This window comes from Myxocyprinus asiaticus, chromosome 22 (assembly GCF_019703515.2).
Source record: "Myxocyprinus asiaticus isolate MX2 ecotype Aquarium Trade chromosome 22, UBuf_Myxa_2, whole genome shotgun sequence".
Classification (NCBI taxonomy): Eukaryota; Metazoa; Chordata; class Actinopteri; order Cypriniformes; family Catostomidae; genus Myxocyprinus; species Myxocyprinus asiaticus.
The window spans coordinates 3,821,150-3,893,238 of record NC_059365.1 but is presented as its reverse complement, the minus strand read 5'-3'; the positions used below and the strand labels follow the sequence as shown (position 1 = coordinate 3,893,238).

The 72,089-nt window shown below is 37.7% G+C and overlaps 5 protein-coding genes across 7 annotated transcripts in view; 2 read left to right on the top strand and 3 right to left on the bottom strand.

Annotated features, from left to right (window-relative positions):
- Nucleotides 1-638, bottom strand: part of LOC127413072 (long-chain-fatty-acid--CoA ligase 1-like) — a 41,944-nt gene extending 41,306 nt beyond the window's left edge. The window contains exon 1 of the mRNA XM_051649914.1: nucleotides 463-638. The gene's annotated coding sequence lies outside the window, so the exon portion shown is untranslated. The remainder of the gene's footprint in view (nucleotides 1-462) is intronic.
- A 2,539-nt stretch (nucleotides 639-3,177) lies between these two features.
- arsia (arylsulfatase family, member Ia) lies at nucleotides 3,178-6,514 on the bottom strand. The gene is made up of 2 exons (XM_051649705.1): nucleotides 6,054-6,514; nucleotides 3,178-4,990 (listed from the first exon to the last, which is right to left on the bottom strand). Exons 1-2 carry the CDS (start codon nucleotides 6,335-6,337, stop codon nucleotides 3,598-3,600), a joined length of 1,677 nt encoding a protein of 558 aa, XP_051505665.1. The 5' UTR covers nucleotides 6,338-6,514; the 3' UTR covers nucleotides 3,178-3,597.
- A 9,823-nt stretch (nucleotides 6,515-16,337) lies between these two features.
- tcof1 (treacle ribosome biogenesis factor 1) lies at nucleotides 16,338-27,550 on the top strand. 2 transcript variants are annotated; one of them, XM_051650287.1, is made up of 9 exons: nucleotides 16,338-16,554; nucleotides 17,112-17,167; nucleotides 17,253-17,302; nucleotides 17,768-17,878; nucleotides 18,084-18,133; nucleotides 18,216-18,402; nucleotides 20,199-21,761; nucleotides 21,879-21,965; nucleotides 27,058-27,550. In XM_051650287.1, the coding sequence occupies exons 1-8, from the start codon at nucleotides 16,438-16,440 to the stop codon at nucleotides 21,914-21,916; spliced, it is 2,172 nt and encodes a 723-aa protein (XP_051506247.1). In that variant the 5' UTR covers nucleotides 16,338-16,437; the 3' UTR covers nucleotides 21,917-21,965; nucleotides 27,058-27,550. The 2 variants fall into 2 exon arrangements, with proteins under 2 accessions (XP_051506247.1, XP_051506246.1); XM_051650286.1 differs by having other exon boundaries at nucleotides 18,210-18,402.
- Nucleotides 27,551-29,937: 2,387 nt separating this feature from the next.
- On the top strand, nucleotides 29,938-59,567 carry f8 (coagulation factor VIII, procoagulant component). The gene is made up of 25 exons (XM_051650533.1): nucleotides 29,938-30,120; nucleotides 32,986-33,083; nucleotides 33,238-33,360; nucleotides 33,711-33,923; nucleotides 37,611-37,784; nucleotides 37,891-38,115; nucleotides 38,531-38,786; nucleotides 38,865-39,045; nucleotides 39,149-39,236; nucleotides 39,415-39,632; nucleotides 41,109-41,259; nucleotides 41,417-41,626; nucleotides 41,739-42,936; nucleotides 44,142-44,307; nucleotides 44,423-44,662; nucleotides 44,866-45,094; nucleotides 46,111-46,293; nucleotides 46,878-46,994; nucleotides 47,605-47,676; nucleotides 50,060-50,145; nucleotides 50,502-50,663; nucleotides 53,179-53,323; nucleotides 54,563-54,711; nucleotides 56,347-56,529; nucleotides 58,301-59,567. The coding sequence occupies exons 1-25, from the start codon at nucleotides 29,954-29,956 to the stop codon at nucleotides 58,454-58,456; spliced, it is 5,190 nt and encodes a 1,729-aa protein (XP_051506493.1). The 5' UTR covers nucleotides 29,938-29,953; the 3' UTR covers nucleotides 58,457-59,567.
- Nucleotides 59,568-70,726: 11,159 nt separating this feature from the next.
- Nucleotides 70,727-72,089, bottom strand: part of slc16a2 (solute carrier family 16 member 2) — a 56,219-nt gene continuing 54,856 nt past the window's right edge. For both annotated transcript variants that reach the window (XM_051650544.1, XM_051650545.1), the window contains one exon: nucleotides 70,727-72,089. This exon is cut by the window's right edge and continues 4,635 nt beyond it. The gene's annotated coding sequence lies outside the window, so the exon portion shown is untranslated.

Genomic DNA, 72,089 nt, shown 5'->3' with positions numbered 1-72,089 from the left:
TGTTGCATATGTACCCTGATGTAATGAACATTAGGATAAGCCTTACTTTTTTCTTTTTCATCACAAAAAACAAAAAAACATTCGGGCTAGTAACAAAAAATCCAGGGCTCCGGCTCTGGCACCCACGGTCTAGCTACGCGCCTGCACACTGCCACTCTATCAAGCATATACTGAATAAATATTTACCCATGCATTTTGCACTAGTGAAAAAGACCTTTGCAAACAACAGCTAAAGACTCAAAGCACTTTATCTGCACTGCTAAGAGCATTTTACAGTGTTTCTTTCACATGCTCTTATGCGCTCTATGCATATGCATTATGGACACGTTGCAGAACATGAAAACAGGGTTGCTAAAACATTTGGCGCGCGCGCCCAAAATGTAAACATCTCATTACTTTAGATAAAAATTTAAAATAACAAGGGAATCAATTGCAAATGACCTTCGGTTTGGCTGTACTGACCTGAATGAGTCCGTACACTTCTGTTACCCGCACATGCGTTTAGTACACATTACACACTGAGCTTTTACAGCTCTTCCTATGTGTTCCGTGGCCAATATTTCCACCAATCAGACGCGCCGTACGAATTGAGCGACTGTTAGGAGGCCTGTGATTGGTCGGTCGTTTGACTCGGTGTAATGCACATTTTCGGCCTTGTTCACCTTTGTACAGAGACAGACTTTCACAAGCGCGGGAGCGCGAACAGGTGTAAATGACATTATCGCCAATATCATATCTATTCTACAGTAAATCGATAAATATATCGAAGATATGGAAAACATTTAGCAGCGCCGATGTTTTATTATTTTATAAATTAAAAGGATAGCATTAATTATATTGCAGTGCAATATATTTGATATTTTGTTTAGGCTATATAGCCCATTGTAAAAAAAAAAAAAAAAAAAATACATTTAAAAATATATATTAACTGTATATTATAGATAGATAATCAAACTAAGAAAACTCTGAAGTCACCTGAAGAGTTACAGGACACTAATTTCTCTTAAAACACAATAAACAAGCAGATCCCTGTGTGCAGCTAGAGCAAATAATCCCCTAAAATTAAAGGAATAGTTCACCCAAAAATGAAAATTCTCTCATAATTTTCTCGCTCATCACTTTCTTTCTCCTGCTGAACACAAACGAAGATTTTTAGGAGAATATCTCAGCTCTGTAGGTCCATACAATGCCAGTGAATGGTGGCCAGGACTCTGAAGCTCCAAAAAGAAGCATAAATGTAGCATAAAAGTAATCCATAGGACTCCAGTGTTTAATCAATGTCTTCTGAAGTGATCCAATTGGTTTGGGTGAGAACAGACCAATTTTCACTATAAATCTTGACATCCACAGTCTCCTTGGCTATCATGCTTTCAAGCTCGATTACACTTCCTATAGCGCCATCTAGCGCTCTGCGCATGCATCAAGCACTAGGGAGTGTAATCGAGCTTGAAATCATGATCGTGCCTAGAGACTGCAATGACAAGCTGTACAGTAAAAAAGGAGTTACCAAAATCGATTAGATCATATGGATTACTTTTATGCTGCCTTTATGAGATTTTTGGAGCTTCAGAGTTTTGGACTCTGTCAGCTTGCATTGTATGGACCTACAGAGCTGAGATATTCTTCTAAAAAATATTTGTTTTCTGCTGAAGAAAGAAGGTCATACACATTTGGGATGGCATGAGGGTGAATTTTCATTTTTGGGTGAACTATTCCTTTAAGTTCCTTAAAGGTGCACTCAGTATTTTTGTCTGATTTTGAAACATATTTATATACAATTATGAGCACTCACATGAGATTGGGACTCCAGTCTTATCAGTAACCGTATAAAAGCTGTTTCATTCTACATGGAGAGGGTCTCCTCACATGGCCAGCTAAATACTACTTCCTTTATCTCTGTAATCACCCTGTTATTGGACACTTTCACTTATGGACTAAATTAATCATGGCTCACTGTGAATAGTTAATTTCTACAAAGTGAAACTTTTCATTTGAATGATGCTGCATCCATGCCCCTAGGTGTCAGTGTCAAAGTCCAAGACGACATGCATAAAAAATGACTGAGTACACCTTTGAATAGTTTTAATTGTAGGCAAGTAGGAAATTCTTTCCATGGCCTTATCTGTGTTAAAAACCAAAACAAAATCACAAGAAAGGAGTAGCATTTTAATATGGCTCTTGACATGATACTACTGACCTGCAACACTGAGTCTAGACAGCATGCTTATGTGCATCTACTTGCATGGTAGACACTCTGTTACGGCTGATCATCATTGTAAATATTTTTCAAAATATCCCCTCAAAATCTCAGGTGTGTACTAGAGGGCAATTTCTCCATTGGAATTTACATTTTAGTACAATATCTGATCAGCAGCACAGCACAGTATCCGATCACAGCTTTGAAAAACAGTTTACAGTATTTTAAAATCCCTATTATCAGTTATCATGTCAAGCGTTGTGTTTTAAACTTTGTGTTCTGTTTATTTTTGTAACCAGAATAATAATTATATACTTAGGCTAGGCCACATTTTCACTACCGGTAATCCTTTTAAAGGGATTGTTCACCCAAAAATGAGCATTTACTCACCCTCATGCCATCCCAGGTGTGCTTGACTTTTTTTTCTTCAGCTGAATGCAAACAAAGATTTTTATAAGAATATTTCAGCTCTGTAGTTTCATACAATGCAAGTGAATGGTGGCCAGAACTCCAAAAGCTCCAAAAAGGAGATAAAGTCATCATAACAGTAATCCATAAGACTCCAGTGGTTTAATCAATGTCTTCTGAAACTATCCAGTTGGTTTTGGGTGAGAACAGACCAAAATATCACTCCTTTTACACTGTACATTTCGTCACAGTAGTCTCTATGCATGATCATGATTTCAAACTCGATTACACTTCCTAGTGCTTGATGCATGCACAGAGTGCTAGACAGCGCAATAGGAATTGTAATTGAGCTTGAAATAATGATTGCCAATGAGACTGCTGTTAAGATGTACAGTGATAAAGGACTTTTAATTTGGACTGTTCTCATCCTAAACAAAACTGGAGCTTTTGTAGTTCTGGTCACCATTCACTTGCATTCTATGGTGCTACAGACAAGATATTCTTCTAAAAATCTTTGTGTTCAGCAGAAGAAAGAAAGTCATGCACATTTGGGATGGCATGAGGGTAAATAAATGACGAGGACATTTTTATTTTTGGGTGAAGTTTGAAAACTTTGTTTTCAGTTACGTAAAGTCATCATTTTCCAAAGTATGCGGTAATGGAGAGAGTTTTCGAAATGCTCAGTTTTAGAGTGGATGAGAGGGGTAGCAAAATCAATGCATTTTCAAACAAAAACGTAATAGTGTGGACTTGGCCATGAGAGAATCAAAAAGGAAACATAAATAAAGACAAACCAAGGTAACATATTCCATGATATAGTCTCCTAGCTGGGAGAAAATAGCACAGTGTGCACACAGATCAGAGAGCATATAATGTTTATTAATTAATTCCTTCAACAACCTTTGCACAGGGATTGTTTTTTCAAAGTTCCTAAAATAATATGTTATTGTCAGCAGCATTTGTTATAATCAGTTCATAAATGATTTGTTTGTTTAAATCCTGTTGGACATCATTCTTATATTCAGTCTCCTAAAAAATGACTTCATTTTGGAAAACTTCAGTTTCTCTTTCTTGATTTTTCTCTTTCGGAGGTAAAATGCCTCCCAGTTTTCTACATCCCCCACCCAAGGGCCCCAGGCCCCTCCATTACGTCCTGGATCTGCTCTGGGGTCTTCCGAAGGGTAGCGTACTGGAACGGCGGTCCGGTTGTAGTACACTAACCGGGCCAAGAGCTGCTTGACCACGTCTGGTCTTTGCTCGGCAAGGTCGTAGCGCTCGTATGGATCATCTGCCACATTGAACAACCACACAGACTTCTTCGGCTCCACATGGCGTTCCAGGGTCCACCAGGTTTCCGGGAAGTCTCCGAGCATCTGTGGAGGGGTCCAGTCTCCATATCCGGGATTTCCAGTCAGAAGCTTCCAATCCCCAACTCGAACCGCCGCCTGAATGGCTGTATTCCAGATCCCAAATCCGTTTTTCAAAGATCCGTGACGGGCGAAGTTGTAGAGTGGGTCGATATTATGAAGGATCTCCAGCCGTGGAGATTCCTTGCCATCACTGATGGTTTCCCACATGTCAAATCCATCCAAACCTTCTGTTTCGGAGACGTTCCCACCCGCTATGCGCACCAGTGTAGGGTACCAGTCGGTGATGTGGACCAGAGCTTTGCTAACTCTTTTCCTGCGCCTCAGAAGTGGACTATGGACGAATCCAATTCCACGGACACCTCCTTCCCAGTATGTTCCCTTTCTGCCCCGTAGAGGCCAGTTGTTCCCACCAAAAAGAGGTTGTCCTCCATTGTCCGTCGAGAAGATGATAACGCTGTTCTTGTAGTAGCCGTATTTCCGGAGTGCATATGTCACGTTCCGTACCGCATCATCCACAGCCGAAACCATCCCGGCATACTTTCGGCGATAAACATTCCCCATCCGTCGATACGGGTAGACATACTCCCTCGGCGACTGCAATGGAGTGTGTACGGCTTGGAAAGATAGAAAAATGAAGAGAGGCCGGGACAACGGGTCATGCGAGGCCAGAATTTTTCGAACTCTTTGCGTGTACAGGTGCGTCGAGTAACGCCCGCCCTGACCCCACGCCACTCTCTCGCCCTCGTGAAGGTCATAACCACAAACCTTTGGTCCATCACAAGACTTGTATGTGTAGTAGTCCACGCTGCCTGTCAGAGATCCAAAGTACGTGTGGAATCCACGGCGGGTGGGCAGACAATCACGCTTGTAGAAGCCCAGATGCCATTTGCCAACCATGTGAGTGGAGTAACCCACTTCCTGTAGGTGCTGTGGCAACGTCCTGAGGTCAAAGGGCAAACAGCTGGGCTGCTGTGAGCGGATTATTGAGTGCTGGAGACCCGTATGGATCTGGTATCTAGAGCAGAGGGGGAAGTTAATTAATGAACCAGAGCAGACAGACAGGAATTGATTTATTCATTACATGCACTGTATTGACATAGCAATCAACATGAAAGATTTCAGTACTTTATTAATTAACTGTTGTTGTACCAGTCATGGAAAACCTGGAAATATAAGGGAATTTTAATGTCTAGAACAGCCATGCAATTTAAATACAATCTTTAAAAAAAAAATAAAGACTTTTCTAGTTATGCTCTACTCCAAATATTACTTTTGTGTAAAGCGTGTGCAGAGTAAAACTAGTTAACAAGTCATTGTGATGTCCGATTTGTGAATGAATCATTCTCTTGAGTTGGTTATTTTCAGTTAATAATTTGAACCTATTCACAAATTGGCTTGAAAGATTCATTCGGAAATCAGTCTGAATCAAAATGATTTAAAAAAAATAATAATTGTCCAATAATTAATTCTTCTACTGTAAAGGTAATCAATTCCATGTTTTAAAAAATGACTTTATTTTTTAAATAGATTGTTGGCAATGAATAAAAGTTTCTGAAGTGATTCAGGCATGGAAAAAAGCTTTACGATGGCGATATTACGTTTGCAAAAAACGTACTGTGGTGGTACCATGGTACAATGATTTATCAGATGGTAATACCATGGGATTTTGATGGTACTAAATAATGATCATCTCCATGTACCTGGCATTACTATGGTTAATGTCCAAATTGTATTACCATGGTAACTTAAAAAAAAAAAAAAAAACATAGTAATACCATGGTACTTTGATACATATGGTGCTGAATGATTACAATATTAATGTACTTAAATTCACCTTAAAACATAGTATTACCATGGTACATGTATAAAAACATATGAAAAACATGGTAATTACATGGTGATTTGAGGCATACCATTGTTCTGTATATCTACCATATTTATGTACCCAGGACATATGGTAAATGTCCAAAAAATGGTATTATCATGGTAACGTTTAAAACAACATGGTATTACAGTGGTATTTCTTGGCATACAGTATATTAGTGTAAACAGCTGATTTTTGAAATTGAGTTTGTTACCTGCCAGTGATGAACTGACTTCGGGATGGTGTGCATATGGGCTGAATGTAATAGTTCTCCAGCTTGACTCCCTTCGCAGCCAGTTTGTCCAGTGTCGGTGTGTGGATGTCGGGGTTATGATACCCGATGTCATTAAAGCCCTGATCGTCCGTCATTATGAAGATAATGTGCGGGCGCCGATGGTTCGGCTGCTCAACCTGGTTCGGACTCGTCCAGTCCCAGGACAGATAACCCAAACTGAGCAAACTCATCATGGAGAGCCCCGTTAAAGCCGGTGCTGTCATGGCAACGAGCTTCACGCGACTCTATAAGACGAAAAAATCACACATGCGCCACTGAACATAAAGATGAGCGCGTAAAGTATGCGTGAGGATGGAGCGTAATTGAGTCATGGGCTGCCTATCTAGGCGACATGAGAGCCAAAAATGCTGCACGCGCCTATGACGCCCTAGTATGTGCTGCACGCGCCTCTGATGCCCAATACTGCTCCATGCGCCCATGCACCAACATTTATATGACGTGTGCCCCAAATTCTATACTTGCCTATAATGCCCAAAAATGCAGCATGTGCCTATGATACCCAAAAACGCTGTACATCACAGATGCCCCAAAATGCTGTACACATACAGCATATTATGTTAAAAAGGTTGCATGGGCATATGATGCTTAAAAATGGTACATGCGCCCGTGATGCTCAAATATGATGCATGCGTATTTGATGGCCAAAAATGTTGCATGCGCCTATAATGGCGAAGTATATTGCATGTGCCTATGATGCCCAAAAATTCTGTGTACGTCTATGGTGCCCAAAAAATGCTGCATGCACCTATGATGCCCAGATATGTTGCATGCACCTATGATGGCCAAAAATGTAGCATGTTTCTGATGCCCAAAAATGCACCTTTGATGCACAAAAATGCGGCATGCGCCTATGATGCACAAAATGCTGCATGCCCCTAAGATGCCCCAATGATGCCAAACAATTCTGCATGCCCCTAAGATGCCTCACAATGCTGCATGCCCCTATGATGCCCTAAAAAGCTACATGCCCTTAAGATGCCCCACAATGCTAAATGCCCTATTATGCCCAAAAATGCTGCATGTGCCCATGATGCTCAAAAATGTTGTATGCACATATGATGCCCAAAATGCTGCATGCACCTATGATGCCCAAAAATGCTGCCAAGGTTGGCTCCTCACTAGGTTTTGAGACACAGCCACGGTCAGGAGAGACGAATTCTCTTCTTTTCTGTTTGTGATCTCTTGCCATTGTTTAAACCAATATAAACACATGCTTTGCGCAACTGCCTTACATCTGCCTTGTTGGCACCTAACTTTTCCTGAATTGTATTATCATTATATCATCTTAGACATGTTATGACCTGGCTTTCCAAACTTCTTTCAAACATATGTAGGAAGTGCAATTATCTTTACAACCTGTTTTTTTAACTCAAAATTTCAAGACAGTCCTTGTATTTTATATGCTGTTATTCAGTTGGTCACAGAATGTTTTTCTTAATCTCCAAACACAAACCAGGGGCCTCTAAGGATTCCTGCCATTTAAACTTGCCTGAGGAGCATTTGGGGGAAACGAGGGGTACAAACCGTGCTTGAACAGAGACAGTGTTTGTGTGCACAAGAGCTCTTTTACTGAAATGTTGAGTGTTATTATATATGAACTGGTGCTCACTGGATTCACTGTGTGGATATCTCCTAAAGCCCACACAAACTACACCGATAAGAGCTTAAGGAGAAACATGCAAGCTGTGCAGCTCACTTACAAAAAGACCTGCTTACTTCTGTGTAGATTTGGCACTGGCCTGGACATATTGTGCAATGAATTCAACAATTTAAGAATCAGTGCTTAAAAGATGTTGAAAGATTGCCAGCATACAGCGTCCAAAGAATGATTTTATAATATTAGTGATTCAAAAACACAACTCAAGTTTTTAACCCACTAGTATTTAACAAGCAAATGACATTATGTTTTAAAACGTTTAGAGAGGTTTTACGACATTCAAACAATGATGATATTGTAGATACTAAATATATTTAAAAGTGACTTAAAAGTACAAAAAATTTGGCTTTTAAAAGGACTGAAATATAAGCTCATAGTGAAAGTACAGAAAGAAGCACCAGGCAACAGTAAACTATTTTAGAAGTCATTCTATTGGTTTAGCACATTAAAAAAGGGTAATGTTTGGTTTCAAACCCACAGGTTTAAATGAGCACTTGAAAGCAATATTTAAAGTGAACTAAAATGTGGTGGTTTTCACAAGACGAACAGAAGAGCTCTTCTCAGATTATTTCAACACTGTGTAATAGAGAACGTCAAACATGCGTTAAGTTTACTTCAAGGTTGTCCTTCTAGATCTGAATTTGAAGAACAAGAGTGTCATTAAAATCATGCTAATGGTTGATTTTAATACGATTTAAAAGTTTGTTTCTCCCAAAACTCTAAATGGCAACAAACCACCATTGCAACCACTGGTGATTAAATCCATGTGGTTATTTACTTCAGCGTCATATAAAAGTCCTCTTATATCAAAAGTATTTGCATATGGTGACACATTGTGAATCCCAGGAGATCAGCAGTTACAGAAATACTCAAACCAGCCCATCTGGCATCAACAATCATGCCACAGTCCAAATCACTGAGATCACATTTATTCCCAATTCTGATGGTTGATGTGAACATTAACTGAAGCTCCTGACCTGTATCTGCATGATTTTATGCACTGCTGCCACACGATTGGCTGATTAGATAATCGCATGAATGATTGTTGGTGCCAGATGGGCTGGTTTGAGTATTTCTGTAACTGCTGATCTCCTGGGATTTTCACACACAACAGTCTCTAGAATTTACTCTGAATGGGGCCAAAAACATAAAACATCCAGTGAGCGGCAGTTCTGTGGACGGAAACATCTTGTTTATGAGAGAGGTCAACAGAGAATGGCCAGACTGGTTTGAACTGACAAACTTTACGGTAACGCAGATAACCGCTCTGAACAATTGTGGTGAGAAGAATATCATCTCAAAAGTGTTACTTATATTTTCAGCTGTAGCAGACAAGGACAGACAATAACTGAGTCTCAGACAAACCATCACTCATACTTTCAGTCTAAGTGTGTGTGTTTGCATAATCAGCAGACAGACACAACCTCACTGAAAAAATGAAGTAATGTTTATTTGTTTACATCATATATTTATGGTGCCTATTGGACATAATGTAGGGCATCATATTTTAGAAAGATTCAAGTTTTTCCCCTGGCTCCAAATACCTGGCCTTGAAATATCTTACATCAGTGAGTCAATATTACATTCACCATAAATTCAACAACAGCAAATCCACCTAAAATGTCTTTGATGTCAGTTTTAGTTCAAACCTCAATATTCTGAGGTGCTGCCAAACAGTAACTATCTTAAGTGCTGATATTAGAGAATACATGTACACAAACACTTTTAGCATGGTCTTTAAATAGCATAACTTTTATATTTAAATATCTGACCTCTTCCACAATCCTCTGGTCAAAGTCACCTGGTTGCAATGTTTCTGTTTTAGGAAGAATATAGAAGACACACTAAATCAGATATATAAATACTGCACTGGAATTAAATCTGACTTTATAAAAATATTGTTGAATTACACGTCACAAAAAATTACAGTGTCACTGAGCTTTTGTTTTCCAAATGGATGTGGGTGAGGTTTTATATGCCGTTTTAATATCTGCACACCTGTTGTCTATCAAGAGTTTCAATTAATCTTAAAATGAAACAATCAAACCTACAAGTTTTATTTGAGTGACTACTACCAGTACATGATCTATTCAATATTATTTTGTTTTATAAATTAAAATAAAATAATATTAAAGTATTTGTGTCAAATAATACTTTAAATTGATATATATATATATATATATATATATATATATATATATATATAACAATTTAAAGTATTATTTGACATAAATACTTTAATATTATTTTATTTTAATATATATATATATATATATATATATATATATATATATATAACAATTTAAAGTATTATTTGACATAAATACTTTAATATTATTTTATTTTAATATATATATATATATATATATATATATATATATATATATATATATATATATATATATAACAATTTAAAGTATTATTTGACATAAATACTTTAATATTATTTTATTTTAATATATATATATATATATATATATATATATATATATATATATATATATATATATATAACAATTTAAAGTATTATTTGACATAAATACTTTAATATTATTTTATTTTAATATATATATATATTATTTTTTATTTTATTTTTTTTTACCTTTTATTTCACCTTTTATTTCAATGTGTTTTTTTAAACAAATATTCTTTTGTACCTAAAATCTGATCCTGGCATTTCTTTCCTTTTACGGTCTTACAGAAATTGAGAACATGAAAGGAAATAATTAGAGAAGCCAGCGGAGTCTGAGCTGATGTTGAGTTTGGCTTTGCGAGAGAGAGAGGGGCTGTTATTGAAAAATCTCTCACTTCATGCTAACACTAAGTCTATTTAATCATCGCTACCGCTGCCAGTAAAATGGCACACTTTTCACTTTACAGCTTTTGAAGGATCTCAGGTTCTCATATTTACATACAGTCTGTTCAGTGTGTATTTTTTCTTTACTCTAATTTGGGAAATTATCTATATTTCCTCTTCTGAGCTTTGCCGTTTCTAAAACGTGATTGTGTGAGTGCATTCTTTTGGTTTTGCTTTTAAAACCCAAACTCTCACTGTCTGACCTGGAGTGTTAAACAATTTTGTGGAATGTTAAACATAGTACTTTGGAATGGAATACTGCCTTACTACTTACAGAATACTGTGCCGTGTACACTGTCTACTGCCTACAACTTTTTTTAAATAGTAAGTAAAACAGTGGCATTATTTCACAATAAACATTTAAAACTTGTCACATTAAGTCCTCTTTACATTGCATGTTAAAAGGCATCCAGTTATTATCTTGTAAATTAAAACAACTATTTTGCATTCTTAAAGGCTAGGCTACACTTTACGTCTCGCACATGGTCGAGTTCTTTCAAAGTGTGCTCTTTGAACAAAAACCTAAGTGGCTACTTTGGCCTTAAAGGTTAGGGTATACTTTGTTTCTCCATGTGCCGTTCCATCTCTCGCACAGTCGAGCGCACTAGCCTTTCAAAGTACGTTTACTCAGTCGAGCAGTGTACTTGAGCACATTGCATTGTGGGATACATTATTGCGTGCAGTACTCTCTGTTCAGTTTAACACATTTTACCTTATTTGTAATGTAATGTGGCCCTACCAATGACACATCAGCGCTCAGATAGAAGGTACACAGCCAAGTCTGTGGAAGTTATATTAGATTGAAAGGGGCCAGGTAGTGGGACGGCTGTAAAGGGGGTGGGGCAGTTTTCAGCAGAGGGGTAGCTGTCAAGAGAGAGGTGGTCAGACTTCTAAACGGCTCAATTTCGTGGAATGTGTGTTAGTTTTTTATATCCCGGGGAAACAGAATCTTGTTTTAAACTGAGCAAACAGCTACACACACACTCACACACACACACACACACACACACACACACACAATCAGAATTTTACTGTCACAGATAGTAAACAGTGGAATATTGTGTGCTGTCCTATGATTGCATGTGACAAGTTAACAAATTAAAGAGTTAGCACTGCAGTGCTCAAGACAAACTATTAGAAATACTACTAAACTACTTAACAAAGAAAAACATTTCAAGTTGTTTTATCAAGTCTATTTCACGCTGTTAAAGCAATGTTCCAGGTTCAGTTTTTTAATCAATGTTGATTAAAAAAAAAAAAAATTTGACTTGTACCTAGTTTATTTAAAAAGTGTAGACATGATTTTAGTTTGATGAAATGGATTACTAACCTTATCTGTTTACAATTATATCCAATATTGCAAGTTCATTGCCATGACGACGTAACGCCAGGAAAATGGTAAATGTCTCAACGCTTGTAAATCCCTGACTTTATTACACTTAAACCATGTTAAAGCTGCACTAGGTAAGATGTTTTGGTTAAAAATGAACAAATTGCCATTATTGATTGAGGACACAAACAATCAGTGTTCAAAACAATGTCCTTACCTTACCCCAATTCACTACGGTAAACCTATAAAAATGATTTGTATTTTGAGCTGTCGGGTCGGATTTGGCACAAAATCGCTGGCTTATGACGTTCATCCTTGAGTCATTACATCATGTCTGCACACACAGGAAAGAAGTGCCGGCTGTCTCATGTCCCGGCTGGAGAAACTAACTACACTGTTTAACTCAGTTCAGTAACACTCACACAGTTCAGGACAGCATCACAGCAGTCTAGATGGATGTTTATCTGTTATACGTTTGGTGAAGTTGTTTACCTGCTATAATGCTTGGATATGTTTTCTGGTAGGGTTGTTGAAGCTTATGTTGCTTGTCATGCTTGTATGTATCGAACATTACTCGTGTGTTAACCGATCGTGATGTATCTACTTTGTCTGGTGAAGTTACGGTGACATTTTTAATATGTATGACTTCTGAAAATGACTTCTTGTAACTGTTATATTGCATCTTTAAGCATATTATTTTTACGTTTAATAAAGTATATTTTATCCCCATCATTATTGAATCTTCGTTTTATGTTTTTAGTTTACGGTGTTATTGTGTGCATTGCATAGACGTACTGTTGTAGTAACTGAGTCTGGACAATATAGTATAAAAATATTACTTTCAGTTTTAAATGTTTAATCGTATAACATAATATCAACATGAAAACAGCACGTTATGACTCCGGCTCTGAATATCTCCAGTCATGATCACACACAGGCGATGTCCAGGTAACCTGAAATCATGAGATTCATCCTCCAGAAGAACAGTGCCGAAACACGACTGACGTAAAGTGTTCTTCCGCAAATTGCTTGCAATTTTAACTTTCAACCACAGATGTCGCTAGAGAGCACAAAGTTACGTAGTGCAGCTTCAACACGTATAATGTTTATGTCTAGTGGCTATACTTTTGCAACAGTGTGTATTTTAATGTTTATGGACTGGCCCCATTCACTTCCATTGTAAGTGTATCACTGTAACCGCCTTTTTTTTATAAACGAGGAACGAGTCAAATTGATTTTTTGTGTTATGAGTGGTTGTGGCGTAGTCGGCTAAAGCACATAACTGGTTCGATCCCCACAGCCACCACCATTGTGTCCTTGAGCAAGGCACTTAACTCAGGTTGCTCCGGGGGGATTGTCCCTGTAATAAGTGCACTGTAAGTCACTTTGGACAAAAGCATCTGCCAAATGCATGAATTTAAATGTTAATCAACATTATGACATCAATGCTGTTGATTGATCTTAATTTGTATTGAACATTCCTTTAAAAACCTTACATAAAAGTCCTACCAGCAGGGGTTAACTGCTGAAGGAAACCAGTCAAACCCTGACCCCCTGGCATAACCACTTACAAATAACTCAATTTTTTTCTCTAATACTCATGAATGAAGCTCTGTGAATGCAAGTTACCCCACTCCCCCATCAGCTGACCTGAACTAAACATCAAATACTGCCTCACGTCCATCCTTAACCATTTTCAGAGTTAGTGATGAACTTCCGGGCTCACTTTAAATTAGGTGTCTTTAACTAATATGTACATAAATAGTTGCTATAATGTATCTGTTATGTACATATGTGTTGTTGCATTATACTTACATTTAAAGTACCTGCATTTAATTAGTTAACCTTACCCCTAACCCTAATCTAACCCCTAACCCCTACCCCTACTCCTAAAACTACCTGTACCTCAAACTCAGTAAGAGCAAATTGTGAATCTTGTGAGAATTTTATCAGAACAACATGTAGGTACACAATAAATACATGATATTGTTTGCATTTTAATGTTAGCACATAGTAGTTAAAGACACCTAATAAGAGCCAAATGTTAGATAATCTTCGGTATCATATTCATGACACTGCTTGTTGTTGCTTTTTGGGTTTATTTCAGGATGGTCATACCACCCTGACCCCCCCCCCCCCAAGTGAGAGAAACATGCAAATAAAAGTAGGCGGCATGTATCCACCAAAAATAAACATATTAACACATACGGTACACACTTGTATACACCTTTAGGCTAAACCCTCAAGTACACACATACACACAATCTCACACCCCAGTGCAAACACACCTGCTGCTGCCATTAATTTTACCACACTGGCGAGTTTAGATGATTTGATTCGATTGGTCGGTGCCGGTATTTGTGGTTTTACACCAACAGAGTGATGTTTTGACAAGTCTGCTGTTTTTGAAACCAATCAAGGAATCTGACCCCTGTGAAATGCTCAGGTGACATACTGTATTTTCTAACCAAACCACTTCTTGATTTGGAAATGGAGATAATTCTGGATAAAAATGATAACGTTTTTCAGACTTTTTAAAAACATGCTAGCTATACTAAATCAGAACTTCTTGAACCTATTTGAAATGATTGGATATATTAAATGTAAAAATTTAAAAAATCGCAAGTTCGAATCCAGGGTGTGTTGAGGTACTCCAGCCAGGTCTCCTAAGCAACCAAATTGGCCCGGTTGCTAGGGAGGGTAGAGTCACATGGGGTAACCTTCTCGTGGTTGCTATAATGTGGTTCTTGCTCTCGGTGGGGCGCATGGTGAGTTGTGTGTGGATGTTGCGTTGGATGGCGTGTAGCCTCCACTCGCGCTATGTCTCCATGGCAATGCGCTCAACAAGCCACGTGATAAGATGTGCGGGTTGACGGTCTCAGACGTGGAGGCAGCTGGGATTCGTCCTCTGCCACCCGGATTGAGGCGAGTCACTACGCCACCACGAGGACTTAATAGCGCATTGGGATTTGGGCACTCCAAATTGGGTGAAAAAAAGGTATCTTTTCTATATTAATCAGAGTTTTTGTCCTAAGCAGCAGTAACGAGTGACGGTACATTCTACTGATCGCCTGTTTTCTATTTTTGGCATCCCGAGTAACTCCGTCCACTGTGAAGTGGCACCGGCCCAGAAACTTTACAAAAAATAAGGCTGGGCATAGAAATGCATCGATTCTTCGACTACAGACTCTTCAGACATGTTTAGTAAGTTCTGTTCTCTGTTTTGTGTGCAGCTGTGCTGTTGTTGCTATCACTGTGGAGGACCTGTTTTTAGATAAACAAAACGACTTTTTACTTGAACACCCCAGTGTCACGAGGGCGCTGCATGAACTGTTGTTCTCGTGCCCTATCATGAACGCAGTCAGTTAACATTTTCTCTAAATAATACATTAGATGTCAGTTTGTTTCTCACCAAATCTTATCGTATGATTTCATAACAATCATGAGTCTCATGGAACAATTTATTAGACTTCTGAATTATACTTTTGTGTTCTTTTGAAGCTTGAAGATGTTGTTACCATAAACTGCCATTGTATGACATCACTGAGCACAACATTTTTTCACAATTTCTCCCTTTGTATTAAGAAAAAGAACGAAAGTCATATAGGGTTATAACAACACAGGAGTGAGTAAACAATGACTGAATTTTTGGGTGAACTATCCCTTTAAAGATGTTAAACAGAATCTTAGTATCAAGCACCATTCACTTTCATTAAATCTTTTTTTCTAAACTATGAGAGTGAATGGTGACTGAGGCTAACATTCTGCCTAACATCTCCTTTTGTGTTCAATGGAAGAAGGAAAGTCAAACAGGTTCGGGACAGTATGAGGGTGAGTAAATAATGACAGAATTAAAATTTTTGCATGAACTATGCCTTTAAGTTTTAAATACTAAATAAATACATAAAAATGTAAATACAAGACAGATCCATAGCTTAGCGGTTACTGCAAATTAACCGAGCAGCTCGCGCGGGCGACGCAATTTTGAATCCAGCTCATTGCGTTTTATGGCCCCCATGCCCTTTTGTTGACAATACAAATTTGATTCCATTCCTTTTAGTGTATCTATATTTGACTGATTGAGCTATTAGTATTTCATATTTTTATAATATTTTATATATGTTCATATTTTATAAACTTTGTAGTTTTAAAAATATGTTATAATAGCCGTACAATACTAAAATGATATTATTAATATATAAAATTATTATTATTATTATTATATTATTATTATAATCACTATTTTTACTAAACTATTTTCGTAATCCCGCTAAAATATCTCACTTAGAAGAACTACATTTCCAAGACAAATAAGAAGGGAAAAACTACATTTCCCATAGTGCAGCGGTGAGAGTGAACGCATGCGCGTACTGTGGCAGGAGGCTAGCGGAAACATAAATATGCAACAAAGTTTTTTCCTAATTTTCACTCGTAATTTATTTTATAACTGTAAGTAATCATGACGTCAAAGGTTACAGACGCCTCTCAAGACGAGTTGATCAATTTAATATATCGGCATTTAAAGGACAACGGTTACAAGAAAGCTGCCAACGTGCTGAGAAAGCACGCGCCCCAGGTTCATATACGCGTATGCATGCTTGTGTGCGCGAGTGCATGCTCTGCTGTGTAGATCGAGAGTGGCTGTTGCTTATTGCATGCATTTTATAAACATGGCAATAGATGTCAAAATAAAGGATGTAATCAATGGATGTAATCGTATGCATTTAGATCACCTGTTTAGTGTGTATTACTAGGCATAAATGATATGCATGCAACATAAATATACTCTACCACTGTAGAAATATGCATGCATTAGATGTACATGGCAACGTTAAATGTAAAGCATTTTAAACTGCTGCATTAGAGCAAATGAACGTCATTTGTCAGTGACCCTGACTAGTACTAGAAGCACTAAATAAGTGATCTGAATGTATAGGAGTAGATCCATTGTCACTAATGCAACAGTTCAAAATACTTTATTTCTACCTGAGCATTACTTATAAGAGGCCACAGTGTTTTTAAGTTCTGTTGCATTTCAGTCAATGTTAAACATTCATCCCAGTGGTCAATGCTGCATATCTGGATACGTTGAATTTTTGTATTATATGTGTTTTACGTGACTTTCAATTGCAGGTTGAAACTGAGGAAGTGAAAGCCTCCTTAAGTGAGATCTTTAAGGAGTGGGCAAGGTAAAATGTGCGTCTAATGTATTGTGGGATGTTTTGAAACTTTTTCCAAAGTAACTAATTTATAGCTTTTGCTTTTTTTCTCAAGTAAAAGGAATGAAGGCTTGGATGATGAAGACGTTCCTCTTCTGCCTTCAGGTATGTAACTACTATTCATCAGAAGCTTCACGGGTGAAATCTGAGATTACCGTGCAGGAATGTGCCAAAAAAAAATAAAAAAAAATGCATGTTTTGGTAAAAATCAAACGTGTGTGCGCCGCCACTTATTGATTCATTTCCATTGTTAGTAGTCAAAGACAGACATATATTGGCCTGGCCAATTAATCGGCTGATATTTGGCCATCATGTAGCCGATAGCTTTGTCAGTGGATGCACATTTTCATATGTTTTAGTGAATTTTGATTTAATATTGTGAAATGACATGTTCATTTAATAATTTTTTTGTATGTCTCTGTTTTTGCTATGAATAAATTAAATGATGTAGCTTACATATTAGCATTATATGGGCCACCATGCTCATTATTGGCATCAGCCATTAAAAAACTCATATTGGTTGAGCGCTAGTTGTAAGTAGTGACCAACTGAAACTTTCCAAATCCGCAGGCATTCAGACTTCTGAACTGCAGAGTCCAGCAAAGAATAAGACAACCTCTTCAGCTGTAAGAAAGTCCTGCAAGAAACACAACACAACTGGAAACACAGCTCCCTCTGATGGTAACTGTCAGTAGTCACGGTTGTAATATCATGTTTTCATGGAATAGTTTGTGTTTACGCACAAGATGCAGACACCTAGAGTGACTTGCAATAGACCATTTCCAGAGTCGGCAGCCATCCTCCTGTTTCGAGGACTTTCGCTTGCACATTGCACGCTGACTATTGTTGTCTAATTTTGTTTATTTGTGTTTTTGTGCATGGAAAGCTGTTGATACGAACAGCAAGAAAACTTCAGGATCACGGAGCAAATCACAGGTATTAGAGCTATTCTGAATATTTAAACTTGATTGAGTCGCCAAACGAAAGTCTTCTGACATCTTCATCTCCACAGAAACAGAAGAAAAAAGAAACAGTGACGATACCAAAGACAGGAAAAACGTCCACTTCACAAGCTTCTAAAAGTAAAACTGCTGCTGTTTCTGTGCCTCCGTTTGTCTCCTCCGCTCCAGCGAATGATTTCGACTCTGATTCTGATGCCAGTTTAGATGTGGAGAAATGGAGGAAACTGGTCACACAGTTAACAGGTGAGACACACTTTATAAATGTGAATCAATCTAAACTTTATTGAAGCGTCAGAATTAAAAATAGGTGGGTGAATCTCACAAAATCTGTCAAGAACATATCTGGGTCATATTTCACCCCAAAAAAAGAAATACATTTTGCATTAAGGAAATGAAGCCTGTATCTAGTAACATTATTTTAATTAAACACATTTTACTTCATAATTCTCATTACCATAATGCAAAAAAACAAAACAAAAAATGACTGTAATGTAAAATAAGTGTATATTATTTAAATAGTTATTTCAGTGTTAAATTTGTGTATTTATTGCAATACTTGTGTATATTGCATGCCTTGTTTATAATGTATATCTTCTATAGCTGGGATTTTCAAACTGGGGTCCGGGGGCCACAAGGGGGTGCTAGTTGGTCCGCAGAAAATTTTTATTTAAAAAAAAAAAGGGTAAAAATATTTAAATCATTCTGAAATCATTACATTAATCATGATTTTTTTTTATTATTGTATTGACAGCCATAGTAAGAAATAAAAAACAAATAAATTGGCGTGTAATTTCATATTTTATGGAAAAAACAAAAAATAATTATAAGACTTTTTGTAAGAAATAAGGGTTGTAATACACTATTCTCTGTAAAGCTGCTTTACAGCAATATTTATTGTAAACATTTACACAATTATTTATATACTGCTTTTTTCACAATAAATTTAAATATTTAAAATAAAATATTTTTTAAATTGAATTGAATTGAAGATTTTTCTCTTCGGGTTTATACATCTAACATTACTCCAGCATAAGAAAGATACACTGTCAACTCAATAAGAAGTAAATATTTTCCAAAAAAATACTTTAATAATTTTTTTATTAATTTAGTACAATGACAATATAAAATCCAATTATTTAAAGGTGCTGTAAGCTATGCAAAAAAATGTCCTACTTCCTGAGAGATATTACTGAAATAGGTATTGTAAGATATCTCACCAGTCTCTGTGACCGCACTAGACTCTGTAAACAGCAAACAAAATTGTGTCCGCAAGCTGCGGACAATGGCGCTTTCAGCCGGTCAATCATTTTGCGTGTTCTCATAGTGTTGTAGTTGCAGTGAATTATTGAGACTTACTGCCATTTTTAAGCCATGTTGTTCATAACAGTTGTCAGTTGAGGGCGCTATTTTGCTGCTGTTGTTTTTAACAACTGTTTCTGCTCATGTCCATCTCAATAAAGCTCATTTGTTATCTTTGGAGTGCGGGGTTTTGGAAAGAGGGGGCGTGGCCAATCCAACTGCTCAGTCTCATGGAGATAGAATGGCTTAAATTGCTTACCGCACCTTTAAGTTTGCAAACAAGAATCTTTATAATATCATGTTTGCTACTTTTTTTAACACAGGGGGTCCCTCGCAAGGGGATCATTAAATTTGGGGGTCCTTGGCATTAAAAAGTTTGAAAACCCTGTTCTATTGTACTATTTCCTAATGTGCTGTATTTATTGTAATATTGTGTGCACTGTGAGTACTTTACTGTGTGTTTGTATTGCTGCTAATGCATCTGTCTGTCTGTCTGTCTATCTGTCTGTCTGTCTATCTGTCTGTCTGTCTGTCTATCTGTCTGTCTGTCTATCTATCTAAAAATAAATACTGTTACAGTAGTGAAAAGTAAACAAAAAACATGTTTCATTGTCTTTATGCTAAATATAACTTCTTATTTTTCATGAAATCTATGTTTTTTTGTTTTTTGTAAGAATCAACCGGGTATATGATTAGTAAAGTTTGTTTGGGAGAGTGATCAAAACATTGTGTGTTACCAGATACTGATGTAGCGAAGATGAATGTCCTCTCAAACTTTGATGAATCTCCTGTCTCCTCACCTGGGAAGTCCACAGAAAAGGGAAAGACGACAAAGGCAACAAAATCTAAAAAAGAGGGAGACCCAACTAAGAATGTCAAGTCCAAGATGCCAACCAAGATATCAAGAGCTAAAGCTGCTAACATTCCTGTAAAGACTGATGCAGCTAAGACACTTTCAAAAAAGTCTAAAGACAAGACGGCTGCTGCTGTATCTGGGCTTCCTGAAGTTAAGACACCATCCAAAAAGGCTGGAGATAAGAAAAGCAGTAATATCTCAGGTCATGATGTGGTTGAAACGTCAAAGACAAATGAAGCTAATACTGAAAAACTAGCCGTACATGATGAAACAAATGGACTTTTGAAAGCTGACAAGATAGCCACTCCATCTAAAAGGACTAAAGTAGTTGGTGGATCAGACTCTGAAAGCTATTGGACTCCAAAAAAAGTTAAATTTAAAATATCGAGCAGTCTTTCTGAGCAAGTAGAGACCCCTGAAATAGCTGCCTCTGGAACCTCAGAAACCAGTACCTCTGAAACTCCATCTAAAAAGGCCAAGAAAAAGAAATCAGAAATCCTGTCTGATGCCGATAATGTTGAAGCTCCTAAAAAAAATGTCAATAGTCTGTCAAATACAAAAAAAGTTGCTACAAATGCTAGCAAGCTTGCGCAAGCTAACTGTGAAGACGCCAACCCAACGATTGATGATGCCCTTCTCAAGTCTGACCAATCAGAGATGCCATTAAAGAAATTAAAAGATAAGAAGTCTAAAAAAGTGAAAACTAAGAAAAAAAAAAGTCTTGCTGAACCTGACAAAGCAGCAACATCTGAGAAAGCTGACGTCTTTCAAGAATCCGTTAACCCTGAAACTCTATCTAAAAAGGCCAAGAAAAAGAAATTAGAAATCCAGTCTGAATCTGATAAGGTTGAAACTCCTAAAAGAACCGAAGATAGTCTCTCAAATAGCAAAGAAGTTATTAAAGAGGTTAAGAAAGTAAAAAATGCTCGCATGCCTTCGCAAACTAACTGTGAAGATGCTAACTCTGCGGTTGATGACATCCACCGGAAGTCAGACCAATCAGAGACGCCGTCAACGAAAGTGAAAGACGAGAAGTCTAAAAGTGTTGAAGAGCCTGTTTATGTTGAGACTCCTAAGAAGGTTAATGCTACGAAAACAGAAAGTCTTGCTGAACTTGACAAAGAAAGAACATCTGAGAAAGCTGATGTCCTTCAAGAATTAGTTAACCCTCAAACTCCATCTAAAAAATCCAAACTTAAGGCTGTTAAAGACCTCTCAGAGTATATACCAGGTTTGAGTAATGAGGTAGCTTCTAATCAAGATCTAAAGACTCGATCCAAAACAAGAAAACACAAACAGGTAGACCCTATTGACGTCCTGGCGCCTGAAGAGGCCACGCCGGGGAAAAAGAAAAAGAAAAACACAGATGGTGAAAATGTTGAGGTTCTTCAGACAGCACCAGAAGAAGCAGCTTCTGTTACTGTAGAAACCAGCCAGAAGAAAAAGAGTGCGTGATTGATGCTCAAACTTGGTCGTTTTTACCCATAACCAATATTGCTAAAAACCAATATTTTACTGCATATTTCAATGTGTGCGTATGTTCTCTTTCAAAAATTATGTACAGAAAAAAAGAAAGAAGAGGAGACACGAGCAAATCACTGATGATTCTCCTGTATGTTCTCCAGCTGAGGAGGTGGTAGTTCACAAAAAGGTAAAATTGGTATATATACAGTAGCAAGAAAAAGTATGTGAACCCTTTGGAATTACCTGTCTTAAAATCACAATGAACAAACACAATCTGTTTGATTTAATAACACACAATTAATTGTATTGTTTTGTACATATTTAGTAAATAATCCAAACATTCACAGTGTAGGTTGGAAAAAGTATGTGAACCCCTAGGCTAATGATGTCTACAAAAGCTAATTAGAGTCAGGAGTTGGCAAACCTGGCATCCAATTAATTAAATGAGATTGGAGGTGTGGGTTAGAGATACTTTGACTTATAAAAAGCACTCAAACATTTTGAGTTTGCTATTCACATGAAGCATCTGCTGACGTGGACCATACCTCGTTAAAAAGAGATCTCGGAAGACCTACGATCAAGAATTGTTGCTTTGCATAGAGCTGGTAAGGGTTACAGAGTTATCTCAAAGAGTTTAGATATTCATCTGTCCACAGTTTGACAAATAGTCTATAAATGGAGACTATTTAGTACTATGGCTACTCTCCCTAGAAGTGGCCGTCCAGCCAAGATGACTCAAAGGACACACCGCAGAATGCTCAATGAGGTAAGAAACAACCTTACAGTGACAGCTAAAGACTTGAAGGAATCATTGGAACTGGTTAACATCTCTGTTCACAATTGCAGCCGCCCAAGCAAATGTATGCGTTTGGCATGTTAAAAGTGCTAACGCGCATGCGTTATATGTGCATGTGAATTTTTTTTCACATTTATCGTATTGTGTGACCATTTGGAGTCAGGCTCCTCTGTCAGTTATCAAACCAATAGTGTTTTTATATAAACAAGATTTAAAAATAATGGATCAGAAGGCAATGAGAAAAGGGGAATTACTACGAGGGGTGCAACAAGTCATAATTGTAGCATACCAAGACGTAAAACAGCCTTAGGACAAGTCTTCATTCTCAGTAAAAGGTGTACAGTTATGGAATAATTTACCAATAGAAATTAAAAGACAAACAGATTTGAAAAGATTCAATAAAACTATTTAGACAATGCCAATTTTGTGAACATTGATGGTTTTATTTAGTGTTAATACTATTGGTTATTTTACTGTGTATTTATATTGTGTACTATATAGTGTATTTCATATTTTATGATTGTTAGATTTATTTAGTTTTCAGAAAAAGTCTAAACAAGGACAGGTGCTGCAAATTAGCTATTAGCTAGAAGCAAGTATATAGAGCATCTGCTGCTCAAAACTTGTGTGGCAGTGTTATTCTGTATTGTCCCTGTCAAATAATCCAATAAATTAAGAAAAATACTCTCCTCGTCTGACACGTGAATGTTTCACGTGACTGTGTCGCGCGCTGTCTCTGGAGCTCCGAAGTGCGCGCGAATCCAGCAGACTTTCCGATATTTGTGCTCCAGACAAAAGGAGAGCTCAGAGTGGGATCACTTGCGCTACTCAATCATTTTTGACCCAGGAAAACTCCAAATGGAGAACAAAATCTCCACAGAACGTGACAAATCGCAAACAGGTCAAGAAAATGAAGAGGAGCTTGTTATTAAAACAGGTGCAACATGGTGTACAGAGCGGAAAAATGTAATCTGCAGACTGTGTCGCACGACGATATAATCACTTTTAACACAAGCAATCAGTTTCACCACTTTAAAATGAGGCACGCAAAAGAATATTATGAAAGCCAAAAGATGAACTCTGCATTAATTGTCATTTACTTATTTATTTTGCAAGAAGTTATATTTATTTCATATTTATATTCTTCAAGAAGTGTTTATTTTCATAGAAAGTGTTCTACTTATGTTTTATTTTCTTTGTCGCATGTGTATAATAATGCGTTTATAATAATAATAATAATCAACAAGATTTTAAACAGAAATGTGGCATACTTAGCATTTTGGTAAGGTTGATTTATGAAAACAAGTTGATTTTGTATATATTTATTTATTTACTTTGACATCGTTTGTCTTGTTCCAATTAAAGAGGAAGTCGTTTTAATTTACAAGTATTTAATTCACTGACTGGAGTTCCAAAAATAGGCATTACAATATGGTTATTTAATATATAAACCAATTTTTTTTTATAGATTTTCCAGAAAACTTTTACTATATTGTGATGTATATCATTATCATGATATAAGATTTTGGTCATATCGCCCTGTTGTTTGTGTGTTGTTAGCTTAAACACATTGTGTTTGTCTATAATTGTGACGTTGTTGAAGATGAGATCACATTTTATGACCAATTAATGAAGAAAACCAGCTAATTCCAAAGGGTTCACATACTTTTTTCTTGGCACTGTATATTTTTGATTGCATGTTCAGAATGGCATTGTTACCTATTCCCTTTATTTGTACCTATATTCATTTTGAAGGCGGTTGCTAGATAGGGGTGTCCTTTGAAGGCAGCAGTTAACCGAGTGTCCGCAATTTAGAATTAGCTTTGTTTAAATGAGACAGCCTTCGTAGGACAAATGGAAACAGAACGTATCGTGGTTGCTATGACAGCACTCATCGTTCTCAACCTGCAGAGCGCTCTGAGTGTGAAGGGAATCTAAGATAAACCTTATGTATATTTTACTCCAGTCTTCAGAGGTACTTTGTAATTAACATTACTTGCATTTGAACATATTTTCGGGTAAATCTGCGTTATTTTTTTTTTTTTAGAGAAATTATGTACATTTCCATTGACGCGAAGAATTGTGGGTTGTGAGTGTCAATGGAGGATACACCTCTAGCATCCTCCTAATTCAAGTGAAAGAAGGTTGCATTCAAAAGCTGCATTCGGAGTGCTTTTCTGAAACGAGACAGTCTCTTTGACGTATGTGGCCGATAAATGCCACTGTGACTCCTCTTTAGTTAATATGAGACACTCACTGAACTGCCACTATTCTTAAAGAGACGGTACAGTTTTAGCTCTTGTAAATACTTCTAATAGTACTAATTATGCATTCAAATTATAAATATGTAAAAACATGTATATACTGTATATATATATACACCAATCAGCCACAACATTAAAACCACCTGCCTAATATCGTGTGGGTCCTCCTCGTGCCGCCAAAATCAGCTCTGACCCATCGAAGCATGGACTCCACAAGACCTCTGAAGGTGTCCTGTGTTATCTGGCACCAAGATGTTAGCAGCAGATCCTTTAAGTCCTGTAAGTTGCAAGGTGGGGTCTCCATGGATCGGACTTGTTGGTCCAGCACATCCCATAGATGCTCAATCAGATTGAGATCTGGGGAATTTGGAGGCAAAGTCAACACCCTGAACTATTTGTCATGTTCCTCAAACCATTCCTGAACATTTTTTGCAGTGTGGCAGGGCGCATTATCCTGCTGAAAGAGGCCACTGCCATCAGGGAATACCGTTGCTATGAAGGGGTGTACGTGGTCTGCAATTATCTTTAGGTAGGTGGAACGTGTCAAAGTAACATCCACATGGATTCCAGGGCCCAAGGTTTCCCAGCAGAACATTGCCCAGAGCATCACACTGCCACCCCCAGCTTGCCTTCTTCACATGGTGCATCCTGCTGCCATCTCTTCCCCAGGTAAATGACGCTCATGCACCCGGCTGTCCACATGATCTAAAAGAAAACATGATTCATCAGACTAGGCCACCTTCTTACATTGATCCATGGTCCAGTTCTGACACTCACATGCCCATTGTAGGCACTTCGGCGGTGGACAGGGGTCAGCATGGCACTCTGTGATGCACTGTGTGTTCTGACACCTTTCTATCATGGCAAGCATTACGTTTTTCAGCAGTTTTTGCCAAAGTAGCTGTTCTGTGGGATCGGACCAGATGGGCTAGCCTTCGCTCCCCACGTGCATCAATGAGCCTTGGGCGCCCATGACCCTGCTGCCAGTTCACCGGTTGTCCTTCCTTGGACCACTTTTGGTAGGTACTAACCACTGCATACCGGGAACACCCCACAAGACCTGCTGTTTTGGAGATGCTCTGACCCAGTCATCTAGCCATCACAATTTGGCCCTTGTCAAAGTCGCTCAAATCCTTACACTTGCCCATTTGTCCTGCTTCCAACACATGAAATTCAAGAACTGACTGTTCACTTGCTGCCTAATATCCCACCCCTTGACAGGTGCCATTGTAACGAGATAATCGGTGTTATTCACTTCACCTGTCAGTGGTTTTAATGTTGTAGCTGATCGGTGTGTGTGTGTGTGTGTGTATGTGTGTATATATATATATTTAGAACTGTCAGAATTAACGCGTTAACGCATGCGATTAATTAAAGTTTAACACGTTAATTTTTCTTAATCATAATTAACACATTTACCATTAATACAGCAAAAACACTGGTGTGAAGGGTGGAACCTTTGTAACGTGTCCACCCAGTGTCATTACACTGATGCACACACCAAAACACACACACACAACAGCGCTTCCCTTTCAGTGATAAAATTATGGCGAAGGGAGCTCTTATGCAACAAAACAAGCTCAGATGGGACTTGTGACAGAAATCAAGTATTTTTTAGCCTATGTAAGTAGCATTTTAATTACCACAGAATCAAGTCATGTCTTTACTATCACTAAAACGCAGAATGAGACGTTTTGTGTGCAAGCGCTTTTCATGTGGAGTTCAAAGTGCCCCTTGACATTGGTGTTGCCGCCCTGGTGCGAATCATGAATGCGGCCTCACAATTGCTGTAGCAAAGCGGATAGCCACAGTCTTCTGCCAGATAGTGGAGGATGAGAGTTTAATATATTTAACGCCTGTTGCAATAAAAATGCAAACTATGCGGGGACTAGTTCTTTCAATAAGTCAAACTCCCACTTCGACTTTGGGGAAACATTTAATGTTACTTGAATTGGTGCTATTTTTGTGCATTTCTATCTTTATACTGTAGAAGACTTTGTTTGGAAAATGTTAATAAAGCATTATATTGTTACGAATATCTTTGATGTATGCAAAATGGACATTATAACTGAAATATACCCAAATGTATCTGAATCTAAATTGGAATCAAATCAAATTGAGAGGAAATCTGTATCAATATCCAGCCCTGCTGTAATAAGACTCAGTAAGATTGGAAGTACTGAGAGAAAAAGACTTGTAAATGCTCTTTTATTGTACAGAACAAGAAGTCTTCCATAGAGAAACGGCTCAGTAGTGCTGAAGCTCAGGGATTTGACGGCACAGAACAGATGTAATGGTTCTTCATCTCACTGTGGAACACATCTTGAATTATAACTTAACCTGAAGGCATGTTCTGTCCCTACAGTGGGCGGATTGTATGGGTGTGTGTACATATGAATGTCTGTTTTTGTATTTTTTATATTTTTATGGAAGAAAATCTTTATTATTCTTTTTGTGTTGTTTGATTTATATTTGCTAACAGAGTTTTATGTCTTATTTATTTTTTTTATTTTTTTTAGAAAAAAATATCATGAGACCCAGTGGTCATAAAATCGTGCTCTGTTATATTTATTTTGGTCATCTGACAAGTTTTCATCATGCATATTTTTTTTAAAGACGTATATAAAACATTAATGAACCACAATACTTTAGAAATGTTCTTGTGTGATATCTGTTTAAAAAAAAACACTTGGGACAATTAAAAAAATCTATGTTGTCATTAATTGTGTTTGCCATGTTTTCCACATCTCAATGCATTGGGATTTGAAATACACAGCTAGTTTTGACACACAGAATGAGCTGCAGAGATAACTGTAATGAACTCCTTGTAGCCTAAGGTTTTCACAGTGGTAAATATCCAAATAACCATGGTACTATGGTATTTCAGTGTTGTTAATGTTACTGCCTCCAAACCAACCAATGGCTGAGGATGTCAAATTAGACTGTCAGTCATATTTTTCTGCCTGTGTCTTACGCTAACATTCACTAGGGGGTAGTGTTACATCTCAAACTACTTATTCCTGAAATAAAATACTGTAGCTCAATCATAGATAGTGATTTGAACCAGAGACTTTTAGCCTGAGATGAAGCACTTGTATTAAAATGAATGTGAGAAATTGAAACGCCCAATATGGCGGATGAAGAAAAGGAGTTCCCACCTTTTGCAGTTAAAAGAGCTAATCACCTTTTAGATACAGGTTTTACCTGTCAATCAACTTGAGTACAGCATTAGCTGGACTAGCCTAAAAAATAGGTTTTAGGGGGGTGATCGAAGCTAATGAAGCAGAATTTATGAGACCAGTTGTTGTCAGATTTAACTGCTGATTTGAACATGTTCTTTGATTGTAATATTGACCAGGTAGTTAGGAGATGTAGTTTTATGCCTATAGCCTACCTGTAGAAAATAGCTGCACGGGATGAGAGCGTTCCAAATATGACCGCCAATTGGACTGACTTGCCTTGAAAGGGACTTTGTTTGAACAAACCCCATTGTAACTCATCCTGCATTGTTTGAACATGAATGATAACCTCAAATCATGCAGCTTGCTAAGGAGAGGCATACTGTGACTTTTCTAAGCGACTAGATGATTTTCACATGGAAGGTCATAAAACAGGTGAAAAATACCAAAACCAAGAAAGAGGGGCCCGAGCCATATCTAGAGAACTTTTGACTTGGGCCAGTAAGTAACCACCTAGCAACTGCACAGCAACGCCTTGGCAACCACCCCCAAAATGATCTCTGTCTTGTTTGGCTGATTGAGTTAATTGGAACTGGAAGCCTGTTTCACAATTACCAAATTCTCAGATTAGTCTAAAAAGGTGATTGCTTTTTAAGGCTAATGTAGTTAAACATTAAAGGGACAGTTCACCCACTGAGATGTGTATGACTTTCTTCTGCAGAACACAAAGATTTTTAGAAGAATATTTCAGCTCTGTAGGTCCATACAATGCTAGTGAATAAATATAAAGGCAGCATAAAATTAATCCATACAACTCCAGTGGTTAAATCCATGTTTTCAGAAGTAATATGATAGATGTGGGTGAGAAACAGATTGATATTTAAGTCCTTTTTTACTTAATGTCATTTAAAAAACAGACCTCCTAAGCGCTCTTCTCTCATAAGAGTACTTCTTTTGTTTTTGGTGATTCGCATTCTTCGTGCATATCGCCACCTACAGGGCAAGGAGGAGAATTTATTGTAAAAAAAAAAAAAGGACTTAAATATTGATCCGTTTCTCACCCACATCTATCATATCGCTTTTTAAGTTTTGGATTTAACCACTGAAGTCGTATGGATTACTTTTATGCTGCTTTTATGTGCTTTTTTGAGCTTCAAAGTTTTGGAATTCTAGAAATCTTTGTTTTTGTTCTGCAGAAGAAAGAAAGTCATACACATGACATGTAAATGAAATACTCTTCATTTTTGAGTGAACTATTCCTATTCCTAAATGATAAAGAGTTAATTAATGTTCAGCCAAAATATTATTATATTGCCTTTTTTTTTTTTTTTTGCATGTTTGCTTTGTTCCAGTGGTAAACAGCACAGTTATTTTAATCACAGTCTTTTTATAGTATAATTATTCCAAAATTGCATTAAACTTCCTGTTTTCGAGGGTTGAAAATAAGATCAAGAAATACTGGTAACACTTTAACATAAAGGTTCCATTTGCTTACAACATTAGTTAACATGAACTAACAGTGAACAATACTTTCACAACACTAATTAATTTTGGTTAATGTTAATTTCAACTAAATGTTTTATATGTTAATGCCTATTAACTAATATGAACTAACATTAACAAAGATTAATAAATGTTGTAAAAAATATATTAATCATTGTTAGTTCATGACAACTAATGCATTAACTAATGTTAACGAATGGAACCTTATTGTAAAGTGTTACCGAGATAACACGTAGGAACGTGCTTCAGTAGTGCATGTGGACAAAAAGATCCCTGCTCCTTGTCTCTATATGACTCACTTTATCTTCCATCATTACTCATGATTGTCATAAACACACACTCTCTCTCTCACTCTCTAACTCCTCCCTTCACACTCTTCCTGTGCATTTATATGTATCCTGACAGCATCCCAGCATCACATTCAGACAAGTGTATGCATAGAAATTGTGCTCCAGTGATGAAGGCCCTACTGTTCCTCCTCTTCCTCACCGTGAAGTCTTCTTGTGTCCTGGCGAAGACTCTGGAGTTCTTCATCGCAGCAGTGGAAACTAAATGGGACTATGTGTTTATTGACAACACAGATCTTACGGCAAACCAGAGGTGAGTAACCTCAATTTGATCTTTATATACACATTATTATTGATTAATGAAACAATTGACGCAAATATTTTTTTCAATCAGACACAATCAGATTTTTTAACGATTTTACGACAACCTGGCTTATTAATAGATTATTTGTAATTAACAGTTTATGTCATAAAATGTACTGACACTGGTAAGAATGATGTTTTGTTACACAGTGTTCCTAAAAGAGTAAAGGCATGTTGAAGACGTTATCAGATTAATTTAGAATGTGACCATCAAACAGTGGATTCAGTTAATAAGGATAGAAAGAAAAAGCTTTGAGGAAAGTCTTTGATCTGTTCATTTGCTGACATGGACTCAGTCCAGGCAAAAACTTTGAGGACTGTCCAAAAATTAATTATAGTTCCATAGTTTTAGTGTTAATCAGAGCATAACAAATGTCAAACGTTTTAGCAGACTAAATGTTTTAGTGATTAAATTAGAAGCCTAATAAATTGGTTTACCTTTCGTTATCCATCTTTGATGTCTGTTGTTTATATTTAATATGATTCTAGCAATTCATTTCTGTTTATTTAAAGTCAGTATGCGTTGAGGACAAGCATGCTTTGATTTGGTGTTTTCAGAACAGAGTGTAATTACAGTTTATACCCGTTAGTGTAAAACCGCAATGGATTATCTGATGAATATACTCATTTGTTGTAAGCATGTGTAATGCAAAACAAAGATTTTTGTCCCCCTAAACCGTATTAACATAAACACTTACTGTAAGCTACATTTAAAAATGGATCAGTATGAGGGTTTGTAAATAATAGTATAAATGTGGCTTTCCAAACTCTTTTGAGGGTCACTGTATATCTTATATGATCTAGTGCAGGGGTTTTCAAACTTTTTAATGCCAAGATAATCCCCAAATATGACAATCACCTTACAAGGGATCCTCTCCTATAATATAAACGGGTCGCTATATATTTTTGTGTTTAAGAGCCTGAATTTTTTTTTTTAAGTGGGATATTATAAAGGCAAGTTAAATAATTAGCTTTTATATTGTTATTGTACTAAAGCCACGTATGTCTATACATATAATTAAATATTATCTGTAGTCATGCACCAATGTCTCGGCCAATTATTGACCAAATTTAAACCTTTGGCTATAACCATCTGTATAAAAAAATGATGGTTTATTTATAATTAATTAAGCAAATTTAATTACTATATATATATATTTATTTTTTTCAGTGTGGTTTAAAACTGTGGCCTGTCATGTGTTCAACAGATCCAATCCATGTTCAGTGGAAATTATTTATTGTTAGAACAATACATTTTGCATCTTTATACATTTTTAAAGCATAATTCCTAAGCTGATGACAAAATAAGGCGAGTTAGTGGCAAAATATCAGTGCATCCCTAATTATCTTTAAAATATGTAGCCTACTTTGTATATAGATATGACAACAGCATTTCTTTTTTTATTCAATAATTGAGTGGTGTCAATTTTATAAATCTGAAGAGAATCATTTCGATTTAAATGAAATGGCAATAATGTTAAATTCGGACTGGTAAATATACACCGATGAGCCAAAACATTATGACCACTCACAGGTGAAGCGAATAATGTTGATCATCTCCTAACAATGCCACATGTCAAGGTCTGGGTAGACTGGATGGTAAGTGAACAATCAGTTCTTGTAGTCAACGTGTTGAATGCAGGAGAAATGGGCTGGAGTAAAGACCTGAGGGCCAAATTGTTAAGGCCAGACGACTGGATCAGAGCATCTCTGAAATGGCAAGGCTTGTGGGGTGCTGCCGGTCAGCAGTGGTGAGTACCTACCGACAGTGGTCCGAGGAGGGACAAACTACAAACCGGCGACAGGGTGTTGGGCACCCAAGGCTCATCGATGCTCGAGGGCAACAAAGGCTATCCCATGTGGTCCTAATTGACAGAAGGTCTACTGTGGCACAAGTCACAGAAAATGTTAGGGAGGAACTTGTCACAACACTCAGTGCATCACACCCTGCTGCGTATGGGGCTGCGTAGACGTATATCGGTCTGAGTGCCCATGATGACCCTTGTCCACCGTCGAAAGCACCTACAATGGCCATGCGAGATTCAGAACTGGACCTTGTAGCTGTGGAAGAAGGTCACCTGGTCTGATAAGTCACGTTTTCTTTTACATCACGTGGACGGCTGTGTACATGTGTGCCATTTACCTGGGGAAGTGATGGCATCAGGATGCACTGTGGGAAGATGATAAGCCGCTGGAGGGAGTGTGATGCTCTGGGCAATGTTCTGCTGGGAAACCCTGGGTCCGTCCATTCATGTGGACATCAATTTGACACGTGCCACTTACCTAAACATCATTGCAGACCAGGTACACCCCTTCATGGCAACAGTATTCCCTGATGGCAGTGGCCTCTTTCAGCAGCATAATGCGCCACACTGCACACAATGTTCGGGAATGGTTTGAGGAACATGATGAGGAGTTCAAGGTGTTGTCCTGGCCTCCAAATTCCCCAGATCTCAATCCGATTGAGCATCTGTGGGATCTCCTGGACCAACAAGTCCGATCCACATGGCTCCACCTCGCAACTTGTAGGACTTGAAGGATCTGCTGCTAATGTCTTGGTGCCAGATATCACAGGATACCTTCAGGGGTCTTGTAGAGTCCATGCCTCGGCGGGTCAGCGCTGTTTTGGCTATTAGGCAGGTGGTCATATTGTTTTGGCTCATCAGTATAGACATTTTCCACTGACCCCTAGCACCCCCTCGAACCCCAGTTTGAAAACCCCTGATTTATTGATATAATGTTAAATATGGTATAATTAAAGAACATGTACCACTGAATGAACAGCAGATGCCAACTTACAGTTCATTGTTAACAGGACATTTACATCTGGTGTCCAGAATTACATCAAGGCTGTATATACGGAATTCACTGATTCCACCTTTACAACACCAAAGTCAAAACCTCCATGGGCTGGTCAGTAAGAGTTTAATTTCTCCTAAAAATTACACTCCTTTTTTTTATGCTGGACAAGCTGGACAATCAGAAATATATAATGTTCTAGAAATTATTATTGATGTTTAAACATCATGTTAAGTCGATTTATAGCTTTTTTCCCCATCTGTTGCAGGTATTCAGGGCCCGACCATCAGAACAGTGGTGAATGACAGAGTCGTTATCCATTTTAAAAACTTTGCCTCAAAGGCTTTCAGTATTTCCCCCATTGGCATTCCGTACTGGAAACAATCGGAAGGTAAATCTCAAGAATGGAATATGATGCTTGTAGGAGTTCGTTGGAATTTTAGAGGCTGAAAAATAAATCTAAATAAGTCTAAATCACTTTAGACTCACTTTTGTTTTGTAATACTGGAGATTCAAAATGCACAAAGTACATGAGATTTCCAATTTGACAGAGCATCTTGTATAGTAAGACTGGGCTTGCCTGGGAAAATGAAAGTAAAATTAAAGCAATATCCTGACATACTGTATATTGTAACATCCTGAGATTAAAATCTTGCAGTGTGGTTTAGATAATAAATAAATAAATAAATAAATAAAAACAATGTATAAAGATAAACTGCAACATCCTGCTTTCGACACCAGGCGCTGGTTATGAGGACTCTAGCTCAGTTCAGGAGAGGGCGGATGATTTGGTGCTTCCTGGTGGCTACTACAAGTACGTGTGGGACATTTCCCCCAACTCTGGACCAACTACATCAGACCCGGACTGTCTCACCTACATGTACTCATCACAGGTGGATGTCGTCAGAGACTTCAACAGCGGACTCATCGGGGCCCTCCTGATCTGTAATGCAGGTGTAAATCTGTTCTCTCTATTTTAGGATGTCAACTAAGGCAAATTAAACATAATATAAAAAGTTAAATATGTGATCATTTGAATAAAAGACCACATGAAATTACAAACTTTAAGTCCATTTCAGTTTAGGGCTTCAGCTAACGATTATTTTGATAATCGACTAATCTAACGATTATTTGACTATTCGGCGATTATTGCAACGATGAATCATTAACTCTTAACCGACTATTCATCTTGTGCCCCGGCTTAACATGTTATATTAAACGTGCTTGCTAACAATAAAGAGCTTTTCTCTTGTTTTCCATTTAAAATTGTCTAAAAATCCTTAAAACAAGATACATTTACTTGAGAAGCAACAAGATATTTAGACTTGCTTTAAGAGAATGTATCTTAAATAAGTGTATTTTTTCTGCGAGTGCAGTAAAGACAAATATACTTATATTCAAGATCTGTTCTCTAAAAGCAAGTCTAAATATCTTATCTGCTGCTTCTGTGGTGAATGCATCTTTTTTTAAAGGATTTTTAGATATTTTAAAATGATTGTATTTTTAATATTATATTCAACATTCTCAGATAACAATTTTTTATTCTGCAGTATAGCTGCTAAAGAAAATTTACATTGTTTTAAATGAGTTTTAGATATTATTTTTGGAAACAAGCCAAAAAAACAAAACAAATCCAAAACATATTTTGTGTATAATGGGGTGAAGACTACCCTCTCTCACCTTTCTGTTCACTTCAATCCATATTTAACTCGCAAAAAAACAAACTCTCTCTTATTAATTAAGCTGCATATTGCCAATTTTCTTCATGATAAGAAATGCACAGTGACACATATATTATGATTCAATAAGTCACGAGCCATCATGTTATAATCTGGCTGCGGCACTCGAGGGATGGGCGTCCCCAAGTGTGCATCAGCCGGGTGCAGTTTCTATCTCTCTTCCTTAGGTCTGGACACTTCACTCATAAGTGGCTCTGAACGCACAGGGAAATGCCAGTTTCGGAATTTGTAGTTATTTATATGACCTGCTTCCTTATTATTTGAACTTTAATAAAGGATGCAAAGATATAACGGTGAGGTGTTTCCTTTAAAGACGCACTGACACGCAAGTTTTGCTTCAGCGGAGAGGCAACTGCTGTATTTTGTATTTTTGCATTATTATTCCCTCATACTTTGCGATCACCTGAATCTGTTTGGAAAGTTTAGTGTGCATCTGGACTGTGATCTGTGTAATTCTTCCTCTCCTCAGTCAGGCGCAAACTGCAGTGCTGTTCTCACACATCATCATTAGAGTTTAATGTGATCTCATGTTACATTAAATGAGATCAAACGACTATTCGACAATGAACATTTTTGTCAACAATTATTTTGTCGATAACGTCAACTAATCATTTCAGCCATAGTTAGCTTAGAGACCATTCATATGCTAGAAAATAAACTTTTAGCAGATATACCCATTTATAACTTACAGTCTTTTTCTTCTGGAGGAAAAATATGGTCGTTGACTCGTCTGCAGGAGCATATACAAGTTTTCGTCTAATAAAATGCTCTCTAGAATGAGAATGCCCCTCCTTCTAGTACCAAAACCAAAACAGCCTAGCAATTAGCTATAACAGCCTAGCAACGCCTAGCAACCAACCAAAGCACCCTAGCAACTAGACAGAACAGCCTTGTAATTAGCTAGAACAGCCTAGCAACACCTAGAAACCAACCAAAACACCCTAGCAATCAGCTAGAAAAGCCTAGCAACACCTAGAAACCATCCAAAACACCCTAGCAATCAGCTAGAAAAGCCTAGCAACACCTAGAAACCAACCAAAACACCCTAGCAATCAGCTAGAACAGCCTAGCAACACCTAGCAAATGGCCAGAACAGCCTAACAACGCCTAGCAAACAACCAAAACACCATAGCAATTAGCTATAACAGCCTAACAACATCTAGCAACTGGTCAGAACAGCCTAGCTATGCCTAACAACCAACTAAAACACCCTAGCAATTAGCTAGAACAGCCTAGCAACACCTAGCAACTGGCCAGAACAGCCTAACAACGCCTAGAAACCAACCAAAGCACCCTAGCAATCAGCTAGAACAGCATAGCAACACCTAGCAAACTACCAAAACACCCTAGCAATTAGCTATAACAGCCTAGCAACACCTAGCAACTGGCTAGAACAGCCTAAAAATGCTTTGAAACCAACCAAAGCACCCTAGCAATCAGCTAGAACACCCTAGCAACATCTAGTAAACAACCAATACACCCTAGCAATTAGCTATAACAGCCTAGCAACACCTAGCAACTGGTCATAACAGCCTTTCAACGCCTAGCAACCAACTAAAAACACCCTAGCAATTAGCTAGAACAGCCTAGCAACACCTAGCAAACAACCAAAACACACTAGCAATTAGCTAGAACAGCCTAGCAACACCTAGCAACTGGCCAGAACAGCCTAACAATGCTTTGAAACCAACCAAAGCACCCTAGCAATCAGCTCAGCCAGAACAGCCTAACAACGTCTAGAAACCAACCAAATCACCCTAGCAATTAGCTATAACAGCCTAGCAACACCTAGCAACTGGTCATAACAGCCTTGCAACGCCTAGCAACCAACTAAAAACACACTAGCAATTAGCTAGAACAGCCTAGCAACACCTAGCAAACAACCAAAACACCCTAGCAAGTAGCTAGAACAGCCTAGCAACACCTAGCAACTGGCCAGAACAGCCTAACAATGCCTTGAAACCAACCAAAGCACCCTAGCAATCAGCTCGGCCAGAACAGCCTAACAACGCCTTGAAACCAACCAAAGCACCCTAGCAATCAGCTCGGCCAGAACAGCCTAACAACACCTAGAAACCAACCAAAGCACCCTAGCAAGCAGCTAGAACAGCCTAGCAACACCTATCAAACAACCAAAACACCCTAGCAATTAGCTATAACAGCCTAGCAACACCTAGCAACTGGCCAGAACAGCCTAACAACGCCTTGAAACCAACCAAAACTCCCTAGCAATTAGCTAGAACAGCCTAGCAACACCTAGCGAACAACCAAAGCAACCTAGCAATCAGCTAGAACAGCCTAGCAACACTTAACAACTGGCCAGAACAGCCTAGCAATGCCAAGCAACCAACCAAAACTCCCTAGCAATTAGCTAGAACAGCCTAGCAACACCTAGCAAACAACCAAAACACCCTAGCAATTAGCTATAGCAGCCTACCAACACCTAGCAACTGACCAGAACAGCCTAGCAATGCCTAGCAACCAACCAAAGCACTCTAGAAACCAGCTAGAACAGCCTAGCAACACATAGCTACCAGCCAGAACAGCCTAGTAATTAGCTAAAACAGCCTAGCAACACCTAGAAACCAACCAATACACACTAGCACATAGCTATATCAGCTTAACACCTAGCAACCAACAAGAACAGGCTGCCTAGCATCCAATCAAAACACACTAACAATTAGCTAGAACAGCAAAGCAATAACTAGCAACCAGCCAGAAAAGTCTGGCAATGCCTAGCAACCACTTAGCAACGCACTGTCTGACTTTCTGTGTGTCTGTAAGGCCTGTATAACATTTAAACTTCAAACTTTAACAAATATTTTAAACAAGGCTTTGCCAAGCCAACATCAAATGTGTTTTGACAAAATGTACTTATCTAGTTACATTTGACCTCTCTCAGATGCTCTGACTGAGGAGAGACAGCGGAAGGTTCCGGAGTTCATTCTGCTATTTGCTGTCTTTGATGAAAATAAGAGCTGGTATCGGGTGGTGGGCCAATCAGACAAACCAAAGAAAACATTCAGCCCGACCCAGTACCACACCATTAATGGATACATCAACTCAACCCTACCAGGTGTGACCTGCATTTTGTATTGTATTTTGTATTTAACGTATTGTGCTTCTTGTATATTCCTTAATGTATTCAGCCATATTTTACTCTGTTCTTGCTATTATTTCAGGTTTAACCGTGTGTCAAAAGAGCTCTGTGGTGTCATGGCATCTTATTGGTCTCGGCTCCACCCCAGAGATCCACAGTATCCAGTTTGAAGGTCACACCCTAAAGATAATGGACCATTTAAGGGTCACTGTGGAGATGACCCCAATGACCTTTACTACAGCCCTGATGAAGCCGTCTGCTGCTGGAAGATTTCTGATCTCTTGTAAGATCCACTCGCATCAGACAGGTGTGAATCTGCCTCAAAAACACATCAACAGTTTCATATTTAAATCTGAAAGATTGTCATCAATGCTTCATTGATACTGTGTAAGATAAAATAAACCACTGGAGCCGTAGTGAAATGACTAGAGCAGGCGTTTCTGGCACACTTGAGCCATGGTGCTCATGTGGGTGATGTTTGAGTCTAATGCTAATAAAAGAGGCAAAAAGCTTCTCTGACTATACTTTGACTATGTTTGACTGCTTTTGAAACAGTGTGTATTTTAATGTTTTTAACTTGTATTGAACCTGGAACATTCCTTTAATGCTTAAAATATAGTAACAAGGTAAGGTACTTGTGTACTTTACACCTCTAACAGACATCTCTATAAAATGGTTTTCTTTCTATATTTCTCCAATGTTCCATTAAATTCTCTCTACAGCTGGTATGAATGCATTCTTCACTGTTGAAAACTGCCATGAACCTGTGGTGGCCCCAAGCCCTGAAAAACGAACCGTCAAAGGTTCTGATGGCGATGAGGAGGATAATGAAGACAACATGTTCTCTAGCATCATCCTCATGCCAGGAGGTCCTGTATCAGTGCTCCGCTCCAGCGCCAAGGGGCGACCCAAAATCTGGATCCACTACATCAGTGCAGAGGAGATGGACTGGGACTACTCATCTCAGATCGGTGACCGGTAAGACTGTGAGCACATCCTGAGCTTTATAAATGTGAAACTGATTGAACCTGATTGAGATTAAATTTAATGTTTCAGGCCTTCATCATCATCTGCATCATCTTCTGAGTGGTTCAGGAAAGGTCCTCAGCGTTTGGGTGGGGTGTATAAGAAGGTGGCATTTGTGGAGTACACAGACAAGACCTTCACTGAGAAGAAGACCACCGGCCGAATGCTGATTGGCCCAGAGCTAAGAGGGGAGGTGGGAGATAAGTTTCAGGTAAGAATTGTAGAATTAAGACAATTAAACTGTTAAGTATGAGTTATACATTTTTATAAACTGTTGATTTTCTGATATTCGCTCCTTTGTTTTTCTCCATCAGATCGTTTTTAAAAATAAGGCCAGTCGACCATTTAACATTTATCCAAATGGTCTGACCAGTGTTCAGCCTGTGAAGAAAACAGAAAAAGGTACTGAGGCATTACATTTCATGTGCTTTGAGATGATGCGTAAGGAATAGTGGACAGTCAGTCAGTCATTATCACAAAATAAACAAGTTATTCTAGTCAACTGGAAGCAATTTGACTTTTAATCAAAATAACTCATAATCAAATTAACTCTTTACACTTTCTTTTTTATGGGTTGAAGACAAGCAGGTAGATCTCCGTTCTTTGGCCGTTCCTCCAGGGGAGATCATGATGTACATCTGGAAGCTCACAGCAGAAGATGGACCCACTGAATCTGACCCAAGATGCCTTACTCGCTTATACCAGAGTATGGTGGATCCCGTTCGGGATGTGGCGTCTGGACTTGTGGGACCCCTGATTGTCTGCAAATACCAGTCTCTGGACAAGAGAGGCAAAGTGGTGAGAGGAGACACTCTGATGGAAATCTGTTCATCTGATGGATGGATAAATGGATGGATGAATGGATGGATGGATTGAGCGATGGTTGGATGTATGAATTGAGCAATGGATGGATGAGTTGAGTGATGAATGGATGTATGAATTGATCAATGGATGAATGGATGAATTAAGCAATGGATGATGGATGAAGTGAGTGATGGATGGATTAATGGATTAATTGAGTGATGAATGGATGGATGGATTGAGCGAGGGATGGTTAGATGGATGGGAGGATGATGAATAGATTGAGGGATGAATTGATTGACGAATTGATGGATGAGTTGAGTGATGAATGGATGTATGAATTGATCAATGGATGAATGGATGAATTAAGCAACGAATGGATGGACTGATGGATGAGCGAAGCATGGATGGATGAATCCAGCGATGGAGGGATGGATGAATTGAGTGATTGTTGTACTGTTGGATGAATTTAGTGATGAATTGATGGATGTATTGTGCGATGGATGGATGGATGGATGAATTTAGTGATGAATTGATGGATGGATTGAGCGATGGATGGATTAAAGATTAATTGAGTAATGGATGGATAGATCCGTGGATGGACAGATGGACTGAGCAGTGGATTAATAGATAAATGGATGAATTGAGGGATAGATGGAATCAATTGAGCGATGGATGGATAGATCAATGGATGGATTAATTGAGTGATGAATGGATGGATGGATTGAGTGATAGATAGATAGATAGATTAACTGAGCAAAGGATGGATGGACTGAGGAATGGATGGATGGATGAATTGAGTGATGATGGATGAATGGACTGAGCAATGAATGGATTGAGCGATGAATGGAGTGATGAATGGGTGGATGGATTGAGCGATGGATGCATGGATCAACTGAGTGATGGATGGGTAGATGGATGGATAATAGATGGATGGTTGGATTGATGAATGAATGAATGAATTGATGGATGATTTGAGTGATGAAGGAATGATTGATAAATTGCACAATGATGGATGGATGGATTGAGCAGTGGATTAATAGATAAATGGATGAATTGGTTGGATGGATGGAATCAATTTAGCGATGGATGGATGATTTTAGAGTTGGATGGATAGATGGATGATGGATGAAGTGAGTGATGGATGGATTAATGGATTAATTGAGTGATGAATGGATGGATGGATTGAGCGAGGGATGGTTAGATGGATGGGAGGATGATGAATAGATTGAGGGATGAATTGATTGACGAATTGATGGATTATCTGAGTGATGAATGGATGATTGATAGATTGCACAATGGATTGTGAATAGACAGATTGATTGATAGAAAGCTCAATGGATGGATAATTAATGGATGGCTGAATGAATTGAGCAGTGGATGGATGGATGGATCGATGGAAGGATGATTGATAGATTGGATAGATGGATGGATGGTTGGATAGGCAACTAAATGTTTGTAATGTCTCCACAGTTGACTTCAGATAAAGAGAAGAAACTGCTGTTTACAGTGTTTGATGAAAACAGAAGCTGGTACTTCGAAGAGAACATTAAAAGAAACAGTGAAGATCCAGCCAAGATTGACCGCAACAACCCAGAGTTCTACAATTCCAATGTCATGCACAGTGCGTTTCTAGATTCAAATGATAGTAAAATTAGGGTTGTTTTGGGCAGTTTGGTTTATTCTACTAAGTAGCTGTTGAATACAAAAACTAAGATCCATTTTGAAATAATGAAATGTAATCTCTCCGTTTGTCTTCTTCACTGTCTCTCTCACTACAGCTGTTAACGGCTTCATGTTCAACCAGCTACAGTTTAGGATGTGTGTTGGGGATGTCATACTCTGGCATGTCGCCAGCATAGGCATTCAAAGCAACTTCCTGTCAGTGTACTTCACAGGCAACACATTTGAGAGGGATAAAAAATACGGCACTGTCCTGACTCTCTTCCCAATGACCGGAGACACAGTGACCACAGAAGTGGAGATGCTAGGTAATGTCAGAGGTCAAGATATTGACCTCATTGACTGTTTTAATCTAAAATGGTAGGCAGAATTGACAAACGACAGAGAAGAGGTCATTAAGTCTGATCTTTGTACTTGCAGGTGAATGGGAGGTCAGCCCATTTGACCCCTCCCTGAAAAAGCGAGGCATGAGTGTTCGCTACACTGTTGTTAACTGTGAAAGAGTTCACCCTATAGTGGACAGTGACGATTACGATTATGATTTCATGGATTTAATCGATAAGAACTTCCCAATTCCACGAGGCACAAAGGAAAAGAACCCCGCTATAGCAATTCGTGTTTGCAGGAACAGGACGTTGACGGATTCTGCAATTGGACAGGTCAACATCAGCAGTACCTCAGACAATGAGAGACAAAACAGAACCCCTGTGTGTGAGATAAGATATATTCTGGTGAAGCGGGAAAATGATCTGGATGCATTATCACAGGGCGGTATTCCACAGGATATTTTGGATCAACTGGACAGGGAAATGGACGGAAAGTCTTTGGAACGTCAGAGAAGGTCCCAATTCATCTCTGGGGCTTACAGAAGAAAGCCTGAGTTACTTAATCTAATTGTTCCTGAGACTGACCTTACAAGTAAAATAAGTACCACGGAACACATGGAAACAGACAAAATAACAGACAAACGTCGAAAATTAAACATTACAAACATCACGACAGACAAAGCAGAAAGAGACCAAGAGTCGGATGCAGATAAACGCAATAAAACAAATCCAATCTCTAACACAACAAATGACCTATTTAGGAAAGTCTTTCTGAGAGATAAAAACATGTCAAATAACGTCAGTCAACTTTTACGTGATTCTCGTGATGGGTCAGGGGTCATAACAGAGAAGCAGACTGATTTGAAAGTAAGAAATCGAAGGGAGACGTTTAGTGTCACCAAGGAAAACAAAGTGGATGTGAAAGTTACTAAAGTACTTAGCAACAATGAAGTTCTAGTAGACTCTGGAAGTTCTGATGTAAAGATGGAAAAGATGGAAGCAAATTTGAATCCACTTAGCTATAATTATAAAGATCCAAAGAAGTTCCGACCAGACTTTGAAGTTATGGATCCCATTTCCAGTTCCTCATATAATCAGACACATGGCAAATCATTGACAAATGACTATGATGATTATGGTAATGAGAGAAGTGTTGTCGGTATGGATCACCTTTCTGATGACAATTTCGACATCGGATCCACAAGGTCACAGTTCCGAAGTTATTACATCGCAGCAGAGGAAATCATGTGGGATTATGGGATTACTAAACCAGCTCAGCTCATTAAACCAGGGTAACAATACACAGAAGCATTCTGAAAATGGGCAATTCTAAAACCAAACAAGCCAGTTTTTATTTGAGTGTATCTCACAAAGCCTGTCAAGAACATGGCAAAGTCATATTTCACCCCAAAATTAAAAGAATTAAAGATCAAATTATATTTTTAAAGTCTACCAAATGCGTAAATGTAAATTATTTCATGAAAATTGAGCAACGCCTACACACCCAGTTTTCATTACTATGAGAAAATATTTCAGTCTCATTACCTATGCAAAAAATAAAATATTATAATGTTTAAAACAATTAAAATTATAATAATTTATCATTCTAATTATAATAAATAAGTTATTATGAAATCAACTATAAGTTAGAATGTATTATTATATTATTTAAATATGTAAATAACACTACATTTATTTTTCATTATCATTTTAATTTATAATATAAAGATATCTAATAATCATTTATAATAATACATAATTTATTATAAATAAATTGTTATTTATGCTGATTTTAATAAAAGACATTCATTGTGTCTGGACAGGATGATTCTCATTACTGTATTACAGAAGGTGTGCTTAATTGTGATTAAAATAATACAGTATATTATTATTATTATTATTATTATATTTAAATATATAGATAGTTATGGTTATATTTTATTATTATTTATAATTTATAAAATAAATGTGTAATAATAATTTATAATAATATATAATTTATTATAAATGGTTATTTATAAATATTATGTTTATTTATGATTCTTATTACTGTATTACAGTAGGTGTGCTTAATTGTAATTAAAATAATATATTATTATTTTAACATATTATTTAAATATGTAAATAGCAATAGATATATTTTTACTATTATTTATAATTTTAATTTATAATATATGTAATAATCATTCATAATAATATATAATTTATAATAAATACATTGCTGATTTTAATAAAAGATATTCATTGTGTCCGGACTGGATGATTACTGTATTACAGTAAGTGTGCATAATTGTGATTACATTTTTATCATTATTATTTTTTATTTTGAGGGTGAAATATTATCCGGACATGTTTTCGTGAGATTCACACTTTTAGGTCTTTTTTTTTTTTTTTGTAAATATTGCTTGTCAACTGAAGCCTGAAACCAGTGTTAAGGGCCAGCTCAAAGTTTGAAAGTATCTAGACAAATTGTACTGAATATTTGGTGTGTCCACAGGGAGATGCGCAGAGGAATGAGGAAATTTTTCCCAACCTATAGGAAAGTGGTTTTCAAAGCCTATCAGGACAGAGACTTCAAGTATCCAATCAAACGCGGGGAACTGGACGAGTATCTCGGCATTATGGGTCCTGTGTTGAAGGCAGAGATTAACGATGTCCTTACTGTGAGTTTCTTCACTCGAGGCAACCATTTACAGCTCTTTAATGTATTAGTTCAGTCTTAGCATTTTCAGTATCTCAATGGCACAAACTAATTCTCCCATTGGCTTTTCCCACAAGGTGGTTTTCAAAAACCTGGCATCCAGACCATACTCCTTCCACTTGCATGGGGTGTATGATAAGACCCAGGGCAGTTTTGCTCCTGGAATGGGCCCAGAAAGCTACAAGGGTGAGGTACCAGGTGATCCAGTCCCACCGGGGGAGGAGAGAGTGTATAACTGGAGAATTTCCAAACGACAAGGTCCTTCAGCATCAGAGTTTGACTGTAAGGCTGGAGCCTACTACTCCAATGTCAACATGGTAAATCTTTATCTTTTTGTAAAGTGCAACACAGTAATCAATCTAAAATAATAGACTAACAAGGCAGAATTAAATAAAAAAAGAAAGTCAAGTCTCACCATACATTTTTTGTAGACTAAACTATAACAGGTTGGCACAATACAATAAGAATTTTAAATTGGGCAATAATTGAGCTTTTTATGCATTCCTCATTTTTCCACCAGGAGAAGGACACAAACTCTGGTCTCATCGGTCCTATGCTGATATGTCGTCCCGGTACCCTCCATCCACATGTGTTACTTCAGCCTGAAATGATGGATTTCTTCCTTCTCTTCACCACCTTTGATGAAAGGAAGAGTTGGTACCTGGACTACAACATCAGGAAGTTTTGCACCCCACCCTGCCAAGTCAAAGTAGATGATCCGTGGTTTGAGATTAGCAACAAGTTTGCTGGTACATTACGACAAAATCTGTGATTAATGCTACATTTATTTTGAGTCTGAATTACTAAAATAACGAGAAGTTTCCATCACCTAATTATTATTAACTAATTATTAAAATAAATTATTTTGCTATTTAGAAACTCTAAATTATTATAGTTATTCCGACACGCTGTGAACACAGCAAAAGATTACGTCAGCTGTGTAATGTTAGAGCTGAATAACATTTGTCTCTAAATGTCAAACACTTCTGTGCTTTTCTTAAGTAGAATACTTGACACTCAATATTAAAGGAATGTTCTGGGTTCAATAGTTAGTTAAGCTCTATCAACAGCATTTGTGGCATAATATTGATTACCGCAACAAATATTTTCACATTTATTTATCGGAAAAAATTGTGGTTACTGTAAGGCACTTACAATGGAAGTGAATGGGGCCAGTCCATATACATTAAAATACACACAAAAGTATATCCACAAAATGTAAACATTATAAGTGTTAACATGATTTTAGTGTGAAAAAAATGGCTAACTTTATCAGTATAAAGTTATATCCAGTATTAGAACTTTGTTGTCATGATAAAGCGATTTTATCACACTAAAATCATGTTAACACATTTAATGTTTACATCTTGTAGCTATACTTTTGAAACGATGTGTATATTAATTCTTATTGGCTGGCCCCATTCACTTCCATTGTAAATGCCTCACTGTAATCGCGATGTTTAAATAAACGAGGGACGAGTCGGAAATATTTTTTGTGGTAATTTGCCAAAAACGCTGTCGATTGAGCTTAACTTGTATTGAACCCGGAATATTCCTTTAATATTGCAAACAGGATGTTAAGGATGTAACTTGTTGTGCCAGTTTTGCTAATTTGCTAATGCAGTTTTTACTAAATCTAAAAAAATGTTTTTGTAAACACGACTGAACATGAGACATGCATTGTGAGATACCGTACATTAGGATATCTTGTAAGAGCCATATTTATTGTGTCATGTTGTATTTTATTGTTACTTTTCACATGCAGCGATTAACGGCTATGTGGCAGAGACTCTTCCTGGCCTGATGGTTAAACAGTATCAGACGGCTCGCTGGCATCTCCTCAACGTTGGGAGCCAAGGCGAGTTTCATGCTGTACACTTCCACGGACTGCCGTTCAGTGTCGGAAAAGACCAGGAACACCGCATGGGAATCTTCAATCTCTATCCTGGTAAAATACACATATCCTTATTACTTTGCATGTGTGTGTGTGTGTGTGTGTGTGTGTGTGTGTGTGTGAGAGAGAGAGAGTGGTACAGATCACTGCCCACAGATACAGACATCAGCATTGGAGAGACATTCACAAATATGTTCTCTCACATTACATCTAAGACTACATATTTAATATTGCCTCAGTGGGTGAATCTCACGAAAACATGCCTGAGTAACCTCAGTCACCCAAAAGGAAAAGGGGAAAAAAATAAAATAATTGTTTACAGAAAGGTAATGAAACCTTAATAAGGATCATTAAGATATTTTATCTTTTTAAATAAAAAAATATTTAATATATAATTTTTTATATATGTAATTTATATAATATATTATTTAGTAATTTTATCATAAAAAAATATATAATATATAATTTTTATTTTTTAATACAGTAATGAGATGAGGGGTTCTTAATTTTAATTAAAATAATGTCAATATGATCTTAATTGATTTAAAAATGTATTATCTTATTTTCTCTTTTAATTTTGGAAATTATTATTATTATTATCATTTTAATTAATTCAGTCATCTTCAATTGTTCTCCAGGTGTGTTTGTGACCGTGGAGATAAGGCCAGCCATAGTGGGCACCTGGTTAATAGAGTGCACTATAGGAGAACATCAGCTGGCTGGCATGAGAGCCAAACTATTGGTCTATGACCCTCGTAAGTGCTTAAAACAGGGTCTCTCTTCCTCTACCGGAGATTTTCATGGATACCCCTGAATAGTTAAAGGGATTGTTCACCCCAAAATGAAAATTCTCTCATCATTTACTCACTCTCATGCCATCTCAGATGTGAATGACTTACTTCTGATGAACACAAACAAAGATTTTTAGAAGAATATCTCAGCTCTGTAGGTCCATACAATGCAAGTGAATGGTTGCCAGAACTTTGAAGATCCAAAAAGCACATAAAGGCAGCATAAAATGAATCCAGAAGACTGGTTTAAGACTTAAATATTGATCTGTTTCTTGCCCACACCTATTATATCGCTTCTGAAGATATGGATTAAACCACAGGAGTCATATGGATTACTTCTATGCTGCTTTTTTATGCTTTTTGGACCTTCAAAGTTTTGGCCACCATTCACATGCATTGTATGGACCTACAAAGCCTCACATATTCTAAAAATCTTCATCTGTGTTCAGCAGAAGAAAGAAAGTCAAACACATCTGGGATGGCATGAGGGTGAGTAAATGAAAAATAATTTTCATTTTGGGGTGAACTGTTCCTTTAATGGACACCTGAAACTAACAGATTTTTTTTTTTACAGGTTGTGTTCAGCCGTTAGGAATGCAATCAGGATGGATTAGCAATAATCAAATAACAGCTTCTGATCAATATGGTAAGACCAAAAAATGCAACGTAAAAACACCACAAAGAAATACTTTTGTATCTGTCTATAATCTGTCTATTGGATGAGACAGTTATGGGTGATTCTTCAATAAGGAGTGAACTTTTCTGAATATATATATATATATATATATATATATTAAAGAAAACAGTCTTTCTAGTTTTAAAGGATAGATTATAAATGCTTTAAACATTTTTTATATTGAGTCTCTTTAAAGGTGTTGTAAGCAAACAAATTTTTTTCATGGAATGTATGCAAGAAATGCTAACATTCACTGACAGATATGAATGAAATAAGTGTCCTGAGATATCTCACCAACAGCGAACATAAATGTGTCTGCGGGCTGTGGACGGTGACGCTTTCTGCCTGTCAATCATTTTGCACGTTCTCATAGTACTGTAGTTGCAGCAAATTATTGAGGCTTAATGCCATTTTTATGCCATATTGCTCATAACAGTTGTCAGTTGAGGGCGCTATTTTGCTGCTGTTGTTTTTGAAAACCATTTCTGCTCCTGTCGGTCTCAATAAAGCTCATTTGGTATCTTTGGTGTACAGGGTTTTGGAAAAAGGGGGCGTGGCTAAACAGCTCAGCTTGGGGAAATTCTGGAACAGCTAAAATCACTTACAGCACCTTTAATTACTCGATTTCTTGTTTGACTTTCCCCTACTTAGACTTTTTAACTTTCTCTATAATAAATTAATAAAAAGTGTTAAATCAGGGACATTTTCAGTTATTTTGGTATTTTTGTATACAATTTGTTTAATTTTTTTCATAACATTCAATCACTGTCGCCAATAATGCTGTCATCACCATCACGGCAAGCATTTTAGATAAGTTTATAAATGCGATGAATTGTATAAGTTTTACTTCATTATACGGTGACCATGTTTCAGGCTTTACCGGATGTAATTTTGATGCCTATATATTTTACAGTTCACTACCGTTTATATAATTAAATGATATAAACTTGATATACTAACTTTCTGGATCTATAAAAGTCTGCTTTTAACTTTAAAATGTATTTTTAATCACCAGTAACTACAAAAGACCACATGACGACTTAAAGTTCATCAAGTGTGACTTATAATTAATACACATGTAGAGACACAAACACAAAACACCATCAGATTAACACGTGAAATTAAAATAATTCAATAAACATTAACTACACTACATAAAATATAAACCAAAACACCCTACATAGCTGATATTAAAAATAAGAAGAAACATAACTATTCCCAAAAATATAATGAAATGTGATGGGTCACGCATGAAATTTTAAGAACACCTGATTATTGTTTTTATTGTAATTTTTAAACATAATATAAATATTTACTGTTAATTAAATGGTAAAATCTTGACTTTTTACATCTAAAAAAAACAATATTTTACCGTAAAAATACATGTATTGTCTTGTTGACTATATTATAATTTTTAACCGTATATGTTAAGGTAACTACCCATTAACCAACTAAAGTTTTTTACTAGCATTTTTACATTCTTTTACTGTTAAAATTACGGATATTTTTTACAGTGTAGATTTATAAGGTGTCTTTACCAATTCGGTTAGTATTTGAACATTTTAAAGCTGAAGTGTCTTAGTTCTGCACCACCGAACGGAATTGCAAAAATAAACATTGTTTTCAAACAGCTTTCTCCATTGGTTGAATCACTGTTGTTGTGTCAGGCTGGACGGGTCACTCAAAACAAACAGAGGAATCTTTAAAGCGCCACAAAGACACAGTGTTTACAGTTTTTCTCCCCAGTTTGGAATGCCCAATTCCCAGTGCGCTCTAAGTCCTCGTGGTGGTGTAGTGACTCGCCTCAATCCGGGTGGAGGAGGACGAATCTCAGTTACCTCCGCATCTGACACCGTCAATCCGCGCATCTTATCACGTGGCTTGTTGAGCGCTACTGCGGAGACCTAGCGCGTGTGGAGGCGTCACGCTATTCTCCTCGGCATCCATGCGCAACTCGCCACGCGCCCCACCGAGAACGAGAACCACATTATAGTGACCACGAGGAGGTTACCCCATGTGACTCTACCCACCCTAGCAACCGGGCCAATTTGGTTCCTTAGGAGACCTGGCTGGAGTCACTCAGCATGCCCTGGATTCGAACTCGCGACTCCAGGGGTGGTAGTCAGCGTCAAAACTCGCTGAGATACCCAGGCCCCCTAGTGTTTACAGTTTTTGAGAAAATGAACCTATGAATGGCTTACTAATATGCAGAGACAACTATTAGTTTGCAACCGAAAAAGTTACACACTTCAGCTTTAATTCTGAAGCAGTCTAATTAAAGAATCACCCTAAAATTGTTAATTACAAATAATTCCACATTTATATAAATGCTAAAATCCCATTTCTCTTCAAGGGGACTGGAAGCCCAGTTTAGCTCGACTGGAGTTATCGGGATCTGTTAATGCCTGGATGGGCGTCAGCACAAACTCTTGGCTCCAGGTAAAACAGTTCAAAGGAAAAGTTTTCTCAGTCATGGACCACGATGATTCAACTGCATTTTTATGGTTAAGAATAACATCATAAAACCGCTATGAGATATCTGTTGCTCATAATGTATATCAGAATGTTATGTGGACAACAGTGACTCCTTAGCCAGTCACGGCACATTTTTCTTTCACTGTAAGCAAGAAATAGTTTTGAAATACTATAAATAGTATTTCATAGTAAACTTTGTTAACCTTTGCTCCAATATCAATGTCTGTGTGATACTGTCTGAGAGACAGGGAGCATAGGGAAGACTTGCTGACTGTACATTATCCCTGACAATTCTTCTATCTTCGTTTTTTATGTGTAAGGTGGATCTCTTAAAGCCCATGATCCTTCATGGGATTCAGACTCAAGGTGCGAAGACCTCAATGGGTTTGAGTGAGTCCTTCACTGTATTGTACAGCATCAGTTACAGCAAAGACAAGGAGAACTGGACCACCTACAGAGGAAACAGCACCAAATCGAATTACGTCAGTATCAACATTTCACTAAGTGTTCACTAAAAGGACATATTCTACACATTTGTTGTTATTTATGTTTCTCGAAAACAATTTAGTCCATTTTAGACCATTTTCCACCAGGCTGGTTTTGCTACTGTACCTTTAAGGCATGTAATAGACCTCTGTTATGATTAGCTAACATCTTTGCATGTGAAATGAGTAACACCGGCTCCACCAATGTTTTTGAATAGGTGCTGATGCGTAAATGTGACCTGTCATATGTTAATGAGCTCGTGGTTGTGATGTGAAAATGACAATATCTGATACTGAACAAACTGTTTTTTTTGCAGTTTAGTTTCAGAGTGCACCGGGGAGGACGTTTTGCGTTGTGAAAGTTAGAGTATGTCTACATAGTATTATGCCAAAACTATTGCAAAGGAGCAAGAAAGCTTCTGTTTTCCATGATACGCCCCTTTTGAAAGGGCATCCTACTCTTATAGAATGAACGTTTTTGCAATTTGACTTTTATGTGCCGTCTTCTACATTTGCAGTTTCCTAGGAGCTACAACAGTGTTTAATTCACATTCACACAAATCACAAGTTCCACGGCTGATTATGACTTCATAAACACTTATTTTTTGCTCTATTACTTACACACTGCTGATATGATATCGAAACACTTTTACTATAATGCATCATTTGAAAAACGACACACTTTAATGTTTGTATTACATTAACACACTTATTCCAACATGAAAAGCTTGCGCAGTAGCTCACCTGAAATAGTGTTGGACTTTGGACTCGGAGGACCGAGGCTCAAGCCCAGCCAAACACACAAACTGACACGTGAGCTGAAAGTGCCATAGAAACGACACAAAATGACGTGGTTGCTTCAGAAAGTGTGCTTTCGATGTGGCATTTCCTTTAAGGACACTATCAGTTAGGTTTAGGTCAAAGTTTTAGGTTAGGGAGGTACGTTTTAGTCATTAAAACCTCCATCAGAGACCCCGTTTCTGGTGATCCGATCACATGTGGTCAGCCCTAAATACAGGTTAAAATGGGGTCTAAAATGTTTTGTGATCAGATCACAGAAACCACATATGAATGTGGTCAAAAACGCATGTGGCCACATCACATTTGAGGTATGTAATGCATCCCGGCACCTGTGTGCATCCCGGCAGCAGTGAAGCACCACCTCTCACCTGTCAATCAACCACTGCGCTAAAACAAGAGTTTAAACTTTGCCATTTATGAGTGGCTTTAAAAAGAAATAACCGTCCGATCTGGCACACCACCCCTGGAGTCACAAGTTCGAATCTAGGGTGTGCTGAGTGACTCCAGCCAGGTCTCCTAAGCAACCAAATTGGCCCAGTTGCTAAGGAGGGTAGAGTCACATGGAGTAACCTCTTCGTGGTCGCTATAATGTGGTTCTCGCTCTCGGTGGGGCGCGTGGTGAGTTGTGCGTGGATGCCGCGAAGAATAGCGTGAAGCCTCCACACGCTATGTCTCCACGGTAACAAGCTCAACAAGCCACATGATATGATGCGCGGATTGACGGTCGCAGACGCGGAGGCAACTGAGATTCGTCCTCCGCCACCCGGATTGAGGCGAGTCACTACGCCACCACGAGGACTTAGAGCGCATTGGGAATTGGGCATTCAAAATTGTGGCGAAAAGGGGAGAAAAAAAAAAGCAAATACACACACAATCACGAGAGCTTCACGGATCTTCTTTAGTGTGTCTGAGATCAACACTGATGACAAGCACGAACACCAAGCTCCTTTAATACAGGTAATCCACTAAAATAACGGATAATTCTGCTTGAAGTGTTGCGTTTGTGCTTTCAACCGAATCTGGGAGAAACAGTGAGCTGTTTTTTGCGCTTTCTATGTCTTTTCTGACTTTGTTGTGCTTTAATATCATGCAGTAACACGCTGACATAGTGATTGAGATATGTCGTCATGAAACAGAGACCCTCCCCTCCAAATCCGAACACAAGTGGTCACAGGAGACACATTTAAATGACCGGGTGTAAGTGGCCATGTGTCTCACCTGACCACATGTGATCGGATCTCCGAAAACACATCTTAATACCAGGTGGAAACGGGGCCTAACATTCACCTTAAAAACCTCGTCTGATTACGACGCCATTTCACTCGCTTTTGGCGCCCCCTGCTGGACATTTCATTGGGAAACTGCAGCCAAACGTGTAATGAAGCACGTAATTTCGTTTTGGAAAAATGTTGCCACGGTCTTGTAATTTTCATGAGATCAGGCTGTAAAAGGGACTAACAACCAAAATAACTGAGAATGTAATAAGCATACAGAAGTATACAGGAGCAGCTCTGAACACCACTGAAAACACATAGACAGCCCCAAACTTCCTTAAACCATCACAAACCATGAAACTTACACATTTAATCATTCCACTGAAATAGTTCTGCTTTGAGTTGAGAAATGTATACTATTTTTATATCCTTCATAATTTGAGTATTATTCATCCCTGACATGTTGCTGAATGGTTTTCTTGTTTATTTGACATCAGACCTTCAATGGAAACATGGACGCTACCAAAATTAAAGAAAATTTGTTTTCTCCGCCCATTGTGGGACGTTATATCCGGATTCACCCTCTGACCTTTCCAAAACAGCCCACCCTGAGGATCGAACTGCTGGGGTGTGACCTAAATAGTGAGTGAATACAGACATGCACACATTGTCATGATAGTATTGTCTAATGATGGAGAAGAGGAGGAAGACAGAGTAAAAATAGAAGATGTTTTCACACAAACAATGCATCGACTAGGAAACAAGTGAATAATGGGACTGTCATTATTATTGTTACAGTATGAAAAGACTTTGATGGTCTTTTTAAAGGGATAGTTCAACCAAAAAAAAACAAAAACAAATTATCTCATCATTTACTCACCCTCATGCCATCCCATATGTGTATGACTTTCTTCTGCTGAACACAAAGATTTTTAGAAGAATATCTCAGCTCTGTAGGTCCTTTCAATGCAAGTGATTGGTGGCCAGAACTTTGAAGGTCCAAAAAGCACATAAAGGCAGCATAAAAGTAATCCATAAGATTCCATTGGTTAAATCCATGTCTTCTGAAGTGATATGATAGGTGTGGGTGAGATACAGATCAGTATTTAAGTCCTTTTTTACTACAAATCTCCACTTTCACTTTCACATTCTGAAAGTGTAGGTGAAAGTGGAGATTTATAATAAAGAAGGATTTAAATAATGGTCTGTTTCTCACCCAAAGCAATTGCATCGCTTCAGAATACATGGATTTAACCAATGGAGTCATATGGACTCCATACTTTTATGCTGCCTTTATGTGCTTTTTGGACCTTCAAAGTTCTGGTCACCATCCGTTTGCATTGTATGGACCTACAGAGCTAAAAAATATTCTTCTAAAAATCTTTATTTTTGTTCAGCAGAAGAAAGTCATACATCTGGGATGGCATGAAGGTGAGTAAATTATCAGAGAATTTTCATTTTTGGGTGAACTCACTTTAAATAGTACATTTTTTTTTTTTTTGTATTAGGATGTAAGCATTTAAATGTGGAAATAGGAAAGCTTTGGATGGTTTTGGTTTTTATTCGACTGCCTGTCATCATACTGTACCTTCAAAGAGATGAGAATTCACCTCCAACTTTCACTAAAGCTTCGTATTCTTTACATCTCCATTTTTTCTTTGTTGACACACTCTCCCTTGGCGCACTCCTTCCTTGTAGTATTTGGTGGCAGATCAATAACGGCTTCACGGGCTTCATTATGAAAGGAAAGTTGGGGTAGAAAGTTTCAGATGTCTTTCCAGAAAGAGCTGAATAAGATGTCAATAATGAGGCATTGCTGTATATTCACAGTACATCAATAACTTTTAGAGTAATTTGAGTATGCACGTTTGTGTTCGTCAGGTTGTTCTTTGCCATTGGGAATGCAGCGCGGGTGGATTCCCAGCAGTAGTATCAGCGCATCATCGTTCCTGAACAAGTGGTTACTCTCGTGGAGTCCAGACCTTGCCCGACTCCACCAGAAAGGGCGTGCAAATGCATGGAGGCCCAAGGTAGGAGGTGTTATATTACCGTAGTTAACCTCTTTATCAATCTATCCTTCCAGCCATCTATCTATCATTCATCCCCCCATCCTTTCCTCCATTTCATACCATCATCCATATTCATAGATCCAATTACTACACATTTTTCTTCTAGACTTGAGGTTGATTTATAGTCTTCTCTCTACTCTATTTGTGTTTTCTAGCCCCATTGTGAAAGTGTTTCCTCTAACTTGTCTGTCTGTGTGTAAGTGAGACGATCACTTTATTGTCTCACTCTCTTTATTTTTAGTTATCGCTCTGTTTATTTCCTCCTCAAGTGAGATTGCACACAGAGAGCAAGCGCTGTCAGTGCAGCAGATTTATGAGTCATTTAAAGTGATTTAGAGAGCAGCTCAGATCCACAAATAATTCTGTTCTGCATACTAACTTAACTCATTTACACTTGGAGAAAACTGCAGCTCTGAAATTAATAGACTGTCACTCCATTCACACAAAAAGTACCAGTCACAAAGTTTTACAAAATACTAAAATTATCATCTCAAAAAAACAACATAATATGTGTTTGTTTGTTTTTCTGTTTTTGGGTGATTTTGGGCACTTTCATGTACAAATGTAAATGTATTTTGAGCTGGTTTTTTTAATTTTTTTTAAATTTTTTTATTTGAAGGTCACATTAAAACTGACTTGGAAATGTTTTACCAGGCCTTCACTGTTTATTTTTGGTACTTTTCAAATGCTTTTATGTACAGATTTGTACTTTTTTAGCCTTGTCGCGGACCTAGACATTCAATATTAAACTATGAAAATCCATTATAGAAATACTAATTATTACATATTAAAAACTCTGATAATCTAAACAAAGAGTGAAATAAAAATAAACCATTTCAATATTTATTATGTGAAAATAATTTCTATCAATTCTTCAAAAATTACGACTGTCGCACAATTTTGTCCCTAGTTTTTTCAAAAGTTAGTGTACTTGTTCACCAAGTCGGAAAATATTTTCAGTGAAGAGCATGCTTGAGATGAAGTATGAAGAAAATATCACTTGTGAGCAGAATAATTTTATTGGGCATCATTTCCAATCAAGCTGTACTTTTGCTAAATTACACCAAAAGTGTGTTTATTTAGGATACATAAAATGTTAGCTATAAAATTAGCCTTAGAAAGACAAAGGAGTTAGCTATTTAAAAAACGTTAAAATATCAATTTCCATCAGCGTAATTTCCACCATAGAATTCTATTAAACACAATACATTGGAAATGACACTGTGGTGGGAATTTTCATGACTTTCAAAAAAAAATAAAAATAAAAAAATAAAATAAAATTTTGTACATAAATCCTCTGTGATGCATGAACATACACTGTTGGACATTTTGAGTGTAAAAAATGTTTTAAGACATTCAAACTTTACTTTTGAGAAGTGCTTAAAGTTGATGATACACCTTGTATTTCTAGCTTGAGTACAACATTATAAAACATTTAATCTTTCTCTTGGGTTGTGTAGTTTCTTTGGGGTTGTGTAGATTCCTTCCTGGGTGTTGCAAGTTTTTATAGGTGTGAAAAGCCCCATTGCAAAGATATTGAAATTGTAAAATTCATCATTGTAAATTCTCTCTCTCTCCCTCTCTCTCTCTCTGCAGACCAGTAACCCTTATGAGTGGTTACAGGTGGACTTTATTTCTATGAAGCGAGTGACAGGTGTAGTGACGCAGGGCGCTCGATCTGTACTCAAACAGATAATGGTCACTGAATTTACCGTCTCCGTAAGCAACAATGGCCACATATGGACCAGTGTGAAGGAAAAAGACACAGATCAAGAGAAGGTGTGTTTTCAATTTTGTGGATTAATGTGTATGTATTATGGCTGTCAGTTTAACTCTTTAATTCAGTGTGATTAATTATATAAAAAAAATAATAAATGTAATTAATCATGTCACCGGACCATAATAAGGAATATTCCTATCATCAGAGCAATTCAAGCTTGAAATACCACCTGTTTTCAGCAGGGGGCAGTAAGCGGAACTCCAGCTGTAAAGGCAACGTGCAGCTGTACAGAGAACAAACCAAACTCTTGCTTGACGCTAGCGATAACACAAGATGAGAACACATTCTTGCGTTCAAACACATCTCGATGAAGCGCAATTCCAAATGCAGGGATCTCAAGACCTGTTTTTGTTAGTTTCAAACTATGTTTAACTTGACACAGCGAGCTAAAAACATGTTTATGATGCAACGCAACCAAAGTGAAACACTCCAAATACGTCCATCTGACGCAGGTGTGCATTGAAGCATCCTTAGAAAACCCCTTATAATAAGTCTATCTTGGACGGATAGACGAATTCAGTTTGCAAAAAGGAATGCTGTGGATTATAGGCCAATGATTGGCTTATGTTCAATAATATGGAAATAGGGGGCCTGGGTAGCTCAGTGGTAAAGACGCTGGCTACCACCCCTGGAGTTCGCTAGTTCGAATCCCAGGGCGTGATGAGTGACTCCAGCCAGGTCTCCTAAGCAACCAAATTGGCCCGGTTGCTAGGGAGGGTAGAGACACATGGGGTAACCTCGTGATCGCTATAATGTGGTTCGTTCTCGGTGGGGCGCGTGGTGAGTTGAGCGTGGATGCCACGGTGGGTGGCATGAAGCCTCTGTGGCAACACGCTCAACAAGCCACGTGATAAGATGCGCGGGTTGACGATCTCAGACGCGGAGACAGCTGGGATTCATCCTCCGCCACCCGGACTGAGACTAATCACTACGTGACCACAAGGACTTAAAAGCACATTGGGAATTGGCCATTTCCCAAAAAATTGGGAGAAAAATAAAAATAAAAATAAAAAAATATGGAAATTCTAAAGCCGCTTTTTGTTTTGTCTTAACAATTTTTTACTCGTCTGTCTCAATAATGTCATTTTAATTATATGAATTAGAATAGTTATATTTAAATAATTATAAATGGGTCAGGATAATGTACAGTTATCGCACAATAAATCCCGACAGGGTGATCAGGACCCAGACGTGAAGCAGATATTTAAATATGCAATTAATTGTGATTAATTTAATTAATTAATCGGCATATCATGTAAATCGATTGACAGCCCTAGTATTTATTTTATTTATTTTACACCGCGTCCAAACCGGATGTGACACAATAAAGCGACCAGCAATAAAAGCGTTTGAAAACAATTAACAATAAAAGCTCTTCCATGTAAATCAGATTTATTAGTTTTAACCAGCCATGAAGAGCGACAGGACATTTTGTTGATCGCTTGGATTCTATCTCTGCAACGTAACATTGGGTAACTCTCATTGGTCCAAAATCCCGCTCCTCATAACTGTATACTAAACATCAAATATCTTTGATATTGGCTTGACTGTGATTGTGCAGCAGTTCATGAAATAATTTGTTTACAACTTGTACGTTTGACAAAGACGTTAACAGTTTTTACAACATGTAATTACTGTAATTCTGCCCTCAAATGAACGCAGCAAATTCTGTACAGGTGACAGGATAATATGGATTGAGATATGGATTATAGATGTACATTTTGTAACACAGAAATCCTGCATTCATGTTCATGTGATTTTATATTCTAGATCTTTGAAGGAAACGGAGAACCTGACGAGGAAGTGCTGAACGAGTTTGATCCTCCCCTGTTCACCCGCTTTATACGGATTCACCCAAAAGGCTGGGTCAATGACATCGCCCTGCGGGTGGAGTTTTTGGGGTGTGATACTCAACCAACAGTTTGAGAGAGAAATAGAGAGTTATTGTACGTAAACAAAGAGAGAGAGATACAGTACGTTTTTAACCCTAGCATTAAGTCCTTCTACCTAATTGTACAACATATTTAAAAACAACACAGCTTTTTCTGAACCCTCGTGAGCTGCCTTGCTACTCTCTACTTTGGCAACTACCTTCTAAGTCAGCATCCTAACCAAAATGAAACTTCATAAGTAACTAAATTCATTAGCCACCCATTAATTCCAATAGAGTCTGACGCTAGCATAATGCTAAGCTAATGACTAACGGATACTCTAATAAGCACTAAAAAACCACACAAATATTGGGTGAAATACTCCATTTTCAATTGAATTGAAACTATTTTTAGTCTATAATTTCAATAATCGTCACTTCCTACAACATTTTGCCTTCCCCATAAAGGACACATGCGATGCTGTCTTAGCATTAGGCTAAAATGAGATATCTCTTAAAGCAGCATTGTTTTGTTGCAAGAAGTTTGCACCCATGATGCCTAGAAATGCTGTCTTGGTAGGCGGCTCGCTTGGGTTTGGAACAGAGCCCATGTAAGCACTATTTAACAAGTCGTCAAGTAATTTGTATTTTTATAGCGCTTTTCACAACACACATCGTTTCAAAAGAGCTTTACAGTAAATTATGCTGTAACAGAAAAAAACACTACATAGGCTTTTGTTATGATCTGTAAAACATGATGATATGATTATTTAAGTGTTGCTTAAAAACCTGTTATGAACGGTTGTTAGTTATTAGAGATATAACTTGTAAGATATTAGTGTTATTCTGATCAATTTGCTGCTCATTTAATTAAACTACACAAACTGTTTGCTTTTGAGACATTATTTTGCTGAAGGAATACCACCAATATCTATTTTTCTAATAAATGTACACTTGCATATCAGTAGAGGTTTTCCACCTCACTGAAGATGGTTTTTATGGAAATTAGCCGTTTGTATACTGGTCTGCAATAACTACTGAATCAGTCATATGCTGTATTTTTGTATTTTGCACTGTGAAACAGTTTTACTATTTACTATGATGAGACTATTTTCTACAGTATTTAAAGTGTTCAATTGTGTCAATAAAAAAGACCATAAAACTCAATACTTTCCCCTCAATCTTTTTTTTTTTTTTGACAGATATTATTCTTTCACAGTTTGTGTTTTCCTCCCTTTTGTTATGCAGGCAATAAAGCTCTGTTTTCAAAGTCAGCAATCCAACTTTATTATTATTCCTTAGTGTAATATAGTCTTTTGTGCCTCTGTCACTATAAAATGTGTGAAATTAATAGCTATTGGTGACTGTTTATTGTGCACGGTTATGAAAGAGAGACACGGACAGACTCAAAATCAGAAACAGAACAGGCCTGCAGGAATACGATAACGTTTACATGTTCTGGCGCAGATAAAAAGTGAGCGAACTATCAGTTCCTGTTTGACAGGAAGTGCTGTTGTGGATGTGTTTAGTTTGGAGGGCGAGTGAAGGCCTGACTTTGAGAGAGCGATGTTGGTGATCTATTGTACCTGTTATCTCACTGAAGACAAACACTGTGGCTTGAGGACCAAACATACATTACAACAGCTACATTACGTAATGTTTACGTGCTCAATCTTACACCGATTATTCTTAATAAGCCTACTAGTTATCATGTAAACACCTTAAACGGCTTTCTTTAATTGTTGTAAGGTCATAAACGGTTTAAGCAAACCATCGACACACAAAGATTTTTGCCCATTTCCTTGATTTTGCGTTGAATGTAAACACCTTTATTGCCGTTCTATTGTGCGCAATTGTTGTGTGCTTGACTGTTCATGTTTTGACATCAAAAGCAGGGAATAATTTGATGATTTAAAAACTAGTGTAAACTCATGTTTCTTTTGCATTGTCTGTTTTTTTTTAATAAGCTGATTTTTGTTAGTCACCATTAGCGTATCTAACACTCTCAGTTTATAAACCCGCTCACTGATGTATTTTAAAAGAGCAATATGTAAAATTGACATCAAGCGTTTAAAATGGGTACTGCAGTCCAAATTCAAAATATTGGAGAGTTGTCTCCCCCGCCCCCTCCTCCCCAGACTCGAAGCTCATGTGGGTTTCCAGGTTGAGGACACGCAACAGGAACGAGCAAACTGACAATAGCAAGCGACGAGCCATACACTGTAAGTTGATCAGCTAATGTATACGTTTGCAATGTTTTTATTGTTTGCAACTTATAAACCAGCTCATGTTTTTTTTAATAAGTCTGTCAATGTTAGCTAGATGTATTGTTGGCGTCCATGGCTGCAGCGCGCTGTGTTTTCCCGCTAACTTGTTTAAATCTGGCAACCCGTGGTGTTGAAATACTATTGGGAAATGGGCAGTGGCGGGATCACACAGGCCAAAACACAAACAGAAATTCTGTCCCGGAACAGACATTTCAGAGTAGAACATACTGGCTGTAGCATTGTTTTCAGAGAAGCCAGTATTTCCTATATCTTCGATAACATATTCTGATAATTTTATACTTTAGTAAAGTAAATATATTACATATTGCACCTTTAAGTCATTCTAGTCAACTGGATGTGTTTCTATGTTGGAATATTCTGTCTCTGTATATTTTAAATGATATATAGTACTGATACTTATCTCTCCACCTTTTTTCAGGTGTTCAAGTGTTCAACGTTTGTTTTTTGTTTTTTTGTTTTTTTGTTTTTCAGTGTTTTTACTCGCATCAGTATATGTTTTTAGCAGATACTGTGATGTGTAGCGTGTAAAATTAGTAAAAATGCCAAATAAAAAAACAAGTGGTTCTACAGTGTTGATACTTTAGAGTCGCAATGACCATCTTTTGACCCGTTAAAGTTGGAGTGGATGACATGAGCGATTACTTCAAGTTTTTAGGACAGCCAACAACTGCACATGTTCAGCCTGAACTCATGTTTAATCTAACAAACACTTAAAAGTGTTAAAAGTACTTAACATGGTGGATGTTCTCTGCCTAGAACGCTCGTTATGGGAGTTTTTACATCGCAAGACCAGAACCAGAAAACAACAATCAGAACCAACATGGCGTCACCCAGTAGTCGGTCAGGTAAACTGGATATTAATGCTGCTATCCATACTTCCCTACTATATACAGTACTGTGCAAAAGTTTTAGGCACTTGTGAAAAATGTTGCATAGTGAGGATTTCTTCAAAAATAATTCATAAATAATTTTCATTTATCACTTAATGTCATATAAAGTCCAGTAAACATAAAAAAGCTAAATCAATATTCGGTGTGACCACCTTTGCCTTTAAAACAGCCCCAATTCTCCTGAGGACACCCGGACACCCGGAGTTTTCTTGGTTGTTGGCAGATAGGATGTTCCAAGCTTCTTGGAGAATTCACCACAGTTCTTCTATCTATTTCGGCTGTCTCAATTGCTTCTGTTTCTTTATGTAATCCCAGACTGACTCGATGTTCAGTAGGGGGCTCTGTGGGAACCATGACATCTGTTGCAGGGCTCCCTGTTCTTCTATTCTATTTGCAGAAGCAATGTTTGGGAGCCTAAAACGTATATTACCTATTGACACACTACAGCTAAAGATATAAATAACCATCTTAAGACAAATGTTTTTGTTAAACATCTTATGTGCCTAAGACTTTTTGCACAGTACTGTAGTATGCCAATGGGGTAGTATGTCCAAATCCACAGAATTCATGAAGCAGTAAGCGAGAAATACCCGGATGACCTACTATTTCTGGCAAGATTTTAAAATGTGTATTGACTGGACACTTAACAATCCCATAATCCTTATGTCATGTTCAAAATGCTGGATTTAAAAGAACGGCGGTGAATCGCGAGGCAGACGCCTCTTCTCAACTCTAAGTGCTTTATATACCAAGATAACTGTTACCTGTGCTTAAATGGTGCTTGTTTAACAAAACCAGAACGGATAGCTTTCGCGGTTGTTGTTCTTACATCATATATTCGGGTCATGAGATGATGCCAATGTCCCCGGATGAAGTATGTCCAATATCTATTCATACTACTCGCATGCATACCTAAAAGAACGTACTGTTTTACCAGCAGATAAGTGCATCCTTCATCAAATACAGTACATACTGTGACAGTACGTGGTTTCGGACACAGCATTAGAGATTTTTCAGTAGGCCTATGCATTTTCGGATTGTTCATTTAAGAAATGCACCGAAATACTGTCTATATAAGGCCTGTCTTTTCTACAGGGTACGTATGTCTGGTTTGCTATTTAGTCAGTCTTCTGTAAGCATGTCTAGTACAGCAGTGAAGCCACATTCACCCCGTATTGCAGCACATGTTGAGCTAATTCTGAGAGCGTGAGTCAGCAGGTCATCACTGGCGACTCACCAGCGCTAATGGAAAGGAATAGAAAATGACGTTTGTGACCGCCAGCAAAACTGTCCTCTCAGTGGAGGAGAGTGGGTAAAGATGACCCTGTGGGTAAATTGATCCACACCGTGTTTCTAGGCAGCTGTTCACTTTTTTTTTTTTTTTGTCATGCGAACTTGTCAGCAGGAAGAATCCATAATTTCTATCTGGCATAGAAAATGACATATCATGCATAATGGTGCATATCCAGTGTATAAATACCAATAATTTCAGATGCCATTGTAGAAATGCAGTATTCACAGTCAGCCATGATAACTTTAATCACTGAGTGAAAGTGTCAAATAACAGGACGGTTACTGAGATTAAGCGAGTAGTATTCGGCTTGTCATGTGATTCTAACATGGCAGCCCCCATGTGCGGACCCTCTGTAGAATAAAACAGCTTTTATAAGTTTACTGATATGACTGGAGTCTTCATTTAATATGAGTGCTCATGATTTCCTACATATATTGCAAAATTACAACTCACGTCTTTAGGAGTTAAACTTTTTTAATGAGGAAAACATTACTGAGTGCACCTTTAAGTTTGTATCAAAAAAAATTATTTTTTTTCAATAACTGTCCTGTTTATAGACCATTTCAAGAATGTAAGGAAAAACAAAGGAATTAGAGCGGTCCAGACGTATTTCCAGGTCCTTTTAACAATGTCTCTTTTTCAAGGTTAGTCAGTCCACTTGGCGGCCATATTGGAACGTTCTTGGGTAATTTTGAACAAGCGGCATGAAAGTGCAGCTCCTATCTCCTTGAATGGGAAAGACCGAAATCTCCAAAACGGTTGGTTAAGATTATGATAAAAGAACGTATTTCAAATAAGCAGTAAAAATCTGACAACACTGTGCAGCTTCACTCGAGCGGTCCGGCGTCCCTGGGCCTCTGCACTTGAGGGGAATATTGCACTGGCATCCTGGCCCGTCGGTCGCGACACGTGCTCCAACTTGCGCCGGGTTCCAGGGTGCGGGTCTGTCGACGCATCTATCTATCTACTCTCCCCGCTCCATTTCTGGACCTGTAAAGATGCCAGCAGGTAGAGACCGGTCTCCTGAGGAGAGGTGCGCTCTGTGTTTAAAGGCAGCGGTGATGAGGCTCTTCACTGGGATCACACAAAGCGGTGCGACAATGATCCATGGGAAGGGCGTGTCGTTCCGTCACAACTGGTATAATAAATTATGTTTCTTTACCTCAGATTATGCTATAAATGCAATTATACTGTCTTGTATAGCTAATACACATGTGTGTTCTTGAGTTGCTTGACAGGCGATTTCTGTATCTAAAAGATTATTGGTTAATTTACCTGCAAGGCGGGTTGACCATTGGCTGCTGTTGGGCGTTCCAATTTCTCCCATTCATTTTAATAGAAGTGGCCCGTGTCTGCTAAATAATCTCTGTTTTGACAAGCAGGAAATGTTCATGGAACAATGACGTCACCAATGAACAGTCCTTGAAATTGTCTATAATGTTTGAAGTAAAAGAAGACCTACAGAAGTGAGGTTTTTGTTTTTGGCAAAGACTTTAGGTATTTACTGTGGGCTATACTAAGTGATTGATCCAAATCGTTCGGTCATTTACAATAAATAAATAGATTATAGATTAGAAATTATAGAAATAAAATAATTTGGTTTTTTTCAGTGTATCACTGGAAAAATTCAGTTGGTCAACTTACCCCCAGATGGCTCATTTTACTACTGACCAGGAGCAATTTACCCCTTGACCCAATTGATCACTTTTTTTAATTGTATTTTTTAAGGCCAGTTGTTTGTGTCTTTCTGTCACAGACTCATTTTTATAATATCAAGTGATAGCAGACACCTTGAAATAAAAGTAGCTCTATTTTTTTTTACCTCTGTCTAATTTTTAACATATGTTAAAAATTGGCTCATCTTACCCCACTCTCCCCTAATCCACAACGTAATGGATTAAAGTACGCTCTTACTACTGTTTTCTTGAAGACCCATTCCAACATAGGTACTGTGCATAAAAGTGAGTAATTTCTCTTTTTTGAGTTTCAATACTCACCTGTGACTAAGTGGTTGAATCCGGGGGCATAGTAGTTGCTATGAGTAACACAAACAAAAAAGCAAACAGTTATTTGATGCCTTACACAGATGGAGGTCTTCATTTATTTATTTCCATTTCATACTCTTTCATATCTGTCACCTATTTTCCATAGCAGTGGTCTCAACTAGTGAGTCTGTGTCTTGACCCAAAAATTAGTCACAGGCAGGGCCGGTACTAGGGTTGACAATTGGTTGTCTCTTAAAAAAAAAATTGGGAATTTGATTGATTCAATGTTTGATTGTAAGGACTGTTTTGCCACTTGATGTCCAATGTTAAATATGGGTCGTGAAGTTAAACCAGTTCCAGTTTAAGATAAAGGTACAACTAGCGCCTTCCCCTCCCTGACCTTCCCCTGTCTGTGTTATATAATGTCCTGTCATGGCCAAAGGCAACATCCCAGTGACCATTTCCACCCATCCGGTCGGATTGAAATTGTTAATTAAACCAAAGAAATTTCTCAACCTCATAAAGCATTGCTGGATGTACGATCGTAAACATTCCTGTGCAACCTCATTAATCTGTATGGTAAGTGTTCTCAGATGCTCCTCTATGATGAGATTTATTTTCTGAGCAGGAAGACCTATTGTTTAGAGAAAGATGTGATTTGACCGTTCACCTGTAAACAAGGCTACTCTCTAATAAGACATTTACGTATTTTTCCTACACTTACTTTTCCAAGCAACTGGGCATACAATTTTGCTCAGTAGGTGATAAAATGGGTGACAATGGAGGGACCAAAGCCATATCTATGGCCCAGAATATTATAAACTGGGTTTCAATCCAAATGATTAGCATTTTTTAATGCTGTTTTGCAGTTTCCCGTTAAGGAAACAGCTATCTGGTTTTATTGCCTTTATATAAAAGGGGTGCAGAACTCTCCAGCAAAACTCACATTCTTTAGATAATCAACATCACTGAAAGAATTCAGTTATCAACAAAGTACAAACTCTTAAAAAGTACTGAATTTCTTACTTTCAAGCCTTTTATGTTTACAGGAGTAGTCTAAACAAGGTATTTTAATCAGATTTTAGACTTGTGATAGATAGGGAAGTCATCTTAATCACTCAAAAACACTTTACATACTAAATGGAAATGGAAATTTATTGTGCAATATATATATATATATATATATATATATATATATATATATATACACTGTATAAATACAGTTGAAGTCAGAAGTTTTCATACACCTTAGCCAAATACATTTAAACTCAGTTTTTCACAATTCCTGACATTTAATCATAGAAAACATTTCCTGTCTTAGGTCAGTTAGGATCACTACTTTATTTTAAGAATGTGAAATGTCAGAATAATAGTAGAGAGAATGATTTATTTCAGCTTTTATTTCTTCCCAGTGGGTCAGAAGTTTAGCATTGCCTTTAAATTGTTTCTCTTGGGTCAAATGTTTTGGGTATCCTTCCACAAGCTTCTCACAATAAATTGCTGGAATTTTGTCCCATTCCTCCAGACAGAACTGGTGTAACTGAGTCAGGTTTGTAGGCCTCCTTGCTCACACACTCCTTTTCAGTTCTGCCCACAGATTTTATCTCGGATTGAAGTCAGGGCTTTGTGATGATCACTCCAATACCTTGACTTTGTTGTCCTTAAGCCATTTTGCCACAACTTTGGAGGTATGCTTGGGGTCATTGTCCATTTGGAAGACTCATTTGCGACTGAGCTTTAATTTCCTGGCTGATGTCTTGAGATGTTGCTTCAATATATCCACATCATTTTCCTTCCTCATGATGCCATCTATTTTGTGAAGTGCACCAGTCCCTCCTGCAGCAAAGCACCCCCACAACATGATGCTGCCACCCCCATGCTTCACGGTTGGGATGATGTTCTTTGGCTTGCAAGCCTCACCCTTTTTCTTCCAAACATAACGATTGGTCATTATTGTTTCATCAGACCAGAGGACTTTTAATATCTTTGTCCACATGTGCACTTGCAAACTGTAGTCTGGCTTTTTTATGGCGGTTTTGGAGCAGTGGCTTCTTACACAATACTTGTTGACTCCTTTCCAAACATAGTGCTTATGTTTGTGACCATAAAGCTCTATTTTGGTCTCGTCACTCCAAATTACAGTGTGCCAGAAGCTGTGAGGCATGTCAAGGTGTTTTTTTTTGTGGCATTGGTGCAGTAAAGGCTTCTTTCTGGCAACTCGACCATGCAGCTCATTTTTGTTCAAGTATCGTCGTATTGTGCTCCTTGAAACCATCACACCGTCTTTTTCCAGAGCAGCCTGTATTTCTCCTGAGGTTACCTGTGGGTTTTTCTTTGTATCCCGAACAATTCTTCTGACAGTTGTGGCTGAAATCTTTCTTGGTCTACCTGACCTTGGCATGGTATCAAGAGATCCCTGAATTTTCCACTTCTTAATAAGTGATTGAACAGTACTGACTGGCATTTTCAAGGCTTTGGATATCTTTTTATATCCTTTCCCATCTTTATAAAGTTCCATTACCTTGTTACGCAGGTCTTTTGACAGTTCTTTTCTGCTCCCCATGGCTCAGTATCTAGCCTGCTCAGTGCATCCACGGGAGAGCTAACAAACTCATTGACTATTTATACACAGACACTAATTGCAATTTAAAAAGACACAGGTGTGGGAAATTAACCTTTAATTGCCATTTAAACCTGTGTGTCACCTTGTGTGTCTGTAACAAGGCCAAACATTCAAGGGTATGTAAACTTTTGATCAGGGCCATTTGGGTGATTTCTGTTATCATTATGATTTAAAAAGGAGCCAAACTACTATGTGATGATAAATGGCTTCATATGATCACTATCCTTAAATAAAAGAAATTTTTTGCATGATCTGTCATATTTTCAAAATCAATGCCAAACTTTCACAATTTCTGCCAGGGTATGCAAACTTTTGAGCACAACTGTATATATACAATATATACAAAGTATATATGCAACACGTTTCCTTATATGAGTAAGATTAGGGTTAGAGTCTGTAATAATTATGTTTAGCTTTATATAAAAACAATGTAAGTGTATGGTATGGTATGTTCTCATTTAGATAGCTAGGTAAATGTGTGTGTGTGTGTGTGAGAGAGAGAGAGAGAGAGGTATGTAACAGTGAATATCAGTCTATGACCACATGGAACGCACTATGCACTACATGGGGAGATCTACTCATCTACAGTGCATATGGTTGTCATCCTCCTTGTTGAAAGAACACAAAACATCCCTCTTGTAAAACCACCATCCCCCATTCCCACCCCCTTTATATCAATTGTGTCATGTAATACTAATAACTAATCATGTCGATAAATTTTAATTATCTTCATATGACAAATAACAGACTTTAAAGCCATGTTCACACTCACACATTTTAGTTTGAAAATGCATCAATTTCACTATGTTTATACCTCTCATTCACACCATGTTTTACTCCACCAAACACTCTCCATTAGCACATACTTTGAAAAACAATCATGTTAGGAAAGCGAAAACGAAATAGTGTGAATGTGGCTTAAATAACAGCACTTAGCCAATCAGAACTAAATATTCCAAAGAACCATGAAACAAAGCACAACAGTCTGGTTCCGGAAGTAAAAATCCCTTAATTTTTTTCCATAGACTAATTCATTTTAAACGAAAACGTAAACGTTTAAAGACAGACCTACCGTGAGCTTCGAGGTAGTTCATTGATGGTATATGCTTCCATTGTATCCATCAGTCTGCGCTATTTCAAATCATGTTTGATAGCGGAATTCCCGGTAAACAACTACATTACCCATGGACAGCAGAGAAAGCTTCATCAATCAGAGAACCGCGCCCAACAATGCCAGAGAAACGAGCCCAGGAGCGACCGCCCACTCCAATGACGCAGTGCGAATAATGTAACCAAATTGGTCTCCCTTCACCCTTAAGGGGGTTGCACGCTGGACGCATCTGGTGGATGACATGGCACGTTCTAAAATTAGAAACAACTGTTTTCAGTGAAGGTATGCACACCACTGCCGCCACTCGGCGTCTGTCGGCGGTGCCCAGCTACAACTTCAGAGGCTGCTCAAATTTCTGCCGTGCAATGAAGCGCAACTCGCAGATTTTCCATTAAATTCAACCCAAATCATTATCAAAGGACACAAATTATTTACTTTAGTGTTCTTCGTTCTTTAAGAAGGGAAAAACCTTGGTAACTTTTGTGTGTACTGTCTGCAACCTGAACCACATTGATGTGCCACGTGTTTGATACCTGTGCCGTGTCCTAGCCGTGACGCGGCACTTCTCGTCCTGTGTGCGACTGCCTTTAAAATACTTATATATAACCAGAATATTTTGAATAAATGTAAAACATGTTGTTCCTATACTTATAATCAACAACCTTAAATCAGTAGTTTTATATATTCCCAGTTTTTTATTTTATTACATAATTTGCAATGCTTCATGGGATTGTAGTCCGTGCCCTCCTGAAAGACAGTAAGTACACAGTCTTGTGCCTTTGTCTTATTGATTTTCAAATACTTTTTTGCCTCAAAACAGTTTGTAATACAGTGATTCATCTCAGAGCCAGTTGCTTTGGTTCATGGCTCACAACTCTTTTACAAAAAGCCTATGCAAAAAATGTATAGGAAAAATACTTCTGGAACTCACATGGCTGTAAAAGTGTTCAAAACAGCCAAGCAAACAGTACAAGGGAATCTTTCGACTTTTTTAAGGGAACCTTTTGACTGAGAAGACAACAGAAGGTATTGCTATGACCAGTGCTTTATAGGACATTTCCAATGAGTTAAAAACATTAGTATATACCACGGTTACAACATGTGTTTATCTCAAAACATTTTAAGGTTTTCGTCCCTAAAATGCTTTTGTGTAGAACAACATTCTCACATCCTGCACAGAAACAGCCCAAGCATCCATGAAGTAGCTTGAAAGAGTCACAGAATTAAAACATAAAATATTACACATATCTACCGCTCTCATGGGGATTACATTCACAGAATGAAGCAGAAAGCTAGCTCTATTATTATTTACAGAACATGCAGTGTGAAGCAGAGACAGAGATGTGGCTGGGGCGGACTGGGAAGAGAAATCGGCTCTTGGGAGGGGGCGTCCCCCCTAGCAAATTTTACATAGAGTGAGTTCCCTCTGCAGGTGTATTGGTGTCATTACAGAAATCTGTTCCACACCTGATGCCATCACTTCAAATACAGCTTCAGTCTTCTGTCAAAGACACACATCTGTAAATGTTTAACCTTAAATCAACTTAAAACTGAATTTAAGCTTATTTTAAATACTCTTTATTCAAGACAAGCTTTTCATTTATGACCTCGGTGACAACCACTGTTTCTAGGTCATGTTGTCATAAACATGGTCTGACATAAATAGGTCAGATGGGAACATCTCACAAAGACAGACAGAATCTGACCAAATACATCATGGATATATGTCTGGACATCCAGATCAAAGTTAAGTTTACAGTGTCGTACTTCTAAAATCAGGGGCATACTATTTAGTATGGTTTATTATAAGGTAATATAAAAAGGGGGAAGACTAAGCCTAGCGCAACATTATAAAACACACACACACACACACACACACCCTGTGTGGGGTCAGAATAAACAGGCAATAACTCACCTATACAGTCACACACACACACACACACATACACTGTATAATAAAAGGACATAAAACAGAGGGCCTTTTTCACCTACTTTGTTTACATTGAGGCTCCTACATGAAGTCTGGTTTATAAAACTAAAGAGATAGTTCTTTTTGAGTTAACTTCTCCTAGAGACACTTCATCCCATGTTGTTCACTCGACTAATAAACCATCAATAGTCAGTGAATAACACAATTTGGAATAACAACTTGGTGTGTAAAATGTTTATTGTTGGTTGAATTATAATAAAACAAAAAACATTTTTGACAGGATCAAAACATACTTTTCACATACACAAAAAATTACACATTCCTAGCAGCTCAGCTTCAATAATCCTTTTAAATTGCTAATAATTCATGATGATTGTAGATTGAGGTTTAGATAACAGGTGCTACAGTTGTGTAAAGAGAGAAATACAAAGACTCTTCCTATTTTCCTGACCTGTTATGACCCTTATAATGAGCAATAACTATTTTTGAAGCCCTATAGCCTGAATATGAGCAAAACACAGGCCTTATAGTATGTTACTTTAGGTGAAGTTTTGCTATAGTAACAAATGAGCACCAGGTGGGACGGACAGTCCAAAATAAGACCCCCAAAAGGTCAACTCTGGTTTATCTGTGTGTATGCATATATGAGTGATGTACTTAAATGTAAGTGCAGTGTTTATGTTGTTTGAAAACTGTAAACGATATAATTGAGAAGCTTTGTGGAGTTTAGCACTGTTAATGTATTTTGTGTGCAGGCACATGGTACGGCAGAAAGAGCAGAAAGCAACTATCGATTTGAAAACCGAGCCAAGCTAAAGAGACTGTTTTGGAAATCAGTTCAACATTTACAGATGTTTACTGCGGCCCCTAGATTCACTACCTAGAAGAAAGAAAAAAAACCCCAGATAAATAAAAGTGTCATTTAATCTGGCCTTGAAAGAAAACTGCATTAAAAGGAAAACAGAGAAACATCAATCCAGCATGAGCGCGTGACACAAAAGACATCAGTGTATCAGCGAGGTAAGAAAAGAAGGAAGTTACATCATAATATTTGTTAATGGTCATACACTGTTAATCTGTAAAAGGTGAACATGAATCAAACCAAAACCAGAACAGACAAGAGACACTGATATTTAGAGTCCAACCACATAAACCACGTGCAATTTTGGCCATAACTGGAAATAATAAACAGTAATGGAAGACATAAACTGCATTTCATGACAATTAAGCACCATTACTGCAATGCAAACAAATCTCATTCTCATTACAAAGTACAAGTAATGCAAACATTTGACAGGCTACAGAATTATTTCACAAGTTCATTTTTTTTGTATTCTCATGACCGAAATACAGTAAAAAATACTTGCGAATAATAGGACTTACAAAAAAAGCTCAAATATACAATGTCTGGATGCATACAGCAATACGAATTTGAGGGAAAAGTGCTTAATTGTCATTAAATAATGTCACAATGCAAATAAAAATCTTAATGGTCCTAAAAGATTTAGTTTTCTTGATGCAAAATATCATTTCTTATGATGGGGTAAAATGTGACCTGCGATTCATTC

What these genes read in the sequence shown, in the direction of transcription:
- arsia (XM_051649705.1), bottom strand. Translation starts at nt 6,337, where the DNA reads ATGACAGCACCGGCTTTAACGGGGCTCTCCATGATGAGTTTGCTCAGT. An exon ending in AGTCAGTTCATCACTGGCAG is followed by an intron (nt 4,991 to 6,053) that starts GTAACAAACTCA and finishes CCTCTGCTCTAG; the next exon opens with ATACCAGATCCATACGGGTC.
- tcof1 (XM_051650286.1), top strand. Translation starts at nt 16,438, where the DNA reads ATGACGTCAAAGGTTACAGACGCCTCTCAAGACGAGTTGATCAATTTA. An exon ending in ACTGGTCACACAGTTAACAG is followed by an intron (nt 18,403 to 20,198) that starts GTGAGACACACT and finishes GTGTGTTACCAG; the next exon opens with ATACTGATGTAGCGAAGATG. An exon ending in AACCAGCCAGAAGAAAAAGA is followed by an intron (nt 21,762 to 21,878) that starts GTGCGTGATTGA and finishes AATTATGTACAG; the next exon opens with AAAAAAAGAAAGAAGAGGAG.
- f8 (XM_051650533.1), top strand. Translation starts at nt 29,954, where the DNA reads ATGCATAGAAATTGTGCTCCAGTGATGAAGGCCCTACTGTTCCTCCTC. An exon ending in CACAGAAGTGGAGATGCTAG is followed by an intron (nt 41,627 to 41,738) that starts GTAATGTCAGAG and finishes TTGTACTTGCAG; the next exon opens with GTGAATGGGAGGTCAGCCCA. An exon ending in AACAGCTTCTGATCAATATG is followed by an intron (nt 47,677 to 50,059) that starts GTAAGACCAAAA and finishes TTTCTCTTCAAG; the next exon opens with GGGACTGGAAGCCCAGTTTA.